This window comes from Channa argus, chromosome 2, assembly GCF_033026475.1.
Source record: "Channa argus isolate prfri chromosome 2, Channa argus male v1.0, whole genome shotgun sequence".
NCBI classification, from domain to species: Eukaryota; Metazoa; Chordata; class Actinopteri; order Anabantiformes; family Channidae; genus Channa; species Channa argus.
In genome coordinates this window covers 6,319,367-6,391,455 of record NC_090198.1, presented here as the reverse complement: position 1 = coordinate 6,391,455, position 72,089 = coordinate 6,319,367, and the positions used below count along the sequence as shown (strand labels likewise).

Genomic DNA, 72,089 nt, shown 5'->3' with positions numbered 1-72,089 from the left:
TTTCTATACACAACTTCAGAGGACCTTTGCAAGCTTTGCCGAACCAAATCCGCTATTAATTTGAGACTGTCAACAGATTACAGTACACATTTGTAAAAACAGATTTCATAATGTTCTCCAGACACTGTGTTGGGGACTAGTGACACATGTTGCTTTTGTTTGTCCACAGTTTAAATCATGTGCAGAGCTCGGGTGTACAGCCCCGATTATACAGTATAGCTAGTGGCTCTTGAAAAACGTTGTCACCGCTTATTAGATCGCTGAGTTCAAATCAGGTCCAAGGCCTCAGCAGCAAGTGTATCACTGTGTATTGTGGAAAAAAAACCGCTATGGCAGGCAGCAATTAACCCATTTTACCGTGCCATGACAGCACAGCTACAGCGCTGCCCTCTGTCACGTCCTCCTAGGAAGTGAGTGGGTCTGACTTGCCCTGAGCCCGTTGGGTTAGGGGGAATAGGGGTTTAGGGACACCAAGGCTCACTATGGGAAATCGCAATATGTAGGGGCCAAGCCTGCACGGATGGTAAGCCAACAGCCAGACATTTTACCATGTTGACAGAGATGGGTTTGGTGTGGATGTGTTGGGGAGTGGGAGGGCAAACAGAATGGGCATTGGCAGGCGGTACATCCCAGATGGAGAGGAGAGTGCTGCCAGTTGTCACGTTGTGTTTGTAGCACGGTGAAAAACATTGAACAGCAAGCCTGGGGCTCCTGACCGGACCTCATTATCCCATCAGCTCTGAAGTGACTCGCTGGGGCAGACTCACTCTCATTCTCAGCATCTTTATCCTCCTCTTTCTTTCACTGTGTATTTGCATGTTTATCACCTCTTACATTTACAGACAAACACATTATACCACTTTAAAATGTCAAAAGTATTTAAAAGAAAAAAGTATTGTATGCATAGTATTGCATATTAGCTTGTATACAAGATAAAACATTTTCAGTGACTTGCTTATGAAGCATTCATCCACACCAAACCTTTTATAACTTAAGTCTATTAAACGGTTCAATGCTATGTGGTCTAGTCCAAATCTCCCTTATTTTAGTTTTCTGTTGCAATGTTAGACTTCAAATAGTCATTTTTTTAAATTTAAAATAAAAAGATAATCACTTACAAAACTAATTGTAGTTCATTAAAATGTTCTCTTTGTTTATTGAGATTGAAAATTTAAGAATAGTTAAAGTCTCTTTTTACCAAGCCGTATTTTTTCTTCCCAGTACTTACTCGGTACTTGTAATATAGGATACTATCATTTCAAGCTGTGAACTGCACAGTGGTTGTGTAAGTGTCTGTGCATTTGTCTCACACATAAATCTGTCTCTGGACACATCTGCTTTGTTTCTTCCCATTTCTACTTTAAGAGCACAAGTCAGAAGGTCCCTGACACTGAAGTATAGATATCTTCAGTTCTATATTTCAAAGATCAGAGCTCCCACTAAAGGTCTTCCTCGAGGTTACTGCTGTTCAGCTGGAAATGCTGTAAAGCCTTCTAGAGTACACAAAGAGACACTGTGCAGATTTGGCTCCTTACACACATTGCTGACTTATAAATGATGATTATAAATAATTATTCACCACCTCTGTCTTCCTCCAGTCTTGCTTATCTTCCACTCCTATCCTTTACCAATCTCCTCATTGCCACATGGCATGTTAGTTTAAACAGCCTTATCTCACATTTCCGTTAACAGTAATGTCTCTGATCCCTTTTTAACATAGAAAGGAGAAGAAAGGTTTCAAAACGTGATACACAGACACCTAAAAAAAAACAAAAAAAAGCTAAACGGCAGTCATGCACTCAATTGAAATTCAATTCATAACCAGAATATTTGTACCATTATCTCATTTTCTTATCTTGTATCTCTACCTCAGTGTAGGGTTTCTTAAAAAAAAAAATCACTCACTTAGCACTTGGCAAGTAGCTTGAACGTGGCCCCTTGAAGCATTTTGGGAGCCTATTCAATAAGAAGTAAACAACAGTACTGCATTTCAAAATGGACATGCAAATGAAAGATTGATGCAGGGCTCCGTGTTTTTCCCTCCCCGTCATCTGATGTGCCAGACAAAGGTGGCGGACTACGGAAAGTAGTTAATCTCAGCAAAAGATGCACCGTAAGACAAAGATGGGTGGGGTTAGGCAATAAGGTTGAGTGATTAAGGTTAGAGAAATCCACTAGTCAAAGTACTAAGCTTCTTAATTTCTGGGGAAAAAAATGACTACTTATGGAATTCTTCCATTTAGTCATCAGTCTGTCAGCAGCATCCTCCTACTTGTTTTTAAGTTAATGCACCCACATTAGTATTCGCCATTTCGAATTAAGTGTGTGACCTTTTTATTTAAGTGATATCCAAAGAAAGGGGTGTTTATCAATTTAGGCTTGAAAGCTGGCTGTTAAATGTGGCAAGTTCCTCCTTCACAAAGAAAAGTCTGTGGAAGACATTTCCTAAACATCTCCTGCAGAATGCTGCAACCCATCTCTCAGTTGTACATCCAGGCTTACAAACAGCCAAACATCTTTCTGAATTTCAGCATTAATCATTAACCCACACCACTCATAAAGATGAATGACACATGCTGGAGCTTTCCAGACTGACACCATAGTAGCGTACTTTTCTCTACTTTTCTCACGGCAAGATGCTTTATTTTATTTCCTCTTAGTTTCTATGTGCCCAGGGTTTTCTTCCCACAAGCAGAGCTGTTGTAAGCGACACTCAGGAATATACTGGGCTGCACCGTAACCTGAAGGCTTCTACTGTCCGCTGTCCCCGGTGCCTCACCCTATTAACAACAGAAAGATTTTAATTTAAAAAGAGCCGTCTGCACCAGAAATCCTGAAAAGGCCTAGATATGAATGGAATACTGCTGACTTGGGAGATTTTGCAAAACATTAGCTCTTTTTATAACCTGTCACCTGACGCCTGTGACTCTTTGTCTGTGTAAAGCCATTAAGCGGGTATCTGAGGCAGCCAGAGCGCCGTGTGACACAAAACAAACGCCCTCTGCTATTCTTTACCTGCAGTTCCTTTGGGGAAATCGAATGAGGTAATGCTGCTCCTCTTACATGTGCACATGCTAATAAATTCTCTTGCTCTTTTATTCGCATACATGCAAGATTTGAAGTTTCTCTCAACATAGATACAAGTGCACAGACAGGTCCAAAACCTTTAAAGTGGGTTGACTATCAAGTTTTTATTTCCATGACAGGCTCCCCCCAGTGAGTCTGCAGCTGCTGGTTCTTCTCTCCAGCTTGGGCTTGCCCTCTTCTTGAGGAGCATTAAGATATCAAAGGATTACCCCTATAGTCAGCCTTGTAAATATTTTGCTCTAATAGGGGTTTATTAAGGGCTTCCTATTTTCAGTGGAGAGCGGATGAGGGGAGGAGTTGACAGCTGCTTGGATTTTCTTTCGTTGCCTTAGTTTGTACCTTTCAGCCTCACCGTCAATCCTTCTCATCACTGACACAATACTTGACCAAATATACTGTTGAGTCATCTCTTGACAGAGTTTCTGCCTCTGCCAAATTCTTATTTAAGTACATCTCTCTGTGTGTTATCTGTCTGATCTGGTGGAGTAAAAAGTAAACATGATGAGTTGCTAAATGAAAAGCAGAGCTTGTTCGGATTGTTAGAATAGTTTTAGAATGTTTCTGAGGAGGGAGGACAGATGTGTTTTAATCCTGAGTGGGTAGGATTGAAAGTGTTGAGCAGGTAAACTTTTGATGCTTTTTTTTTACAGAATCAGTTTTTCATTTAATTCGCATTTATCATTTTCCTTTCAATTCACAATTATGTGCCACTTTGTGTTGGTCTATCACATAAAATCTCGATAAAATATTTGTGGTTGTAACGTGACAAAATGTGAACAAATTTCAAGGGGTGCGAATACTTTTGCAAGGCTCTATAATTGTGCACCAGTGTTTCCTTAAAGTCGTGACGCACGTAGTTGAGATAACTAGTTCAATCTAAAACACTGTTTGATGAAATAAAAAAATACAAAATAAAAATCCTGCTAAAGAATAGAAATGTGTGTCTGTATTCCATAGCACACCATTATCACTCAGAGATAGACTGGTGACCTGTCCAGGGTGCAGCAGAGACTTATGATAATGGTTGGGTGGATGACATGGATTGCAAAACATTATACACAAACTACATTTCTGTTACATTATATTACATTTAAGTAACATGCAATTTATACATTTTCATAAAGTGCAATTTTTAAAATCTCATACAAGATGTACAATGTACTTCACAATAATGACAAGGTAAGTGCACATGATTCTATTCTTCTTAATCTTACAAAATGTTCCTGCAGCACTGTCTAAACATTATTTTTATTTATTTATTGTACAACTGTGAGTAATTGGTTTTGCTCTAATAACATTGATCAAAGCACGTTGTCACACTTAACACAAAAAAAATTTGTAGAGTGCTGTGATGGCATCAGGACTTTCTTCCCCTGTAAATCAAACAACTATCTGGCCTTTGTAGTGGTTTGTTTGCTGTGGGCTGATTTAGTGGACTTCAGCCCCGTCACAACAACTCTACAAGTAGGAACCACTTTGATTCACATCAAGGAGAATTTTTCACAATAACATGGCATCAGCTCTCTAAAAGGAGGCAATGGACAGTGTAGTATCTGTTGTGTGTGTGTGTGTGTTTGTGTATGTGTGTGTGTGGAGGGAGGGGGGGGGGGGGGCTTAACAAATACAGTGAGACCCCAGGGCAGCACCAGACCGTATCTAATGGAAATTAAACAATGCATTAAAACCTCATCACCCAGTCATCTCTCTGCCCACTGCCGTCACAACAGATGGAAACTTACTTTCCTTGGCCACTGGACAAACCCAAGCAGTAGATGTCATCGAGGGGAGGTGGCGGAGTGTAAACTTCAGGCGGTGCACCAGGTAGACAGTTTTCCGGCTTGGATGCCTCCCTGTTGAAGCAAATTGTTAATGGCATCAACATACACTCATATGTAGTGCTCTTAATAAAGGTGAAGTACTCAAATACAACAACTAGATATTTTTACCTGTCTAAAACTCTGCTCATGTTGTCTTTCACCATGTATTAAAGGCAAATTGAATTGCCTGCACACTAATGATAATATTCACTAAAGGTCCAATTCCTGGTGCAGTGTTCGGCTGTGCAACACAAGCACCTATAGCTTTCCCTTAAGCCACAGCAGTGCCATGGCTCTCAACATCTTCCTAATAAGTTGGGACATTATTGGATCCCAGGTGACACATCCTAATAATTCGGGTGTTCACCTGGCTTAATAGCACCACCACCAGGCCGAGGTTTTACTTGCTGTTATTGAAACACTGCATACTTGGTGGACCAATGTCAGATTTGTTAGAATCCTGGTGGATCCCTGAGCTTTCATCAGGTCACAAAGACTGTTTGATTTGTACCTAGTGTTATGAATAAATTCTACGTACATCAGCTGTACTGGTACTAATTAGCTGGTTTAGTGCTGATTAGCTAAAGATTTACCTAATAATTCAAAGCGGCTTTTAAATGAATTGAATTGAATTGATTCACAGAGCCACAATTAAGAAAATTGTGTCAAATTTAGTTTGCCATTATTACATTTAACCTCTTTTTAGTGAACATGTGTTAAAACTGTATTGCAAAGTGCTTCACAAGACAAACGTGCACAGTGTTAGAAATACTGTAGGTGCTCCACTGACATTCCTCACTAAGATGTGTAATAGAAACTGGCTCGATCAATAGTGGAGCCAATAACAAATGTAGATAGGTTTGTAGAATTCTTGGTTTTATTTTCTGAGATTCTCTGGGATTTTCTTTTAATGACTTTGTAGTCTTAATGACAGCATTTGTGTATTTTTTGTTGGTGGCTCATTCTAACTCTTTCTGTGTGTAAGGTCATTAGTTAAATCACTGCAGTGCCACATCCGTCTGTAATGTAATGTAAATTCATACCTGTAAATAGTTTTAATCATGTTTATGATTCACAAAAATAATCTCTAGCTAGTTTCGCTGCAAGAACAATCCTTTAATTGTAATATTATGTAAATAACGTGTCTGAATTGGCATATCGACAGATTCTTCACACACATTTCACAATAAATTTAAGGCATAGAAGTGAATCTGAAAAGATACAAAAGAAGGTGTTTAGTCTGCCCAGCAACCAACATCAAACACACACAGCAGGCAATTAGCACCTCCACTGGCACGGGGCCACTTGACGTCATAAAAGGCCGAAATCCCAGGTGCTGATGGGATAGGAAATGGTCTCTCTGGCTCAACCCCCCCCCCCCCCCCCCCACTGCTGGCACCTGGCTGACAACTGATGACATCTCCCTTTTCAGATAATGATCCCCCTTGACTTCAAAGTGAAAGTAGGGGAATCCCACCTCACACAAAAACACACAAATACACAGAGCGTGTGGATATGTATTTACCTAATTTCTCTTCCCACTGGCAAGGTGTGACATGATTACTATTTCCATTTTTTAAATATTCTTTAGATGTTCAATTCACAAATACAGGGTTACCTAGAAATGCATGTTTGATGTCATTATGGTCACATTATGTGAAAGCTGAGACATTTATGGCACACTGCATGAATGTGCTGGTATTAAACAAATGTGGCAGAATGCATTTTGCATTGTAGACATGCTGGCTCATCGACATATTAGTTGGAATCCTGCCATAAAAAAACAAGAACCCACAATTTTTGTCAGAGCTATGTTAACACTGACAAAAGTGTTAGAAAAAGAAAAAAAGAAAATATATAAAAAAATATAAAAAATAAAAAAATGACACACTCATTTAGATTTTTAGATCTAACAAATGCCATTAGCTGGGACAGATTTGTTGGTCCCCTAAAAGACATTATAACTGAGCCAAACCCAACTGAGATGGTTCGGAATGAGTTGGATTGCAACTGTGCCACTGTGAATGTGGGCACGTCTTCAAAAGTGTTGGAAGACAAATTAGGTGACAACCCGATGAAGCTGGTTGAGAGCATATCAGTACTGTCAGATATTAAAATGTATAGTAGTCATTGTTTTGTTTGCATTGGATTTATTACTACATAATTGAATGTATATCAAATCATAGTTTTTCATTGTTTTACAGTTGTGTCAGTAATATAGAAACTATTGAAAGACCATCGAATGACATGTTGTGTCCAAACTTTTGACTGACGGTGTGTTAGAGTCAAAGTTCACTAACAAAGATATAGTTAGGGAAAATTGTCATGTTCCTGTTGACAACAGACGGGTCTCAGTGTGTAACATGACATCAGATCAGCTAGCTGGTATAATCAAAACTCTGCCCTTTTCTCCAGCTCAGCAGATGACTGATACTACAGATGCAGTGTCAGAATTCTAGATGGACCCACTGTAAGCTGAACCTCTACCATTTCGTTTCTTTGTAGCTGGTGGGGGGGTCCAGAGAAACAGCAGAAGGCCTGGCTGCAGAAGAGAGAGAAAACGATATTTTCACTGACTAATACTTAAAACACAGACTTACAGAGGCAAAGTCCCTGCAATCACACACATTCATCCTGAACTTTTTTTTTTATCTCTTCCTGAACTGCCTCCTCCGTAATGCTGCCTTTTCAACTATAATAATATTCCAAAATAAACTTGTTTTCTGATCTTTTTTTTTCTCTTGACCTGTTTGATGGGACCCTATATTGTAATTTTAAGGTTATGGAGACATGAGTGACAGGCAAACAGATGGCGGCCACTCTGGCAACTGCTGACACAGTCAAAAATAATCCTGGAAAAACAGAGTTTCTCTTTTAAAAGTCCCACAGATACAAGCAGCAGTGAAATTATAAGGTCTGAAATGAGGACCAGATACAGGCTGGGAGGACAGGACAGGAGAGAAGAGGAGCGTCTGGCATTGGAGTTGACCATTCTGGAGCCCATGCTGGAAAAAGTGGTGCCACATGACAAGCAAAACAAACAAACAAAAGTCAAGTAGAAGAGGGGGATGAATCAGGGGAAAAGCTGAAAATATTCCTGAGGCATCAGCCTGATTCTCTTAAAGCGTCACTGGAGCGTTGACTGTTCATTAACTGTTCACTGGCTGCCCTGCATCTGATTAGAAACAGAACCCACGCACCCACTTTTTTCAACAAGTGCTGCACCCAACCTTGAAGGAAAAGGGTCTGCTATGGTTAACTCTGTGGGATAGTGAAAGAGATGTAAAGTGGTGCTGAGTGATGCCAATGTAGTCCAGTCCATGCCCTAAACCAAGTAAGTGACTCATCACATGGGGTCTGGGGGTCAACCTGGAGCACTGAAGGCAGGAAACATGCAGCAATATGTTCCTAAGATGCCATGTTTTACAGTAGTCAGTCAACGGCTGTGTGCAAAATCACCCCTATACTGCACAATACAGTATGTTTGCCATTTTGTGTGGTGTTTGAATGTTGAGTGTGTTTCTTCCACAGTGGAACAAAACAAAGTAGCGTCCTGTACACGGCATGGCATGTCCCACAGTGCAATTGTCCATCTCAGAGATGAGTAACTTACCTTGGCACGGCTCAAACAGCTGTTAGTGATGATGCATTATCACTCACTATGAAACTCAACTGACTCCTCACCATTGGGTGAACGACTTAAGGCCGATTTATACTACTCCCTCGATACACATAGACATCGACATTGGACCTACACAGAGAAGGGAATAATGGGCAACCGTAGGTCCCAGAGGCTCGCAGAGGCCCTGATTTGCAAACCTTCCAAATCTCAACAACGTGTTGTGCAGAGATGTGAACTGACCAAACTGACAATGTTGTTTATGTCTATCAAAATTCTCCCAAACTCATCTGAGCAAAGACTGCAGAAAACAAGGGAACACCAGAGGCTTCACATACTTTCTTTTGTCCTTGTAATTTTGCAAATTAGATTACACCTCAGCAGAGCATCCTGACAATTTCTGCTGAGGTCTGAAAAAGTTCATCAGGTGCAATTTGTTGTTGAAATCCGCATTTACCTTTACAGACTCCGAGTGTTATGAATTAGAGATAACGTGCATTTAATTTCTGTTTCTGGATTGTTTCTTCATTTTAAGCAAATGTGAGGTTTGTTAAATGTGACATTGCCCTCTTGTGGACACATACGTCTTCTGTGCAAGTATAAAAGAAATGCATGCAAACGTATCCAAGCGTAGGTCCGTGTCGACTTTTACGTGTATCGACGAAGAAGAATAATTGGGCCTTTAGTGTACGTTATATATGGAGAAATGAACGGGTGAAAAGGGAGGGGTTTAGGAGACAGCCACTGTGATGTCAATTTCTATGACACAAATGTTACTGCTATGCATCACTCAGCTGATTATAACATTTTATGTCATAAAAGAAGTTATCAGCCCTTATTAACCCATACTTATGGTTTGGTAGGTCATATACTGTAATTGTTATTAGTGAGATCTGTAAAAAAAAAATGAAGACATCTAGTGGCCATAACAAATACCGAAGTCCACAGAGTTGCATTTGATAATGTATCTTAAATCCCAGTTATCCCCCTTGGCTCTAGCACTTGGCCCTGACCCTTGCTTTTGTTCATTCACTTGAAGTATTAGAGGTGTCCCGGTTCACCTGGAGGGGGAGAGAGAAGGGTGGGGATATTGTAGGACTATGTTGCCTTTCAAATGGAAGGTTTTCAGAGGCAGACTGAGTGTTAAGACTAGACTAGATGTGGCTTTTTCACGGTAATCGCACATAAAAACGATGCTAACCACACTAACTTTAATGTTATTTCCTGTTTCACTAACTAAAGATGACTCTTTGTGTATGCCAGTCCTGCTTTTTCACATTTATACTTCCATGTCCTATTTAATCCATTCTGCAGGGGTCTTGGACGTCTGCCCCATTTATAGGAAGGCCTAGATATTTCAACTATTATCTTTTATGACTCTGTTTCAAAGGGAAGCTCAAAGCAAGGGAGCACTCAAAACCAAGGGATATGGGTATAAAATACTGATTGGGACTGGGCCAACATCTTTGCAGGGAGGAGGTGGACAAGTGGCTGCCAAACAACAGGACTTTGAAATGAAAGGCAGCACTTTACATCCCTGTCATCAGTTGCTGTTGTTACTTTAGTTAATATTGTTTCGGATCTTTCCCTAAACTTAACCTTCTTTTTTTTTTTTTTTTTTTTTTTGGCTAAATCAAACATTTGAACATGAAATATGTTAGAGGCTATAGATATTTAAAACTAGTTGTGGGACAAGAGGAAATGTTGGGGGATCCCCCAAATCTTTAGGAAGTAGATGTTGAGATATTTCACAGGGTTTCACAAGTGAAAACCAAAGTATTGGATTGCAATGAGTAAGTCACTGGGACTCATGGTCTGTACATTATCAGAAATATGGCTTCATTTCAATCAATTAAATAGTTACCAAGACAAGCGTCATGCTGGCACTAGAGGACAAGCCAGGGGATCACCAAAGACTGAATGCCTCATCTTTAATGACTTCTATGAAAAAGTGAAGCCACACGTGCTTAACAAGACAGATGCTAACAGGACTGCATTTGTTTTCAGTTTTACGTTCAAGTACATGGAGGCTTAAACTGATTCCTAGTGGACTAGATTAAGCCGATGTGTTTGCGAGAATAAATGCCAAATATGTTCACCATCATGATACTGAGCTTTGGGAAGCACTCTGCCAAAGAACAATACGTTTTTTTCAAGCCGTTATTAAGTTATGTTACCATGTCAGGTTAAATATGTCAGAGTAGACATATCAGTGCTGAATAGCAGCGCTGAGATACCATTTAATTGTCAGAGGGTCTCTTTGCTCTGGTTCCTTTCATGCCATGTTCCAAGGACACAAAACTCAAGGGATAGCTCTAAAGTCAGTGCGGTTTGCAATCTATTTCCATCCCTAGCCAGAAAAACCAACTGCTTATATTTCCAGCTGCAACCATATATGTTGTATTGCTTTTGGGAAACAAACAACAGGCTGGGCTGTCAGGCAATGGTAACTCAACAACCCAACTGAGGAAGAGACATAATGAGAAAGGGAGAGGGAGAGAGGGAGAGAGGGAGAGAGGAAGAGACCGGTAAGGGCTTTAGACAGTTGGCTTAGCATGCTGTAAATAAGCACATCGTCTGTCAACACAGTGGCACGGTGCAACAAGCTGTGGTGTGCCGGGGTGTAACGCTGTGCAGATTTAGAAACATCTGTGGACACCACCAACAATACACACTGCATTTTCAGAGGGTGACAAAGAGAAGCATCCATGCTGAGAGAACCAGATCAACAGCGGAGGAGAAATAGCAGCAAACAAAGCACAGGAACCACATCAGCCATATTAAAAAATACTTCTCAGCCCACATTTCTTTCCACTTTCCAACCATAATGCTTTGGTGTGGCTCTGGACATGGAAACAAATAGGTGGGCAGAAGCAGAACAATCAGGTAGTTGGCCAGAGTGTCAAACACTAGCAAGTTTATACAATAACTCAGGAACTGTTATCTGCAGAACATGCTTATGTTTCCTCACTAACTCTATATCATACTGTGCAAATGACAGTGTAATTACCACCAAAGTACAGTGCAGGAAATTTCCCAGCAACCTCAAATCACTGACGCTTACAGTAACATTTAGGCCAAGCACAGGGCCACTAAAATGGCATCTCACATCTTAATGACAAGAAGAAACTGTAATGAGCCACTGTGGTATAATATCATCATAAGTGTCTAGTCCACGGAGGGATTTTTTGTTCTATAATGTAACGTTTTCTATTGGAAGAGAATGAAACTGTGTTCAACTGAAAGCAGATTCTTAAAAAAAAAAAGGGGGGATGATGATAGTACGTTGTGACTCACCCCACAGGTTGCACCCTTGGTACATTTGCTTAACCATTTTTAGCTTAGCTGCTCTTTCTCTGAGGCATTTACAGAAAGCTTAATCTGCCTTGTAACAACCATTTCGGAGTAAAGAAAACTGCTGCCAACTTTCAAGAAAGCAAAATGTCCCTGCATTTAGGATCTAAAAGATTCATTGGTGTTGGCCAGGAAGCTTTGGAATGCACCTTTGCTGAAGCAGGTCTGACTAACACAAAGCAATGGATAATCTAACTTATTACTGCTACTGTATCTTGTTTTATGCAAATAATAAATAATTGGCGAAAAGCTTCCCCAGTACTACTGCCAAAATGTGCAGGATGCTCTAATTGTGTCTGCTGCATGCTTTGGCATGCTACAGTATGTGGAATGCACAACCTGTTTAAGATGCTTACAGCAACAATTTGGTCATTTGCACAGCAAGTCTATTCAAAACAGAGACTGGCTCATTTGCTACATTAGGGCATTTCCTACCAGCTTCACACCGGTCAGTTTTGGATAGTCCAGTTCTTGTGGGCTCCAAAACATCCTGTTACAAGTACACAATCTATGCCACGGGAGACAATTTGGTCAGTAAGCTCTAAACACAAGAATAAGTCCCATGAGAATAGAGCAGGGTTTTTAAGGTGATGTTTTATTTAGGCTGCACTTTGTGCCAGACCAGAAAAGCCGGCATAGCTGTGAGAAGCCCTTCTATGCTCAGCAGAGTGTGAACATCCGTGTAGTGAGCAGTCTGTGCACTTCAGCTGTGTGTCTGTCGGTGCATTCCAGCCACCGATCCAGGTGTTTGCCAGCCACCCAAATGGAAAAGGCTACTGCACGACCACCTGTTCACAACAATTAGGATCACAAACATGCTTTGACAATGGTGAAGTAGGTGAAGTATGTGTCACTTTAGCATGGCACATTTAATTGTATGGCTCCTAAACACCTAAATAATTGTGGATAGTTTTTGGTTTAATTGACGAGTCCTTAACACTTGAGCTCGTGGGGTGAACTGGGTCAAGCATGTTGTTGCTTTCAGATGCAGATAGTGGAAATCAAAGCATACAAAAATGTTAATTGTCAGATTTCATTTCAGGCACCACAGCTAATGAGTATGAACATGTTGCAGAACACTTGCAGATCACATTACAATCTCTACATAACTTTGACTCTTGTTATTAAGCTAAAATCTATTTCTTTTATATTCTTTGCACATGTCCTCATCTTTCATTGTCATATTGTTTTTGCTGATATATTGGTCCATTTTCATCGAATCATTATATTATTTGTAACCCTATGAAACATTTTACAGCTGAGTTGACACTGCCTCTCATGTGATTTGACATACTTCAGTGACTCCTGAAGTAATCACATCAAGGTAGGGAGGCAGAATGTGGAGCCTGGCGATGCATTAATGAACTGTGTTTATTAACTTGTTTATGCATCATGCGTTTGTTGTTTATGTGCTAACAAAATGCTTTACTGAAATAAAACATGTCTGCTGGGGGTGGCGTTACAGTATATTGTATTTCATAAGCACATCAAATGTTCTTTCCCAAATGTAACTAACAGTCCTTATTCTCTCAATCCCAATTCTCAGCTCAAATAGTGGAGTGAAATATACATGTAAGTTTTACAGGGTGTCTTGATTTACACTGCGACATGTGACCAGAGGACTCAATCCAAAAACTGTGGGATTGATGGATGACCGCTCTACCTGCACCACAGTCGTCTCTCTTAAATAAAAAATGTACTTCACATGTACTTCTTCTTTTCACAAACCAAACGGCACATGAACGGAGCCAAGTGAAGAATCTTTTCCCTTTCATCTACGGTGCTGCGCGCTGATTGGCTGCCGCCGCTGACTTGTGCTCCATCCTGCAGGCCGACTCGCACAGAGACGAGCTGACTGTTCATTCAACGCTCTTCTCGGTGATCATCATACACCACTACTTCTCACACACACACACACACACACACACCCACACACCCACCTACACACAGAGAAACACATGAGTGCGCTTCGCGTCTGTGCGCACCACCGGCTCCTGCAACCTGTCGACTTCACCTGAATCAGCAAAGCCCCGGAACAGAACCACCAAACAATGCGTCCAGATTACAGTACGCGACACCGCAGGTTACTGCTACTTTTGCGCTCTTGCAGGAGGTAACGGGGGAGGTGTAAGATTGCATGCCATCATCATGGATTGTCTTTTTCTTCTGATATGGACTTTACCCATCCCGCTGGCCGGCTGCACCTCAGTCAAGCTCCTCTCCACCCTCTTGTCCTGGAATATCATCAAGGCATGTGGCACTTAATTATCCATGCACACACTCTTCAGCTTTAACCCGTGCACATTTCGCATGTGCGACCAAAACAAACAAGCATTTGTGTCTCGGTGCAGCGCGATTTAAGACGCCGTTATTGCTACTGGTTTTGATGAAAAGTAAAATAAGTGATTGTCATCACAAATTAAACTCAAGTGCAACTCCTGTTTCAACACATGACACCCTTTGGCTTCTTCCACTGTTTGCTACCTGTTGCTACCTGTCCGTGTATAATTTTTCCTCTCTTTCATCTCTCTCTCTCCCTCTCTCTCTCTCTCGCTTTCTCTCTTTTGCAGACGTTATACATTTACTGCTCACACACCTCCCACACCGTTTCGGCCAGCTATTCTGCAGGCAACAGCCACGGATTAAATCATGGTGAGTGCTTGTCTTTCTACATGTGCGGATGTTTCTCCCAGCTGGAAGGAGCCTATGTTTGCAGAGAGCATGAGAGTGAAGTGATGCACATGGCCGTGTGTGATCAGACCAAAGTTTTAAACATAAAGATGATGAATATTATAATATGAGTTTTAATTGGGGTGACACCTTGCAACTAGGAACCCCTGTAAATTTCATAATGTACTGACCTAGTGCCAGTGGCCATGGGAGCATGAGCAGTGAGCCCAGTCTACACTCAGGGATTCCCTCTTGGCTGCTTGCTCCTGTACAATCCAAGGAGACCAGCTGAGGTGATTTACTGAGGAAAGAAGGGAGACAGACTTTCTCTCTGAGTCCCTGGAGAGTTTTATTTTCTCAACCTGCAAAAAACTTATTTCTTTGCTGGATTAGAAAACCTGAAAGAGAAATTATAATTCCTGCTTCTACTTTGGTGTCTCTTGCAGCTTTAAAAGAATGCAGGGATTTCTGCATTTTACTCAACCGGAACAGCATGACAACAGCATGAAATCATAATATTTTATATTTACAGCCTCTGGTTGTAAAGTATTGACCCATATCTGACATGCATGGAAGTGTGATGTTGTCTTTATGGCTTCTGTTTAAGCCATCTGTGATCCATATGACTTGCTGCTGAGCGCTGAACCTTTCACTTGAACACAAGCTTGTCATTTCAGTTACACAAGTCTCAGTGGGGTGAAAGTAACCTGTTTGGATATTGGTGCTGCACCTGGTGTTCGTGGAGGCATTTTTTCGGGGGGGTGTATCAGTCTGAATGTCAGATCACACGAATAATGAAAATGCAATAATTATGTGATTGAGTTAAAAGGGGTAAACCAAAGCTTCCAGTAGCTCATAGTGGACAGAGTGCAAAGCAATCACTACACACTAGTGCATCTCTTAGTGTAATGCCACTGTCACTTTCCACTGACACATAAAAAACAGGAGCCAAATCCTATTGCTCAACATGCCACAAAAACCACCCCAAACAATTAGGGAAATGTTTTAAATTACTAGCTGAACCATAAGGAGATGAAGCAGCATGTTGGAAATTGTGTCCACTTGGCACTTTTGGATGTACATTCCTCTGCTCCTCAGACTACATGTTTGTAACGCCCGTGGAGGTGGATTCTGAGGGAGGATACCTGACGCACGATGTGACCAGGCGAAGCCATCGCAGCAGGAGATCCCTCCCCTCCTCTCTGCACTACCGGCTCTCCGCCTTTGGGCAGGACATGCACCTTGACCTGCATCCTTCCTCTGTGCTCGGCCCGGGTTTCACAGTGCAGTCACTCGGCTCAGACGGCATCGCCACTGTGACGGATGAGGCAGGGTTCAACAACTGCCTGTATCAGGGATTCATCCGTAACCTGTCAGCCTCTGCGGCAGCCATATCCACGTGCTCTGGCCTGGTAAGTGTCTGCCTGCTTGAGGTGTTTTAAGTTTTTGATTACATCTCCTTAAGTGCATTACATGGTTTCGAGATGGTTTAGGAAATTTGACCATCCCTGAGGCTTGAAGAAACATTTCCTGTCTATTCTGGATTACCTCAAAGCCCCTATTAATGCTGTTTTCACTGTTTCTGAAAAGTGAAGTCCACACTTTAGAAATAAATAGGCACTCACCCAAAAGCTTTTGGACTCCACCCCTACCTCAAACTCAGTGCCTTTATATCCTACAAGCCTTCTTTCCTTCACTGACCCCAATTGTTTTGATGCATCATTGTCCGGACAGTACAGACTTTGTGAATATTATGGGTGAACTGCAACATGACATCATTGCCCATGAGTGTAAGCACTGGTTTCTTGGGCTTTGTTCCACACTTCTTTGAACAATGGGAGGGGCTGGGAAAAAAAGGGAATGAAAGGATAAAAGGAAGAGAGCAGGAGAGGAAAGAAATGTTAATTAAATGCTGACAGTACAACATATGAAAAAATCCATGATTGAAAATAAGTGAACTGGCAAACACACCCAACGTATTGATCAGAAAGGAAAGGAAGATCTAGTTAACATGCTATGTTTTTGACTCATGTAACTGCTTTAAATTCAAACATGATAAGATTGTTTTGGTGAAGAGTCGCGATGCCCCGCAGGCCCGGCTGTTCCCGCCAGCTCCAGTTAAATGTGAAACACGACTTGTCGCGGTGCCTTTTGGAAAAGTGACTTCATCATATTTTCCACGTTCATTTACACTTCTGTGCTAGGGTTTGGTCACTGCTATTTCCATTTTTCGTCAGTCACCGTGCTCGCTGTGTAAATGAATGCAAGGAGGAATCAGTCCAAGTTTTGGGAAATGTTTCTGTTGCTTTCATTCAGAGAGGGAGAAGAAAAGAGTAATATCCACCTCAGCCTGGAGTCAGGCTGGGTTTAGCTTAGCTTTAGCAGCAGACTTCAACACTCTATATTGCTCCATGATTCTGTCACATTGTGTTTCCTACAAAAACATTAGAAGAAAAAAAATTAAAACCTTTTTTCTTACGTCAATATCCAGACGTGGATTTTGTCTGAAAACTGGGATCTCACATTCTGCCTGGACTTATAAAATATTTGCCAGAAGCAAAACATGATCATAAATGCAGAAAGCCACAAAATGTGCTGTCACGCTCACCAACGGTGACAGTGTGCAACATAGTCTGTAAATATTTTCCTTCAGAAAACATTTTATCATCTGCAGGTTGATGATAATACCTTGGAGGATAAAACCCACTGCTGTGCATAACAATGTTATCGTCTAAGGTTTTCCTATAGAAACTCAACAGGTTTTTTTAGATTATTGCAGAAATAAAGTTCAACGAATAAGCAGAAATCTTTGAGCAAGATCCCCAACGGGGACCCAGGAGCAAATGGCTAGTCTTCCAAAATGATTAAAAACTAACAAATATACAAAAAAGCTCCTTAACTGATATATTATCTCGTAACTCAACATAAACAGACTTATAAAAACGGACTATTTGTGGTTTTAAGGGCAGTTTCCTGGTATAACTAGCTAACCTTCGACCATGGCTAAAAGTGGCTAATAAATCGTTCGTCTTCATCAATGATATGTACTAGTTTGGTTAACTTCCTAATACTTCACTTCTGTGTAAAACCACATCGAAGAATTTGTGGCTTCTCACCACAGACTGCTGTCATATGTGATGCGCCAATAGGTTTCAGCTTCAGCTACAAGTCTTCACTTTTCAGATACACATCCTTTCTATGAACCACGAAGACTTAGTAATTACAAGACGCTCTGCTTTCATTTGTGGTTTATGAGGTGTCTGGACTCTCCGGTCTACCAGCACACGCATATTCCTTGACACAATCCACACCAACCTGAGCCAGATGGAAACTCTACACCTTCATAAAAGCCTCACCTACATTTATCATCCAGCCTTCTTACCTCCTCCTTTCCTGCTTGCCATGCTCTTTTGTCCTCTGTTTGCTCTGCCTTTACATCTTCCCTTGTTCGCAGCAATTAAAGCCAGGGTGAAGTTTGAGCCGCCTGGCTGGCACTGCTAATCTTCGCATTGTCCCTTTCATTAGACTAGCTCCCACTCACAATAAAACACCGCTGACCCGTTCTCTTAAAAGCGCTGCGAGGACACAATGTGATTGGGTCATGATTGCATTTGAATGGGCCTTGACGAACGCTTTGATCTATTTTTTACTCCTCCTGAGCTTTTGCTTAGTTTGTTCCCGTTTCCCAAGTGCGACCCCCGGGCCATCGTTCGTTGGATGTTCCCTTGGCCTGTCGTCACCTTTCTGACGCATAAACAATATGTTTTTGAAATTTCCACTGAAAGCGAATGAATAGTGAAATGAAATGACAAGTGAATCAAAAAGGAATTCCCTCCTCACTGTCTCTTCCACTTAGTGCTTCAGTCTGCATTTCTGTGTGTGTGTGTGTGTGTAGGTGTGTTTAGAGGGCTGTTAGGCTTATAGAACAACAAAAACAGTTAACCCCTGCTTTCTATCCAGCTTTATGTCCAGAGTATTTGGATTAGGAAAGAACCATCCAAGCCTACTTGAGGCAGTGACAGGTTCAAGGAAGAGATTAAGGTGAGCTTAAAAACAACGCTATAGAGGGAGAGGTCAGAATAAAAGAGAAAAAGCCAAGGAACTTGAGGAAAACACAAGACAGAGGGAGAAGCAAAGAAGGTTGAAATAATGAATGAGTAGTGAGTTTGGACTGGGAGTGCAGAGAGAGAGAAGTGTTGTGCAAGAATAATGTGCATTCATTGTCTGTGGTGGAAGCTCCCGGGGAGGCTGGATGGTCTCTTTATAGAGAGCTGGAGTGATGGACTCTATGTCAAAGGGGTTTTTTTTTTTTTGGAGGGGAGAAGAAATGGGGTGACAGCAACAAAGAAGCTTCCCCGTTCTTCATGTCATTATCTCCTTTCAACAGCAGTGAGCAAAGGGTAGAAAGGGGAAAAGAAAGTGTGTGCGAAATAGGGTTTTTGGACTTGACCCTGCATAGAGGTGTCAGGCCCTGCTACTGGGCTAAAGCAAGACAAGCTCTTTAAGAAATAAAAATAAAAACACGGGCCAGGCCAAGCAGATGGAAGTGGGATTCTGCAGTTTAAATGAAGACCCAGGGCGAGATGGTATTAAGAGCAGGGCAGGATGGATGGATGACAGGCAAAGAGGGATTTTCGACCTTAAATCCCCATTAATTGAAAATGTTTATATTTGTTGGTTTTAGAATGACTCTGTGTCCTCACAAAGCAGCATGTTATTAAGTGAAATTAAGTTGTCTGTTTTGCTTTTGCATGAGAGAAGAAAGGATGTCATTTCAGATGTAATGCTCTCTGATTTGTAAGAGAAGTGTGTGCGTGCGTGTGTGTGTGTGTGTGTGTGTGTGGGAGGGGTGGGGGCCCTTTTTCATTCTTCTTTTGAGGGTTTCTCATCTGAGGTCGCTGTGCTGGTTGACCCCAATCCTCTCCGCTCAGGCATATGGAGCCTGGACTTACAACGTAGTGCAAAACTTCAGAGCTTTGCATCACTCTGAATGCAGCGAAGAGAAGTGATTTACTGCTCTTCTGTACTCCTAGCCCCTTCCCAGGATAGGATTCTTCCCTTGTGGGGCAGCGAGGGCAAATTTAAGTCCTACACTGCCAGGCTTTTGCAGGTCCTCGTGAGAAAAACAGTCACACTATACAATATGTCCTCATGATATAAAATTGACCGCTTTTGGCAGCTTGCAAGTGACTATAGGAAATCAAGCGGGCATCAAGGGCTTCAGCTTTGTATTATTTATTTATTATTACTTTTATCGATTCACCTTTCAACAATGTCTTGACTCTTAAACTTTTTTAAATGCACATTTTTCTTGTGTTGATGTATCTGAATAATGCACACAGGAGAAATAAATAAACGTCTGCATTTCCTGTGTTCTACATCTTCCCTGTTAATAAAAATGTAAAGTTACAACTGTATTGGTTTGTAGCCTATATACCATGACGCATGGGAGTACTGGATACACCTTATGTGCTGTTGACCAGAGTTGGCCATGACCTTTATTGTGACCCCTCCCAACCTCTGCACCGCAGGTCAGAGACTGCACTCATCTGGTTCAGGGTGGTTATTAGTTGTAATTCCCTTTCTGCAGCACTTCCTGCATCCATAGCTTGATACACAGCGCAACAAAGTTTCAAGGTAATAACCTTTCATTGCATAGCTTTTCACACCACTCTGATCAAACCTGCTGTCTATAGCCGTCGTTGACACAGTGCCGCGTTTTGTGTTAACGACCGGTGACTATTGTAAGACAGAAGCTCACTCTATGACCCCTGTCTGTCCAGGCACAGAGTCGCCTGCTGTGAAAAGAGGTGTTTGTTTTTTCCCGTGCTTTGTAATTGATGCTATAACCTTTGGGGTGTATTGTGGTTGCACAATGCATCGCAATGTTAATTTTGAGTTGTACTTCTTGTTTGGCAAATCCTTTCTCGCAAAACCGTTGCTGGCATCAAAGAATCGCTTGGTTTTTGTGTAAAAATATGCATGTACTTCAGAAATAACTGATTATTTGAACGTCAGTTCTACTCCAAGACTGCTATAGGATATTTATAATTGACACTGAAAGCATCTAAAGGAATGTCTGTAAATGACATGTGGAAAATAAAAGTGTTTGGCCGAGGGCATACATTTAAACATGCTCAATATTTAACATGTGTAGATGCTTTAATCTCATTGGATTTCTCATGGAGCCCAGACAATGTATGATTACTCATCCGTAGGGTCTGGAACAAAGACAAAATATGATGTTTGTGTGTTTGTCAGTGTGCTCCAAATCCCAAAGGCCTTTGCAGAGTTAAAAGTGCCACTTGAATGACCGATTTTCAGCCAACACTGAGGCCATTTGTACCTGTCCGTTTTCTGTAAAGGCCAACAAATTGGAACCTCTCCACGCTACAGTGTGCCTCTCCGGTTTGGCCATAACTCAGCAGCTGGGCTGGGCCACAGAGGAGCTCAGAGCTTGGCGCTACAAGAGGAGAGTGGCCCGGAGCTGTTCCCTGGTGGTCTGGAAGCTGACAATGATGTAGTGCCCACTGTTAGATGCCAGCGGGAGAGGGGGATCAGGCTCTCAGCATGGGTGTGGGATGCATGTGAAAGAGAGAGAAAAAAACTGAAAAGTCTGTTAGTGCACGCGTGTGTGTGTGTGTGCATGTGCGTCCTTTCCAGTCTGTGCAAGGTCTTTCTCACACGAGACTAATGGCTGGTGTTGAAGTCTTCAAGTGGATGCTGCAACTTTTGCAAACAGAGGCCATACATCAAATGTGACCCACTATTGTCACGACTGCAGTGCATTCACGGGTTCAGTGGTATAACAGTCCAGGGTTACAGTAAACATGGCCCTGCCTGGCTGAAAAAGAGTAACAAATAGTAAAGTAGCTGTAATTTTAGATTATGTTTACGTTTAGTTTTATTGGCTTGCACAGAAGTTAACGTAATAGTAATGTAATAGTTTGAAATAAAGTGTAGTGCTGTTTGGTGTCACACAGCCATTTGACATATACCAACATTTTACTCTCAACTGTCACATCATATCGGAGTCGACCCATTCCAGTCTTTGAGAAGGGCAAACTCTGGCATTAACGGTGGATTTTAACCTGCTGTTGACTTAAAGACGTCTGTATCCCTTATACTTCGGATTTGGATACTCGGCCTAAAGCACGTCAGTTGCACTCACCTGTGGCTTTTCCAGCTGTTTCCAAGCAGACATCCCAGTATACTGCCATGAATGCTACAATATGCTTTATTCTGAGGGGAATCAAGCTAGCTGTAGTGTGAGACTTGAAATTAGTCCACTCAGGCTGTCAAATACTGACGCTGTGTCAATGGACGTCTCATAGATACACGCAAAGTACCTTTTTTGCATCGGCATGTGTCACAAAGGGTTTAGCCTTCTCTTGGTTTGAAGGGGAAGCCACGTTCATTAACCTTTAGTTAAAAAGGCACTGTAGCTTTGTCTCTTTTTTATTTTATGTGTCTATGTATTATTACTATGTGACTATGTAATAAAATTGAACATTAACATTAACCGCTGTCACTATCACAACAAGAGGTGAGCGTGATTATCATGTTTCACATACACACAAAGGAATCTTGGTGTATATAGGGTGTAACTTCCCATCTATGTCGTCCTCACCCTTCCAGTCCCAGATGCTGATGATGAGGGCTGGATAACCGCTGGTGGAAAAGTGAGAGCTGAGAGGTCACTTTTACAATCACACATTCCCACCCACATTCTTTGTGCATTTCAGTGGGATGAAGAATTACATTTAAATTACACTTTCGCATTGTTCACGTCACAGCAGTACTGTGCTTTTAACGGCAAAAGTGTTGATGCTGCACTGCAACCTAGTTAGAATGCAATTAACAGCACTTTGAAAGAGAACATCTCCATTTGTATGGCTCATTCTAGAGGAGTCCCAATGTTCCCCGCTGTGTCTGCTGGAGGTAACGATTGGGACCAAGCCCAAAGGCTCCAGCTGACAAAAGACTCATCCAGCACCATCCTTTTCTCTCTTAATGTGCTTTCTCACCTCTGCTGCGTTCCCCACACATGCTCGGAGGATGTTCGTAGGTTGTTCAAAGACAATTAGTGATGAAAAAAAAGGCTATTGACAGACTAAAAATGTAATCAGCTGTACAAGATGGGGGTTATCCAGAGATACTATAACTGATTGCTAATGACTCTGTTTCAGGTGCCCTCTCTGGTTAGATTTAAGTAAATACTCCTGTGCATTGAGAAATTGACATTAAATTAGGGGAACTGTAACTGATCTTATGCCCTGTTATTGCTGCCTAGCTCGCATTCTTTTAATTCAAGATCCAAAATTACCATCTCTCCTCTACTTCATCTTAAATACACATCATTTCTCTTGAGCAAACTGTAATTACTCAGATTACGATTGAATTGTTGGATGCCTAAGGGGTCTCCTCTGCTCCTCTAGGATCTCCCCCCCCCCCCCCCCCCCCCCCCAAGCCTCAACACACACTGTGTTCACGTGATTGTCTGCTGAGCTGGACTGCAGATGTGCTTTAGTACTCAGTAATCACTGGCTTGGGGGTTCTTGCAGCTCAGGCCTAGTCTTTAACAGCATGTAAGCACTTACTCATTTGCCTTATAATATCACGGTGGGAAACCTTAAAAGAAGTTACAGTTTATACAAAGACAAGCAAAGGATGGTGTGGCACATACTGCCAAAAAGACAGAACTAGAAGAAAGTGAAAAGTCAACTCTACTCCAGAGACATTTAGACATTTTTTTTCCTATATAGGAAATAGTGACATTGCTGACTGCTGGTGACCATGTTCAGCATGTAATCGGAACTAGAAAACGAGTGTGAGAGTCTGGGTGTAAATGTAGGTAGAAAGTAAAGTGGTGTTTAGCAGAGAGTGTTCATCCCTTTAATTAAAATGTTGTATTTAATATGAGGCCTTGGTCTGCTGTATACTTTCTGGGGAGCCTCTCTGATGTCTACAGGTGCTCTGTAAAACTCATTATACATCAGTTGCCAGACAACTCTGGTGGATATTAAAGTACGTCTTGCGATAAAGGGACACCTCAGCATACTATAATACTGTGCCCACACAATGTTGGAGGTATCACGTGCTTAAAAAAAAAATTGTTAAAATGATGAAAGCAGCAGAACCAAAGTTATCTTAATTTCAAGTCTATAGCAGCATAAAATGCTAAATATTTGGAAATATTTTAAAAAGATTAGGCAAACACTAAAGTATTACTGTATTAAAATGAATTGTTGAGGTACAACATTGCAAGAAAATGATAATTGTCATGAAATTTCGGAGAGCTGTGTTGTCCAGGAGTCACAACATGTCTGGGGGATGATGGCAATGGGAAGCAGGTGGCTCAAATGACAAATGCGAAACATTTAATCGGTCATGTGACAGTGCTGGCAGAAAGTGAAGAAAGTCATGGTCATGAGAAATTAAGCTGGATGTATTCAGAGGAAGGTGAACATAAAAATATTTATTTGGGGTTTTATTTCATAGTTCATCTTCAAACCAGAATAATACTGGACGAATAGATGTACAGATAGATGTAATCGGGTCATGTCCTTGTTTTTTTTTTTTATTTTTATACGCTTGCCATCTCTGTCTTAGTATTGAATAGGACCCTACTCTTACTCATTCTCCTCTTTACACACTTTAATGAAGAGTGACAAAGCCAGTACAGATGGTGATGCTAGATCTGAGTTTGTAAAATGCAAACAGCTACAGAGCTTCCATTTCTACACACATACTTATTGTACCAAATCAGAGAAGCAACCTGTGCTCACCGTTCACAGCCATCTCCATGTGGACTCTGTGGAGCTGCGGTACAGTAGCTTATAGCTTTGGAGCCTATAGGTGTAGAGGCTACGAGCACTGGGCACGTGTACTTGTGTAAAATGCTCTACAGAGAGCCATAAAACCAAATTATTTTTACAAAAATGGACACAGCTGAACCAAATTATCCAGCTCCTCTTACAACAACGCTAGAACTACTCCATAACCTTCATTGTTGTGTTTGTGATGAAATATATTAGCCACTGGTGACACAATTTTTGTTTTGTGTGAATTTTGTTTTGCATGAGCTGCACACTCAATCAAATTATTTCTATATCAAAAATTATATTGGTATGCTATATCAATATAAAAAATTATAGTTTTGCATCAAGGAGCTTCTGTGTATATGGCATTTTCTAAAAGATACAGTAGATGCTAATAAAAGTAAGTTTAATGTATATACACTAATTAAGTTTGTGTATAAGTTACTAATTAGTAATACAAATTACTAATTTCCTAGTCTAATTAGATTACATGTACTGCAAATTCTAGTACAGTTAACACAGTTGTAGTAAAGGCAGTGTAATGTTCTGAACGTGTTAGACGAGGGAAGAAATCGTGAAATTATTTATGCCGGTATTATGAAGTATAGTTGGATAGAAGGGGCTATTAAAACATACCACAATGAAAAGTTTTTCATCCTTAAAAGAAACATATTTGATGAGGTCTGTGCTTTTACAAGGTCAGTGTTGTAGTAAATGCCAGACAGAGAGACAGACAAAAACATGGGCAAATGAGAGGCGACGGTAGTGTGTGTTGATGGGAGACACCTCCTTTGACCTCCTCCCTTGAGCTTGCTTTTAAATTCCATTCTATTTTTGGAAGCTGCAGTCTTTTTTCGCCAAGAACCTTCTCTTTCTTAAGTCTACACTTTGATTTGATATGTTTTATTCATGGCGCAGGGGAAATTTTTATTTCCCCCCTTCAGAGCAATAGCGCTGGAGCAGGTGGCTGTGAGATATCTTGCTCAAGGTTGTTTTGGCAAGTTTTGATATGATGGGGTTCAAACCACTGACACTGCAGACCAAAAGTCCCAACCACGGGACTATGTAGATCATATGTGTAGTCTGAATAATGAAGTTTGACAGTTAACCTAGTGTAAAACTTCCCATTGCTCAGTGATAGGCTGATGGGAGGAGAAGCTGATTTATGGAGTGATGAAAGATGTGCTTGCAGCTGGAAGGTCAGGGAAATGGATGGATGGACGGATGGTTAGAGGGGTGGATGGATGGTTAGAGGGATGGATTGGGCTGATGAAGGCAGCCTGCCATGAATTCAGGCCGTGTTTTGACAACAAGAGCCTCGCCATGGCTTCCTTTTTGTCCTGCCTGTGTTTATTTTGCCACCTGCTAGTCTAGGGGAATGGGGTCAGTTCAACGGGAGCAGGGTCCTGTCTCACACACGCACGCACACACCCACACAGACGCACACGCACTTCAGTGGGTTGCTGACACAAAGGTTGCAGGTCATTGGGTCAGTGGGTGTACATGTGTCTGTTTGTGCTTTTGAGCAATTCACTGATGCATACAGTCTGTTTGTGTGTGCGTGTGTGTGTGTGTGTGTGTGTGTGTGTGTGTGTGTGTGTGTGTGTGTGAGAGAGAGAGATTGATTGCACAGCTATGTTGTGTACATTTGGTGGGTCGTATAGTGAATTAGGTAGAATTCCATGGTCAGACGGAATGTTTAAGCTTCAGTAGCTCAGTCTGTCAGTCCCAGAGCAGTTAAGGCCAGTCCACTTAGAAACAACCTGCTACTTTGATTTTTGACTAGTGGATAGACAAGTTGATTTGCATGCATAAGGTGTCCAGGGACAAGAAAATCTTATCAAAGTGACTCCTTCTGCAAAACTTAAATCATATTATTATGCATTATTATGATTTGTACTGTACACTTATGCATGCTTGTCCATATGTTTTTGTTGTGTTTGTCCAAACCAATTCTCTTCCTAGTTTGACTTCTTGAGTCAATTCCAAATATACCCTGCTAAAGTTCACAGAAACACAATGTTGTCATTTATGTGAATATGTCAACCCCCGGTACTGTAATGTGTTCTGCTTTGAGGAAATTATGTTTTGAAGTAAAGCCCAAACCTCCTTTTACCTCATTCTAATTGCACACACAATTCTGTCATAATCCCAGGAAAACAAAGCTAGGCTCACCATAAAAACAGTAATTTCACACTTTTCTGTCCTCCAGCTAAATAAAATGTCCGCCCCTAACAGCCGTATGCTCTTCCACTGCGCACATATGCCTAATATTAAGATACACTGTGGCTTCTAGGTTCATGTTGGGCTGATCTGGGTGGGTTTTTGGGGGAAATGCATACTAGCCCCTCAGGTTAAGAGTACGACTGTCTTCTGGGTGAGTTAGCTGCACGTAGCTTTTAAAAAGGTCATGTAATGAAGACTGGATTGCTCGAACCTATGAAACACTTTTTTTTTATTGTCAAATGTTGAACACTAACTACTGCTAAAACATTTCTCATTGAAGATGTGTATTCATTTATAGATTTGAACTCCTTTACCATGCTTTGTGTTTGTGTATTTTTTCCAGTCCGGTTTGATCCGCGTGTCGCAGGAGGAGTATTTTATCGCCCCGCTACCTGAACATCTGGCCAAAAAACACAACTACAGCGCCCCCGATGGTCACCACCCACATGTAGTCTACAAACGTTCTGCAGAACACATGATCCACAAAAGATCTGTCACCGCCAGTTCTTCTAGACCTGACAATCCATACCTTCATCATCATCATCATCACCAGCAGCAGCAGCAGCAGCAGCATCATCACCATGACTACCAGCATGGAAAGCTGCAGAGGCAACACTTCTGCGGTCGCCGCAAGCAATGTATGTAAGGGAACCTCATATTCCTTAAATTTTTAATATCTGATAATTGTGCATTAATGTTGAGGAAGTGAAGTTACTGTATACTATTGTGTACACACTACAAACAGATATCAACAACTCATGTCACATGACTGATGTGTTATACAAAATGACTGACAGGGATCTATAACACTTTAAATGCATTGACTTTTTAATGATGACTTTGAAACATACACTGTTACCAAATTCTTTTTTGTACTTAATTATGATTAATTTAGGCAATAAGCAGAAATCCCACTTCTCTCCACTGAGGTGCTCATCATGAGCATCAGCTGCTTGCATATAAATACCTGTGGTTAACATTTTAATCAAATCAAGTTATTTTGCTGAACAACACTGCTTACTTGACATCCAAGAATTACTTGTTGCATTTCCTTGTCTTATTTAATACTTAAGTATTGTGGGTTTGTGATGTGACATTAAAAAAAGTCACATCTAAAGTTAATAATTGGTGTGTGTTATACAGTGGAGGAAGAAGCATTTGCATGTAGTACATGGTTGGGATTATGCAGCATCTGAAACTTCAGGTTCACAATAAGACATTTTCTCTTAAAACATACAAAACAAACAAACAAACAAAAAAATATATATATATACAGTATATATATGGTAGCATATTTATATCTGAATAACTTAGACTTTGTGCATTGTCCAAGTATAAAACAATGGTAAATGGTCTGTACTTATATAGCGCTTTTCTACCTATTGGTACTAAAAGTTCTTTACACTGCTTCTTATTCACCAATTCACACTCACTCACCGATGGGGGAGCTGCTATGCAGCTGGCCAACACTCACTGGGAGCAACTAAGTTGGGGTTCAGTGGCTTGATCAAGGACACTTTGACATCTGACCGGAGGACCCAGGGATCAAACCAACAACTGTGGGATTGGTGGATGACCGCTCTACGCTAGAGTCGCCAAGTCAATTTAAATTTCTCCTAATTTGTATTTGTCTTTAGTAAATACGAAACACAAATTACGAGAAATTAAAATTGATTCGTTGACTGTGGCGGCCACCCACCAATCCCCCAGTTGTAAAGCTCATTAAGCTTATTTTCCATATTCATCTTTTGGATTCACAAACTATATATTTTTATCAAGAAATTTTAAATATTAATTTTGAAAGCACAAGATATTTCTCTCAAATTGTACTAAACTTATTTACTTGTACTAAACTTTTAAAACGTTTTACAATATTATGGGACACTACAGTAAATATTTGCACATTTCTATTTCTAAAACATTGTCACTGTATTATTGTGCCGCGATGGCTTTTTTATTTCAACATATTGTTAAATACTTTATGAAGATGTCCAATTCAGTCTGTTTATATATACACAATCATTATAAAGACTTGAAAGATTTATTGCAAATGTATTTGAGTGCATTGGTCCATTCCAGCCTGGGGCTGCTCGGCCCTCCACCTAGTTAATAGTTTTATGTTTCCTTATAGTGGTGAGAGGTAGGAAACAGCATGGGGAGTGAATTTCCTGTCCTTTCAACACCTAAACCTTTATTCTTATCACCCGGCACGAGCCAGGAAAAAGACAGTTCATTCATTTGACCCTCACTGCCAAGTCCTCCCTCTCTCCCTTTCCTCTGCATCTTTGTCACTCTCCCTCATACTCTCTCTGTCTCTCCTCCCTTTCCGTCCGTTCATTTTTGCCCTCCTAGATGCTCCCAAGCCTCCCGCTGAGGACCGCTTCACCATGCCTGATGAGTTTGCAACCCCTGAGGTGGAAGATCCAGGAAGGGCAAAGAGATCGCCCATCAACTCCAACAATTTGGGAGGTCTGAATGTGGAGACCCTGGTGGTAGCAGACAGGAAGATGCTGGAGAAGCACGGCAGGGAAAACGTCACTACATATGTCCTCACCGTCATGAACATGGTGAGGATTGGGGAAGAGATGGAAAAGAGGAGATAGAATGTAAAACATTTGTGAATTGAGGATCCGTGAAATCTGTTCTGTTGGTGTTTCTCTCAGATCTTGTTCTAATCCTTCTTCTGGCCACTAAGAGACTCTTTACCAACTGCTATGACCTGCAGGCCAAGGGTCATGCGATCAGTGTGTGTGTGTTAGGTTAACATGTTTAGTACTTACTTTTAAAAATATTTTTCATTTTTTCATTCATCACTAGCTCTTGTTACTGTAACAGTAAAAAGGAATGAACAGTAACAGTAACAAGGTTACTGTTCATTAAATATGATATTGGCAAGCTTTAAATGTGCTTTACAAAATCTGATCCAAGTGTAATATGATGTTATATGATACAGTATATAGCCTATAACATTTTGAGGGAGGTTAGTTAGTCTCTCTAATGATTAGTGCTTTGTTAGAGTATGTTAAAATGCATTATGCACCATCTCACTGCATCACTGCTGTGCTGACTAAAAATGCAGAGATCTACATATTTTAATCTAAAATCTTTTGGCCCTCACTAATATCTGAACCTTTAAACTCTGTGTTTTTGATTGCAACATGAATTAATGTCATGATCTAGGAAGTGGACCTTCTTCTGCAGTAATGCATGCATCCTGGCAGTAACTGAGTGTTGAACATTTGCATTTCACAATCATAAAAACCATGATTTAATTTAAATTGTGGAATATTACCAACAATTTTTCTCTATGCTTTCACAGGTTTCTAGTCTTTTCAAAGATGGCACCATTGGGACTGACATCAACATTGTGGTTGTCAGCCTGCTATTACTGGAACAGGACCCGGTGAGTGGATTCAGAAAAATGTGTTGTTTTGCTCTGGACACTGACGATTGATCGATTCACTTAATCACTCTCTCTTATATTTCTGTTTTTCTTTATTTCTCCTTTACCTCAAGCTGGGCCTGACCATAAATCACCACGCTGACCAGTCCCTCAACAGTTTTTGTCAGTGGCAGTCCGGCCTGTTGGGGAAAGGGGGTAAACGGCATGACCATGCTGTACTCCTGACCGGGCTGGACATCTGCTCCTGGAAGAATGAGCCCTGTGATACGCTGGGTGAGACCATCCTCAGCTAACTGTATTAAACTTAAACCTCCAGGAGGTGGGCGATAGTAATAAGGACAATGACAGTGCTCTGACATGTTCTTGAAATGTTGGTGGGTCATTGGGACATTGGGAGCTTGACAAGTGCAAGCGGAAGAGATTGGAAGTACAGGCATACAATAATTTGTTGCTTTGATCAAAAGGTACATGCTATTGCAGTAGTTACAGGTACAGCTGTGGGCAAAACAACTAATGTGAGCAACATGTGGATAAGCAAAATTAAAAATCCGTAACAAAGTAATAACTTTCAAGCAAGAATTATGCCCCATCATGGCTCAAATGATGGGGCATAATTGTACCTGATCCTAGAAACAAAATGGCAACTTTAGCAGCAACATAGTCAGCTAATGTATACTAATGATAGAATACTAAGAGTAATCTCAGGATAGCACTTTATGCCATTAGTTGCTGGAGGAAAATAGGTGAAAGAATTTTAAAAACATAAACTGATTTATTAACAGTATAAAATTCTAAAAAAGGGACAAAGACAACACAAAACTAAATTATTGGTTTTGAGAGTAACTACATTGCAGATTTGTGACCCATATTCTGCCAATGTTATTAAAGTTTAACATCTGTTTTTTTGTAAGTCACGGGCACATTTATCAATCACATATTGATGTTTCTACTGTACATGTTCTTATTTTTGGTTCTACTGCTGCCAAAATAATAGGGGAAAAAAAACTGTGAACCCTAGCGAAAAATTTTCATCAGCTTGTCAGTTATGGTAAATCCCACATCTACGATCACTTATCTTTTTAATGCATTCAGGTCCACCATCAGCAGCAGTCCTCTAAGCTGACGGGATACCAGAGTCTCTGATCAGTGAAAGGAGTCCAGAAATGGGCCATGGCTTGTGAAGTAGAACTTTGCAGCCGGTGTGAAATTCCCCAAAATACACGCATGTACGCAAGTGTGTGTCTGTGTGTGTGTGAAAAGACTTTTTTTTCCCCCCCTGCCAAATCTGTCAGAGGTTTCGACAGAAAGAATGTGCTTAGGGAACACAAAGAAAGAGACAAGAACATTTTATGTTACAAATTTAAGGCTTCATTTCGTTCACCTCAGGCTTTTCAGCCAGTCACTTTGTTACACTTCATAATCACGTATCCTGTTCTCCTCACACTTTATCTCTCTCCCTCTTCCTCTGGGCAGGTTTTGCTCCCATTAGTGGCATGTGCAGTAAGTACAGGAGTTGTACCATTAATGAGGACACAGGACTGGGTCTGGCTTTCACCATCGCTCATGAGTCGGGACACAAGTATGTTTAGAAAAAGACTGCATTGATAACCACCATGATAAATTACACACTTAACTTTCTTTATATCAAAGTTATATGAAAACACAGTCCCCAAAAATGCCCAAAACACTGACCAAAACTGCACAAGCAGACTTAAATGCATATAACTTCCAGACATTAGCGTGATTGTAGAACAGTGCACTACATCAGGCTCCATACTGGCCTTATGCTGTAAGTGGATGTAATGAATTTGAAATAAACACAGTCTGATTTAAAGAAACAAATACATTTGGACATAAGGATCTTGCATTAGAGCAGTACTTCTTTCCCACCATGACACTTTGTGAGAGAATAATGGAAACTGCCTGAGGCTGCACATCTTGGTGTGTGTTTTTATACGTTTCCATTGAGATAGATGTCAGTTTATTTTTAATGTTTGTACTATTCGAGTTGCCATGAAACTCTTGTTTGTGTCTGCTGTGCTTTCACCGCAAATTGGGAACAAAGCTTTTTTTTTGTTTTGTTTTGTTTTTTTCAACTGTGTAATTAATATGTCAATATCTATGAGCTAAAATAGGCAGAGGAATTTAGCCAGCTATGCATGCGCAGACAGATGTTGAGTCAATGATGAAGATTGTTAATCACTGACAAATTAGCAAAGAAGTAATTGCTGAACATATGACCTGTTGTAGTTGTTATGTAATGTAAACAAGAAAAGCGATGCTGACATCGGCTTAATCAACTTAACGGAAACTGTCAGTATTAATTAAAAAATACATTAAACTTGCACATAGCTTTTTATAAAATGCTTTTTATATATCTCTATGGCACTATATTGTGAATTATTCAATTATCTGCTATTCAAGAACTCACATTACACACGGATCAGTGACTTCCCGTCATTACATGTGGACTTAAGGTCTCCTATTTCTCTCCCTTTTCTCCAGTTTCGGAATGATCCATGATGGGGAAGGGAATCCTTGTCGCAAGACAGAAGGCAACATTATGTCTCCCACTCTGGCGGGAAACAACGGGGTATTCTCTTGGTCCACCTGTAGTCGTCAGTACCTCAGCCGCTTCCTTGGGTAGGCCACATGATGTGTTCAATTTTCAAGTGATTCAGTTGTAGGCGCTGTCTCACTGACACAGGTGGTTTGCTGTGTTCATCAGAACAGCCCAGGCATCCTGTCTAGTGGATGAGCCCAAGCAGATTGGCCAGTACAAGTACCCAGAACAGCTTCCAGGTCAGCTGTATGATGCAGACATACAGTGCAAGTGGCAGTTTGGGTCCAAGGCCAAACTGTGCAGCCTTGATTTTGTCAAGGTGAGAAATTCCTTATAATTTTTTTCCAATTACAATTTTTACTTGGTTTGTGTCCTATTTTACCATTATTTAAAAATGCCAGAACTACTTTGAAGTGAAAGGGGATAATCCATGGCGAAAAACACAAAGATAATAATCATCCTACTCTCCAGTTAACTCACAACTCTATGGGGTATTTAGCAGCTTTCAGTCCAAAAAAAGTATTTTTGAGTCACTCTCAATTACCCCATTAGTATTATTTTCAGCTGCAAGAGGCTTCGGTTTTCAATCGTAAGCTCATAATATGTTACATACATTTAGGTATGTAATGTTTTTGAATGTCGCTCCTAAGTGGCCAAAAATGAAGTCATTTGGGGTTTAACCATTTGCCACTACATGTTGTAAGAAACCTAGTAAAATATGGTAAAAGGATCATGTCATGAGAAACGCTGACATGAGAAACAAGATGCTAAAAAACCAAAGGTACAAGAGAGGGAAAGATGTATAATTTAAGTCCTGTGTTGTGTGCAGTTACAGAGAACTAAACAGTTCTAACAATTGAATAAAAGTGGATTTACATACATTTACGTAAAGTAGTTCTTCTTCATGCCTCATTGCTTAAACTAAGGCACAGCAGACAAGTCCCCAGTAATGAGATGAAAGAACCTGACCATATAAGGACTGGAATGGTCTACTTTTTAGCACTAATGATGCGGTGCTAAATTGGCACTTTATTAATTAGCAGGATCTTTGGAAAACAACCCTAAGCCCCCCACATTTGACCCTGCAATAAAATGCACTCCATTCTTTGCATGAAAACTCCCAGAGCCTTGTGCTCTTGGTATAAGCCTTTATGTTGGGCTGCTTTCAGTGATGTTGATTCACATGTAAATGCTGTTTAAAATACTTTTCTCTCACAGGCTGTAATTGCTGGGAAATGGACTTTGGCAAATCGTATATATATAACAGATTAGCACACATGGCATTGCCTTGGCCATTCACAACTTCTTCACATCTCTTCTGTGTTTCCCTAACAGAAGATCAAATACTACATCTGCATTTCTTAGAGCTGTGTGCTAACCAGTGGGTGGTAAATGAACCCACATGCTGATTAACAGTGGATTTGGAGCTGCCTTTCACACTCTTTCCCCCTGTTTCTTTTCTGTCCCTGATAGGCTCATGTAGAATCAACCACCTGCTCGATGTCAGACAAGTAAATCAGCATGAGGACAAAGACTCAGATACACCTTCCTCTGTTCTGATTTCTCTGTTGTTGCCAGTCGGGCACGTTGCCAGACTCTGCCGCCTGTCTCTCGACCCCGGTCTCCCTCTGTGCTCACTTGCTTGCTCTGTCTCTGTATTGTTGGGTCAGATGACACGTACAATTATAGCTCGTTCCATTAAAGAAGTACAGTGATGAGATTTTACACAGAGGCTTCGTGAAGAAGCTTATTCCCCATTATCGGGGCAGTGGGAGCGTATTGACCGGCATGATGGCTCAAGAGATAAGAAGTGAGGAACATGTGATATAAACACTAGTGGTACAGTTGATTAATAGACCATTTATGTTTGTGTGGATCTTGTTCGACAGGACATCTGCAAGTCGCTGTGGTGTCATCGCACAGGGCATCGGTGCGAGACCAAGTTCATGCCAGCTGCAGAAGGTACAACATGCGGTCTTGACATGGTGAGAAAAGGTCCTCTTTTAACGCCTAATGATCACTGTGGCCTGTCCATAATTCTGCCCCTGATAATCACAGTATACTCCTTGGTGCACTAATTACGTACTGTATGCACATTTTTAATTACATGTAATGCTCAAAAATGAAATAAAAAAGAACTTTCTCATTCAATAATAATAGTAATAATTCATTGGATACATAATATGAATATGGATATTTTTCAGATGAAGCTACCACAGACAATACAACTAACAAAACATATACTGTTACTGGGTGCTGAATTATGCAAAGATGATACTTATTGGGATTGCTTGCTGGGAATTAGTTGAGCAGTTTGGAAAATATGAAGCTGCTGGCAGTAGTCAGTTAGTTTAGTATAGCCTAGTAACTAGCAGGACATTAGTTGCCTGGAAACAAAGACAATTCAGAACAGAAAATGGTCTAGCGCATGATCTCTTGTAAAACCATATCTTGACATTTATTCACATAGTTGTTGTTAAGATTCACTAAATAAGATCCAACTTGGTAACTAGGGAACAATGTGAAAGCAGATGTTGTTGCTTTTAGGTGAACCAGGACTCTTAAATTCTCTATTTCTAGTTTCTGTGCTTACTGGCTGTCTGGAGCTTCATATTTACCGTACAGACAGAGGGGTGGTATCTCATCTAACTCAATGTAAGAAAGCATGTATTGTCTTTCCTCCAAGCTATTTGTTTAAACCCATCCCCACTCAATCACGCTTACTTAAGAGCCAAAATTACAGGCAGAGATTAGAGCAAAACTAGATTATTTTATTTGGACACTTGCTTGATTAAAACCAAACTGCTAATACCAATAAATGCTCTGTAAAGTGTCCATACTTGCAGCTCACGCATGCATGTACCTGCAGAAGCATTTCGGCACTGCAAGTTGTTCCAGCTGGCAGCAGAACGGCTGCACTTCTTCACATATTGTAAGATGATATTAAGAGAGGGGAGAGGTGGTGATGTGTGTGAGTGCACGGTTTGGCTTGGATCGGCCACTTGCGGTGAACAGTATATGTGTGTTTTGGCTGCAGCTGGAGAGTCTGGGTGTTCAGGTGTGGTGCTGGGCATTTTTCCAAACCAGGAAACTCTGGCAAGATGCCTGGGACAGTGCTGATAAGAGTGTGATTTCTTTGTGTCTTATTATGTTCTTTATACTTTCATTCTTTCTTTTTCTCGTTTCTCTAGTGGTGTCGGAGAGGTCAGTGTGTAAAATATGGGGAACATGGTCCCAGGGCGGTCAATGGCCAGTGGTCAGCCTGGTCTCAGTGGTCTGACTGCTCCAGAACCTGTGGAGGAGGGGTTATGTATAGAGAGCGCTCCTGCACCAGCCCAAGGTAAACCACACTTGCATATCATTGCATACTGTGTATTTCTAATCCAATTCATCACCTCTGCTTTAATGCGTTTAGATAGATTGACTAGCCAAACACATGACAAAAGGATTTCATTTTGTCACGTGGCTCGTTCTACAATGAAAAATCTGAGTTGCAGTTTGGGCCAGAAAGTAATTCTTGAAGGTCTCATGTCCCAAAATTCTTCCTTTCTGAACACCTGAAAGCGGCGTCTGCCAGGTAGCTGTCAGCGAAGACATGCACACACATACTGTACATGCACACACACATGTGCCTGATAACGGCTCTCATCAGTCAGGCTGACAGTCCAGACAGACAGACTATCTCTCTCCATGCTCCAGACGGGAAAAACCTCCGAAAAGCATGCTCTTTTCTCTGGAAGCTGCCAAGACAGTCAGCAAACGTCCCCTATTGCTGCTCACTCACACAAACATAATTCTACATAATTCTGCAGACCCAGATCCCACTGTGCATATCTCTTTGTTAGAAAAAGGCTCTGTGCATGCTATTACATGCATGTGAAAGATTCTCACTTTTAATGTTGTGTTTCTTTATAGACATCTTTTATAGTTATTGCCTAGAATGCCTGAGAGATTTATTAGATGTTTTTAGAAATTCCCTTTCATATAATACAGAATAGATTTTTTTTATTGTTCTGCCATCATATTGGGATCAAATAATTGACTGTTGCAGCCTGCAATTAGTTGGCTGTCAAAACACTAGCCATTTAAATTGAATATACAAACCACACATTCAGTAAAGTTGGGATGCTGGGTAAAAAATTGTGTCTTGTTTTTGAGAACATTCACAAGTGGGACTGCTCTTCTCTAGTATATTTGAGCTTTAATCACCAAATGATTTTAACACCATTTAACAGCGCTTAAATCAGGGCCAAATCCTCAGCTTATTTCCATCTTCCTTATATATACTGTATAAATATGATACGGGCACATGACCTCTGTAAAAAAGTTTATCACAAATTGAATGTACATTTTAATTAATACAACATTTACAGTAAATATTTTCACTAAAGACAAAACAGGAATTACATAGTGTACTTAGTTTTGAAAGAAAACACAAATGTTAAATCTGACAAATTTGATGCTTTTGGATGAGTATCTGTCACAGAAATATTGGGAGAGAGACAAAAAAGTCTGGAAATGTCATTTAATGCTGAAAAAAAAAACCCAAAAAGTTGAACTCTAATAAAGTTAACTTGCAACAAGTCAAACATCCATGTGAAACTGAGTTTTTCATAGGAAAGAATGAGGGGGGGGGGGGGGGGGTTTAAAGGTTTTTCTCTCTTGCGTTGAATAATGCATGTTCACATTACCAATATTCTAAATAATGGATTTGTAGCACTACTACAATGAAAGGAGACAGCATTACCACATAGCTACCACACCATTACCACACAAAATTACATTCCTGCATGAGCAGATGTATGCGCATGTAATACAGTATTAGCAGTATGCAGTATTATGAGACACCTATACCTAAACACATTTCCTGTAGGATCCTCATGACTAACATAATGACTTTGTCTAACATCCAAGGCCACTTCACCACCTTGATTGATGCACAGTTCTTAGGCTTCACCTCAAAGAATCTGCTGATTGGTTTGTACCATTAAGAATTGCTGTCATTTAGGAATTAGTCATAGCAGGTTACATCATGATGCACGTCACATCCAATTCCAATTGTATCCACAGACACACACAAACACACACACACACACACACACACACTTGTGATGCTTGAAAGGAGTTTTCACCATGACAAGGATGCAGTTGCTCTTTTCATAACTGCTGCCCCTGTGTTCTGCCTTTAGCCAAGTGGAGTCTGCTGCATACAGCATGTGACTCGAATAGCAAAATGACTTCATAACGTTGTTTTATTCACACAACTTTCATGGTTGTCAGTCAAACACACAAGCACAGACATAGCGTCATTAAAGCACAAAATAACCACACACCTGAACAATAAAAAGGTAATTTTAAGCATGCCTCAAGAAATTAGAGTTGGATCAAAACAGCCAGCTGCTTACAGTGCACACAGCTGACGAGTCTCCACCAATCATTTAACTGAACTTAGCTCCTCAGTATGTACTCCAGCTGCTTTCAGGGCCCACTCATCAACTCAGAGCCTTTACTTTCTTTCTCTTTATTTCACTTCCTCTGCTTTCAGTCATTACAGTTCAACAGAAGAACTCTTCTTAGTATACTTTCACTGAAGGCCAAAGCTGTTTCTACACATTTTACCCCAACTGCTGTGTGTTGACTCCTCAGCCGACACCTCAACTGACATTTGCAATTTTTTTTTGTGACTAGCTACACCAACAGCATTATTCAGCACTTCCATTTAATCATCTTTTACTATCTGTATTTCAGCTACCTCTTCTTCTATGACTTCAGCTGCTTCAGCATTTAGTCTGTTCTAAATGCAAATTTTCTGTTGTGAGCAACAGCACCAACTCACATATTATGTTATCCTTACATCCATTCCATTAAGGAGTCTATTCTGATATTTGCAGATTTCTACATTGTCATCTTCTTGACTCCACTGGCTTCATTAGTGCTTACTTAACAGCTGGGCAGACACACATGTGGCTGCTCTGTCTGTCACAGCTGACTTGTCTCCTAATCCATGTGAGTCATCAAAGAAGTACACTGGCCCTCATATGATACACATTATAAACCATGACTGACAGACCATAAAGGGCCACAGAGCCCTTTAAACCAGGTTAGCTTTCAACTTCATTTGTCACTCACGTGGCACTAAATAACACTTTGCAGCAGCTGCCGTTGAAAGATGATGGTTAAATATCGAGTTATGGGGTCATAAGGACATAGAGTGCATGTTAAAAACAAGTGAGAACAAAATATAAATCAGTAATAAAAACACGTTTTCAAAACACAGTTAAAGAGACAACTTCTCGGATACGTTACAGTTCTCATGTGAAAACAGTTAGATGTGGGATATTTAAATACTGCATCTCTTCATTGCCACCATTGTACAGCCACCCAGACACTGCCCAAAAACAACTCCACCAAAATATTCCTGAGTCACATTTTAGTGCCTGACTCATGACTTTCAGAGTGTTTGTTCGTAATAATCTGTGATTATTTTGACAGGGCCCCACTGTTCTTAATCTGAGCAGAACAAGAAGGATTAGCCTGAATCTGACCGCTTGCTTCCAGTGTTATGTTCATCCTCAGACTCAGTGCTCTTCAAATCTTTGGAAACATAAATTGGCATTTTTTAAACATATACTGTACATTCATATCAAATTTCTAATATAGATATATATATACAGCATGTATAAATGACAAGAATATGAGTTTAGATAACATCCAATAAAATCCACTATTGTTTGGATGTTGATGTTGCAGATACGACAGCCTTTTGTACATTTTGACCTTTGTCCTGCTACAGAATCACTCAGCAGGAGCAGTCGTAATTTCATTTTGCACACTCACAAACAACTTTCACAAGATAAGCATGTATGATTTGCTCAGTCTTGTAAAAGAGTTCTATGGGATCAGCTGATTAAGCCTTCCGTTCTCGGAGTTGTTCCAAGACGAAAAATGTATCTTCTTCCCTCCCTCCACCTCACTCGTCTAGTCCCTCTAGACCACCTGCCAGATCAAATCCAGTCAACCTAATCCTTGCCAACAAGCCTGGGAGATTAGGTTCTCAATCTTGACCTGGTTTTGTTGTCACATGCTTGATTCGAAGGAAATAGGGTCGTATGATGAGAGGGCAATGACGCTTAGTTTGGTGGAGTCTTCCACTAGACCTTGAACATGGCTTGTACAGCAGCAAAATGTGGATCTATGGGGAAAAAAGACAAAAGACCACACCTCTCGACCTCCGATATACAGGAGTTTAGTCCCAGCTTTAGTCGACAGGGCAGATTTACTGGACGTCTGGGACATTAATGCATCCTTAACTGTCTTCAGGGCTGAGTTGGGGTTGGGGGTGTATAAACACAAGAGGAATAGCTTAAATGCAGTCTGAACTAGCATTGTTGTAGGAAGTAGATTTATAACCAATGACACCGGATGTTCTAGACAGAGGAGATGAGAGGTTGTGGAAGATAAGTGGAATAGAAATCAAGAGTGTTGTGAAACTCAGGGCCAGATTGTCAATAAATGTACATTCAAATACTTTGTGAAGTACCCATCTTCCATACTCTTCTGATCAGTCCTTGACTGACGCAGTACATTGGTGCCCTGCAAATAAGCACATTACCATCTGGGTTTGTCTGCTTCTGAGATTTAACAGAATCAGGGATGTGAAAACCTGTGCCAACCTACCCCTCACTAAGGGGGGCAAAACTGACACAGAATAGGTTTACACATACACGCACGCACACAAACACACACACACACCTTCAAGAAAGCTCCATCACTCTTGGCAGTGGAGTCCCTGTTTGATTGAGTCCAGGTCTGAATTGGGGGATGCATTGCAAAAATGCTGTGAAGCAACATGGATCTTCTGGTTCAGATTTTTGCTGACATACAGTTTATGCAGAAATGTTCAAAACTCTAGTTGCTTCATCTCCCTGGTGTTTGCTGTTCGTATTGGGCACTTTTTCAATTCCTTATCCAAAACATTTCATAGCATTAAGACACTTATTGAATTGTTTTTATTAGGCATGTTTGATCACCATGGTTCCAGTTTCTCTGGTTGCGTCTGTGTATTCTTGCTGGCCACTTCAGTTAATAGCTAAACTCAATTTTCTCTGCTAGAGATTGGATTAAAATGCCTTGGATGTCCGCCATGACATCCTCAATATCAACTCTTTTTGCCTTTTTCTAAGAAGTGGTTTCTAAGTAGTGTCACATCAAAGCTTCATTACCTGCATATGTTCTGGAATCAATGGGCACGTGGTTAAATATGTGCTGAGACGGGCACTTTGTGTGTGTGCATGCACCACATGGCACACTGAGACCTGTGCCGCTGACTGCTGTCCTGTACAACAACACCATCGCCGCTGGCTGGCTTGTTGCTGTAGATAGCGGCGTTCATAATTTCACCAAAGGTGCATTTACAGTATAGGTTACTTGCACTTTCTTTTTCACAGATGTAACGTCCAGGAACCTTCTATGGGATAAAAGTCCCAAGAGTGCATTGTGATGTGCATTACCATAGTAGGGACAAGGCCCAGATACAAGTTAGCTCCCCACTCTCCTAACTCACTCACTTTATCTATATTCATATGAAAATAACCATTACAGCTATAATTCATGGGGTAATTACTGCTTAACTGTAGTAAGCAAAAATAAACAGCAAAACCTTAATCCCAACCATTTTTTTGACAATGTCAAATATGTGATATACTGTGCTTTATCTGACAAATTACCAATATTAAAGACGGCAGGCTTTATTCCGATAGCTTCGTAATCTTTAGCATCATGATGAAACTATGTCCTGGAAGTAAATTTAGACCTGGGTTCCTGCAATAGAAATACACATAGAGGAACTAGTTCCACAAAAGGTTCCTGCTCCCAGGGAAAAAGTCCCCAAATGTTTGCGGCAGTTTGTCCACATTGCATGCCGTCTGAAAATACAATATCACAAATTTCCCTCGCATCTGGAACCATTGCTTGCAAACATCTGGTGCCATTACGCCCTCCTGCACTCAGACACTTATGATGATGTCACAAGTGACAGTGTTTAAAGTCTGACAGAGTTCACTGCCTAGGGCTCAAAAGGGGCATTTTAACGGAGCCTCACATTATATCCATAGTTACTGCATAGCAGTCTGCCTCGTCATTGCCTTTGCATGTTGACACCACAAAGTCTTGTAATAACATGGCCCCATGATGCTATTAGTGGTCAAAACCTCCATCGGAATATTAGTGCTTTTTGAAATGAACTGTGTGTTGTTTTTGTGTGCGCGTGTGTATGTATGTGTATGTGTTTGTGTGTGTGTGTGAGACAGAGAGAGAGAGAGCACAAGCACTTACACAGATAATGATAATCTGGTTTCATCTTGTCTGTGTGGTAGGAAATTCCATTAAGGGACATGGTTTAGTGTTGTTGGCTGTTGGCTGTTTTGATTTCTAACTTGTCTTAGGAAAAAAAGGAAAAAGTGTGACGATTAACAAGCTTTTGTTTCCTTTTCTATTTTGTGTTACCTTCTAACTAGGCCACAGAACAATGGCAAGTTTTGCTCAGGCCCCAGTCGCCTCAACCAGCTGTGTAACACTCGCCTGTGCCCTCTCAACACTGTGGACTTCAGAGCCCAACAGTGTGCTGAGTACAACAGCAAGCCCTTCAGGGGCTGGTACTACAAATGGAAGCCATACACCAAAGTGGATGGTAAGGTGGTCAGAGGTTGAAGATCCAGTAAACAGAATTTGTTCAGTCCTGTGTTGTATTTGGGTTAGATATTGTTTTTTTTCTTAGAATGTCATGAATATATTTTTCTTGCCTTCTTTGATGAGAACTGAAGAATGAAATAAATTAAATGACTGCAGTTTTTGAGAATTAGGGGGACCTCCCATGATTTACTGTGTTCTTGGCACATAATGGTCAAGAAAAGAAATCTCATTGTTCAAAGGACACATAACCACTAAAGAGAGAAAATTGCAGATTGCTCAGGGCAGGCTTTTCTTGTCGTACTTCTGCAGATCTTTTATATTCTGCAACCCACTGTACTCTGCTAGTCCAAATAAAGTGTTTTTGTAATGCCAGCCTCTATTTACTGCTGCAATGATTAGGGCAAAAAAAGCTGGAGGAAACTATCAGTGTGTGTAATGTTCTTGGGAGACATGTAGCCACCTGCACCCTCTGACACAGTAGGGATAGATTTAAAAACAAAGCCTGCGGCCAGCTTTGTTACATAGAGCGAGGAAGAGAGAGAGAGAGTGCAAAGAAGGAGAGTAGTGTTTTTGGCCATCGTCCCAGCCCTGTTTAAGCTTTGATGGATGGAAGGTGATGTAGAGAGGAACAGATTGTGAACTGCCTTCTGGGACCCTGGGCCAAGCCACCTTCACCATCATTTATTTTAATCAAAGACGGCTGTAGAGACTTGTCTGTGATAACTGATCTGAACTACAAAATAAACCTGTTGCCCCACATGAATACTCTTGGGTGCATTTATAGTCAGATCTTGTCTTTTCCAATTCAGTCTCAGTGGGACCTGTGCATAATCTACATGTAACAGGTTGCAGTACAGTAGTCACTCCAACATCCTATTCACTATAGTATAGTAGATTTTTTTCTGAATCTGGGAGATTTTCACCCTTATAAAGTATGAATGCTTTTTATTCCTGAGTTTCCCATTGTTAGTACATACAGTATGTGTTTGTTCTCTCTGCAGATGAAGACATTTGTAAGCTATACTGCATTGCAGAGGACTTTGACTTTTTCTTTGCCATGTCCAGCAAAGTCAAAGATGGCACCTCCTGCTCTGAGCACAGTGGAGATGTGTGCATTGATGGAGTTTGTGAGGTACGTAGTTCTTAACCTACACTGCAAGGGTGGAAGAAGTACTTAGATCATTTATTTAAGTAAAAGTAGTAGTGGTGGCTTATTTCACATCAGTTACTGTGTGTATATTGGTTTTTAATTACTGATTCATTAATGTGTTCATCACTTTAATGTTGCAGCTGACAGAACCTAAGTAAATGTGCTTTGCTACCTTACACTGTATAATATTTTAAACCTGTCTCGATGTCCAAAGTGGTCATATTGCTGGCCATTTTTGTCTTTTAAGACAAAAGATTAATTCTTGCCTTTACTTGAAGGATGCATTATATGCATGTTTTTTCCAACTAGTAAAATTGATCCGGTGCTGTAATGAAAGTGCACGAACAGGCTTCATAAAGCACTTTACTTTATTTCAGCATTTTTGTCTGTTTTCTGGATTTCATAGCACTCTAGCCATCTTCAGAGAAATACCAGACACTAGGTGCAGTAGTTACTTGAAACACCAGATGTCAACACAGATGGAATTCAAGTTATTCTTCATTGTCACAGCAGACCTCTTACAGGTCTTACAGTTTATTTGTATTTACATTGCACTTTATTCCAGCACTATTGTAAATTGATGCTATGTGTGTGTGTGTGCGTGTGGATAGGCAGTAGGGTGTGACCAAATTCTGGGTTCCAAGGCCTCTTTGGATGCCTGCGGAGTCTGTAATGGACACAACTCCACGTGCAAGTTCTTCAAGGGCCAATATACCCTCCAACACAGGGCTAATGGTAAGTTTGTATTTCTTACATTTGTCTTGGTTTGCAGTGTGTCTGTACATGTTAGGTAGAACACACTGAGGATTTCTGCAAGACAATGGACACATGCACGTACAGACACATCCATGCAATCCCACTCCATAGTGGACTGATTCACTTCATCCATGTGCGCTAAGACACACAGCGAAGTAAAGCTGATGTTAGGCAGGGGGCGAAGCTGTAGCAGAAATGTGTGAAGAAAAATTAAATATGCATTAGAGAACAATATTGTACAAACTGTGTAATTTAGCCTTAACTTTCCTTCTTTTCCCCCAGAGTACTACTCTATGGTAACAGTACCAGCTGGGGCGAGAAGCATTCACATTCAGGAAAAGGAGGTGTCCTCCAGCTACCTGGCTGTCCGCTCCCTTAAGAGAAAGTACTACCTGACTGGAGACTGGACTGTGGACTGGCCAGGAAAATTCCACTTTGGTGGGACCATATTTGAGTACCAGCGCTCTTTCAACAAGCCGGAGAGCCTGTATGCCGCTGGACCTACTAATGAGACACTGGTGTTTGAAGTAAGCCGCTGCTGCCGGGTGACATCCTTTTATGGCAATTGGCAGTGACAGGGTCCCTGGCAGAGGAGACCTTTTTTTTATGGTTGGACATGATGCGGTTTAGATGAGGAAAGTAGTTTGGGTGGTAGAGAGAATAGAGGTGGTTGTAGCACTGCAGTGCTTCTGTGAGAGCTTAAACTTGTCGGGTGATTGGTTACATCAGGGACAGTTTGGGGATGGTTGAGTAGTGTGAAAGGCTTTAATTGAAAAACAAAAAAAAAAGCTCCTGAGGATGTGCAGAACTATCCTTTGTATTTGACTGTACAGTAACTTTGTAGGTGGTTGTGTTACAGGCCGCTAAAAACATTAACTATCAATACAATAAGGTAGCACAATTAAAAATCCAAATCAGGCTTTTTGCTACTATATAGAAGTCGGTCCGACATGCCAAGAGTTGGTGGTGTAGTTCCTTGGTATTGCTGACTCCAATGTAAACGTGTTTGTCCATGTACAGTGCGGAACGTGTTCATCTGTGGGGACCCCTGAAGGGATCCCTTGATCTATTTTTTGGGGGCCTGGTGGCTCAGTGGTAGAGCACTAGGTTGTGATACAGGCCGTGGGGTCAAATCGTCACAAAGGGTTCCAGTCCCGAGCTCAGATAAAAAGGGAAGGTTGCAGCAGGAAGGGCCCCTAGACCTCAAAATTGCTTTGTAGCAGCCGTGTGATTTGAACCTAATAGATTGGGCAAAACTCCTAAGTCAGCAGTCCTTTCGAAGTATAATATCAGATGATTGCTTGGAGTGAGTATAGCGGCTGATTTATGAGCTAATGGTACTTCTTTTTGCCTCACATTTGTAATCAGCCGTGGGTCAGAAACCAGAGCTATGAGGGGAGAGCGAGTTTTTACCCGTCCCAAAGACGGCAGCATATTGTGATGGCGGACAGGTGTCGCCTCTTGACAGCAAAGCTAATATTCCACGAGTCATTCTTCTTATGACTGTGTTGGTTTAAGTGACTGGGGATGAGATGTTATTCCCACATAACTTTGTCAGCAAAGCATTTATTTTCTCTTGAACTCTGAACCCTAGCTGTGGAAACAGAAGTGGAAACCAGGTGAAGAGCAGAAATGTGCCCCCCCCCCCCCACACACACTCACGGTTAAAGCGATAGTCATGTAAAAGCTAGTCTCCCTTTGGTCCCTTGGGCTACTGAAATACTGCGGTAAAAGCAGGAATGATTGGCCTGTAAATCCTGGAGCAATACCAATGTGATACTTTCAAAGTGCTTTGCTGGTCACTTATTTCGCCATCAGGGGATGTTTGAGTGTTTTTGTAGGTATTTAAAAAAAGAAGCATGGGTTTGATGGAAGTTAGGCAGAGTCACTGTTGTAGCTGGCATTTGAAAACCCCATTGTTTCCATCTGCAAACTAGTAGACTATGCAGACTAGTAAGTCTAATTTCATTCCTAAGGAGGTTGCAGGATAGATTTTAATAATATTTCTTAGCAGTTTCTGCTTCCTGCAAGAATAAAATCTAGCTTTCACTTAGCATAGTAGTTTTAAAGAATCATTTTATGCTATTTAGTATTGATTTTTAAAATTCTCTGTCCCGTTTAAATACAGAACATGATTTGTCCATTCTGACCGTTTTAAATTTAGCAACCCTAAGAATGGCTGTAGACGCTTTCTGTTGTTGACATACTTGTCTTGTATTTCTGGTGACCATTACAGGTTAATTGCTAAGATCTGGGCAATTGGAAACATTGCCTAATGTAGATAACTCTTTCTATTTGACTAGAAATATGCTGATGTATGCCACAAAAAAAAAAAACATTACTTAGCAATGCTGGAAGCAGGAGAGCTTGGTTTGGCTTTGAGCCTCAGTCCCACTGCATTTAGTTGGTGGCCGCTACGGCTACCTTAAGTTGCATATTGTTGCTTTAAAGTCAGATGGGACAGAAAACACAAACGATAGTCAGACTATCAGAATGGTTTTAGGCAAGCCACTATCTTCTTTGAACATATTATCACAATTGGTGTGATTAAACTTTGATCTGCTTCCTCGTACACAAATTGTTGTATCGGATGCTTGAGTATCTAAGCCTTAGTTTTCATTAATTTCCCTGGCATGTCACAGTGTTCCAAATCCTCGGCCAATGGCAAATCCATGCTGATATGTCCCAAGTTATAAAATGGATAAATCACTGGTTAAAGAAAGGACTTAAAGTGATGATTTGCTGATGACACGAGCATAATCTCTTTAAGTATAAGGAGAAAGAGGCTGACAGAGAGAGAAAGATGGAGTGTGAGAGGGGAGGCAGAGTGAGATTAAAAGATTAGGAATTTGCAGTTGAACTCTTTGGATGTGAGAAGTTAAGGTCAGGGCACAAGGACTTTAAATGCAAATGAAAAAATTTAGTTTTTATTTATTTATTTATTTATTTTTATTTCCACTGCCGCTTTTTTCTTCCTCTGTTTCACAAATATTCCTTAACTGGTTATATCACAGAGAAACCTCAAGAGCGCATTGGGGGAGGGTGCACATGCACTGATGAAACACCCAAAAGAAAAACAAATGTCAAGGAGTGTGAGCATAAACTGTGACAAGGTGCTCACATCTGCACAGCTGTTCAGCCGGCGAGGGGGTGGAGGGAAGAGGGAAAGAAGTAGCTAACAAGATGAGGAGGAGGGAACAGACATAACATATGGCTGCCTCCGGAGGTCCCAGCGGATACCAAGTAGGATTATGCCCCCTAAATTGACATTGTTGGGGTGTGATGGGGCATGCAAGTCCAGGGGAAACACTGTGGTTCCAACAGTGAGACTAATACATGTGTTTGGCATATTATCATTTATCATCACTCATCTGGCTTGATGAGTGGTGTGGAGGCTGTGGTGTCACATATTACCACAAGGTAAAAAAAACTCACAAATGCCAGACAAATTTAAACTTGGAAAATATTTTGTTCTTCAGAAAAACACGTTTCCATCAGAAAATGTGCCGATTTAATTGGATTTGATCTGGGACGACATATTGGTAGCAAGGCACCAATTTAGATCCAAAGAAAAGAGGCTAATTCAAGTCAAGTGAGCGTAGCTCTGTGCAACTGCTTTGTTAAAACATAAAAAAAAAAAAAAAATGGAAAATGGATTTTGATACAAAATTAATTATGGCTTTGGCACACTTTTAAGAACATTGTGGTAAAATGAGGGAGATTTTTTTTCTTAGCAGTAATGTAAAAAAATATTAAGAGCTTGTGGTCAGCAAGGGAAAACAGTTCAGGACCAGTGAGCTCCTCTTATTTACCACTTCGGGTCTAGCCAGGATCTAGCCATGGAAAGTGGTTTATTGAAGAATTTTAACTGTTTGCATGAACATCTATGGAAACATGTAACAACCAGAACTAGGGTTCAATCAAAGTTTTAAACAGCATGTAAACTCACTGGCAAAGTTTACACTGTTGCACTCTGTCTCTACTTGCAGTTAGTGCTGATAGTAATTTGTGTTGTCAGTTCACATAAGGCTCATTGTTTTGCTGGCTGTAGAGTGTAGGTAGATTATTATGTGTTGTGACTAATATCAAGGCAGTATTTTGGTGCAGCTGTTTCTTTGCTTTGACTACACATGAGTTGACACAAGACCAGTGTGAGTTCTGTCCACGAAGCAGCATTAAGTCTTTGTTGCTACTGTTGATTGCAGGAGGTTGTGGGATTCTGGTTTGTAATGTGGGTGAGTAGGATATTTTTCTTTGCGCTTATTTAGTTTGGGCGTTTAGTTGTCAGTCAGGGGGATGAACATTGGCTGCAGTTGTTCCAGAACCAGAGAGAAGACAGGGTTGGACATGTCTGAAATTATTGTTTCATAGTTAGTGTCTCTCCTGGCAGACGATGTTAGTGCTGTGGTTGGTTGGGTGTATTCAACATTGTGGATAGCTTAGGAAAGAGAGTTGGGTTATTTAGAAAGGGCAAAGGCTTCGAAGATATGCAAGGCCCTCTCCTGAAGGGATTGTATAGCTGCTGGTTCACATCACTGAATGCTGCTTGGTGAAAAGATGTTGGTAAGAGTTGGTTTGCTTGCATACGCGTAAAGTCCCAGTGCATTTAGCGGTGGCAGCTGCTTCATGGTAGGGGGATGGGTTGCATCAGCAAAGGAAGTGTTGGGTGTGAAAGTGTAGCCAGTTCCCATGCAGCTTGATAGAAGCCACAGTGTGGTTAGAAGGAATTGTACATTTGGATCCATGTAAAAGGCAACAGACTTTAACAAAGAGTCAAAGGACCTGAATGTGTAAACGTCCCCTGAAAGTCATGCCATGGCAGTGAAAGCTCACGGGGTTGTTTCAATGATAGCGTGGTGCTTCTCCTATAATAGGTATGTCTGCTCTCAGTCATCCGTTAGTCTCTGCTTGACATGAATGTCCAAATAAATCTCCAGTGCAGAAAAAGTGAACTCCGAAGCACCAGCCAGAATAAAGGATGTGGTGAGATGAGATGGAGCTAATTCTTAAAAGAAAATGGAAATTGTCCCTCATACGTACGTGCACTGTACTGTCCAAGTAGAATGACCTTATAACAGTGTGGTCAGCCAGTTTGGACTAGAGAGAGAACAAACTGCTCCTTAATGTGCTCAGTAGGTAGTGGATCGGAGTGCTTAGTGGGACCTAGATTGCTGAATCAGACTGCCACGTTGTCTTTGGTTATACCTTTAGTCTCTTGCTGGGGAGTTTAGAACAAACGGGACAATTGTGCTGATATTACTATAATATATTTCTTAAAGAGTAGTTACATACAACATATTGTAATACAACTGCAGATATCTGCTCCAGAAATTACAAATGACATGAGTTTAGTGTTGAAACAGTTGCTTTTTCGAGGAGTTTGTATTTTTGTTATTTAATTATTTAGACTCTTGGTCAGGCAAAATTGAAAATGGGACTTTGAACTCTAGAAACCGGTACAAACAGGTGTTAGTTGAGACACAGTGATAAAAAAAAGCAATTGTCAATTAATTGCTCTCTATGAAAGGAAATGTTGACCACGGGCTTCTAGTGTATTATCGATAAATACGAAAAGGTGATTCTCTGCTTTACAGTATATTCTGGTAGCCTGGTGATTGGGGTGGGGGTGGGGTGGGGGGGGTTACTGCTGTGACTCCCTAGAGCAACTGGAAAAAATATTTGCAGTGGACGACTCTCACTTTAATGTGAACACTTGAAGAACTGATGCTGATATAGAACAGCTGACACTGAGTGTGCTTACCCTGAACGAATAAAGGTTAACGACTTAACCACATGCACGCGTGACACCTTTCCCACTGACTGTGTCCTTGTCTGATAGATCCTTCTGCAGGGAAAGAACCCAGGTGTAGTGTGGGAGTATACGCTGCCTCGCACTGAGAGGAAACCTGACTACAGCTGGGGTGTGGTGCGCTCAGACTGCTCTGCGACCTGTGCTGGAGGTGAGACTGTGTGAATGAAAGCTGTCGTGGTCTGGTGTGGTGTGGTGTGGTGTGGTGTGAGCACTGTTTCTAAACTATATTCTAGTCATTTCCTGTCTTTTAACAGAGCTCTGTGAATTTTTTGAAAAGAAACACAGTATGAACACTCACTTCATACAGAAGCTCTTGGTCTAGTGCCCCCGAGCTCTTGGGCCCAGTAGGAACATTCACTAGTCCATCTTTGCTCCCCCCCCCCCCCCTCTCTAAAGCTGATTTCACATATGAACTTAGGAGAATATCTGGGACCAGATTCTTGGGACATTGTCCAGACATTGACTGGAGTTGTCATTTCCAACATGTAGCACACAGCAGGAAATTGAGTCAGATGTGTTCTCATCCTGCTTGATTTTAATATGGAGTGTGCAGGAGGCATAAAATGACACAAGATAAAGAGGCCATGGTGTTCGCCCTAAATGTTCTGCTCCATCCCTACTGGCTCTCTCAGACATTACCCAGATTTTGTACTAAAGTCCATGCAGGATAATGTCAAGGTAGCATTCGAGCTGTCTGCCTCAGACATTTGTGTTCTTACATGCAGCCCCTGTAGTTAATCTAGTCTAGAGAATTTTGGTTTTAAATAATATAAGGACACGATGTCAGTGAAATGAGTCATGCTCTTGTTGGTGCATTAATGTACCCCACAATTTTACAGACGCTGGCTTTTGAACTGCATGCTCATGAAATAACACGTGGTCCCTCTCCATCACTTCAAACTTTGACTCATCGTTTTTCCATCGTTTTTTCGACAGTTTTCCACTTTGCTTCAGCCCATTTTAAATTAGCTTGGGCTTGGAGAAGGGTTGCAGTGTTTCTGGCGTTTCTTGTTTACGAAATATATGGTCGTTTATTTGCAGGGTTTTGACTTGAATTTGTGGATGCAGAGAACGTTTCACAGTGGTTATCTGGTGAGGTCTTCCTGCACCCATGCAGTTATTTCCACTGCATAATCATGTCGGCCCCGTCCTTTCCTCTGAAAGTTTCTCTGGGATTCTTTTTGTACACTATCATGATGCTGACCTGTTCAGTGTTTCTTTCATTGACCCCTGCCAACTTTTTTGAGATGTGTTGCTGGCATTAAATTCAAAATGAGCAAAGAGGTTTGATTTATCAACAATTATTTTTCAATTATAACATTTGCTAATCATTGCATTCTCTTTCTTTTTGCATTTTACACGGCATCCAAACTTTTCTTTGATTTGGGTTTGTATTCACATATGTACTTAATAAGAATAGCCACATTAACATAAGAGGATGTGGTTTAATGCGGTGGGTGTGTTAAGAAAGAATGCGAAAGCTTAATAAAAAGTACCTTTGTCATTTTGGAAGACTTACTTGTCAGTGGGTGGATTGGATTGTGGATGATTGCAGTCATTGTAGCTGTACTCTGACTCTGTCTCAAGAGGTTGCGACAGCCAGCAGACATGCAGACATAGTGACATAAAGGTTTTGAGCTACAGGATTTAGAGTTACAAAGTCGTCCTATTACCTGCATAAACTACTTCACCTCTGTTTCTTTTTTCCATACCAGGACGTATCTCCACCAAGGCTATCTGCCTGCTGGACCAGAAGGTTCAGGTCAATTCCACCATGTGTAATCCCCACACCAGACCGACATTGGGCTCCCAGCTCTGCAACACACAGCATTGCCCTGCATAGTAAGTGCTGCTGTGTGTGTGTGTGTGTGAGAGAGAGAGAGACAGAATACTCCTTATAGTCCATTTGGCTGTGGGATATGTGGCATGTGTTTTAATGTTGCCAAATTTTCAGGAACATTGGGTGCTGTTTTTATTACAGACACCCAGACACGCGCACACACAAAGACACATACTGTGGTTCAGCAGTCTAGAGGTGGCCTGTGGTCCACTTGCTGTGGCCAGCCACCACTCTGCTCAGCCTCTGTTCTCTGTCCTCCTCTCTCCTTTGCCCACTCTGTAATTTTCTTTTTTTTCCGCTAATTTTCCTTTTTAAGAAAACACATGAAAGCCCTTCCTATCTCGTGTTCTTTGGAGTCCGTTTTTACTGTAGTATGATGTCTGTGAGTTCATCTAACTGTCCATCAAATGCACTGCTTTAGAAATAAAGCATTTGTGACAATGAAGCCAAGACGACGATAGATTTGATTTGATTAGATTTGATAGAAAGATAAATACTATGGTAAACAATATTGAAGAGTAAGGTGATTTGAAATGTGATATTTAGACTGTATTTTTTTAGAAAGGAATGGCGTCAGCTGTACTTTGTACTCAACTTGTGTTTAGATTCGCGGATGAATCTAACATGAGTGTCTTTGGACTGTGAGAGCATGCAAAGGGGAGAACATGGACACTCCACACAGAAAAAGGCTGCGCCCAGCAGCAACTGGTGAACGTATAGCTGTGAGGTGGAAGCTCTAACCACTCCGCCTACGCTCGTGGCATATGTGCCCTTTTGATTTTTGTCAGCTCGTAGCACTTTGGGACTGCTCCTGGCCAATGCTCTGTGTGAACCCTGAACACCTCCCATGGAAATGGCATGGAGTTAATAATGGTAGAGAGGTAAGATGAGGGAGCGCTGGCAACTGACTAGGGCGTAGAGATGCACATGGAGTGAATGAAAAGCCTTTGTCACACGTGTTCATGTTTATTAGTTACAAAATGATTTATTCAATTCAGGAAAAAAAAAATATCTTACTTAATGAACAGCACATACACAACTCTGGCTGAGTATAGCCTTACGTGGCCTTTAACTTCACTGTAGTTTCTTAATTAAATACTTGGAAAATATTCATTGGTGGTTATCTCAGGTGAGTGGAGTTTCGATATTTGGATTTTTGACTTCAGTATTTCCACAATCCTGGCTAAAGCCCTGTCAGAGACATCTTACTTCAGTCAACCCCTAGACGCAAGTTTAAAAACAACACTCGGTAACTGTTTTTGTCATGAACCAAACACAGCATGATTTTCCAAGTCTGGAATCAACCATTTTCTTCAGTGAACACTTGAGAGTAAGAAAGAGAGAAAAATAAAGAAAGTCAAGGCCAAAGGAAATGACAGAGACATCAAAGACCATGTGAAGTAATTGTTGCTTTCTGTGCACATCCCACTCATATATTCTCATACCAAAGCTTCCTGACTTTCTGAGCAGCGAAACCATGCCCATAATTTATCTCATTTGTCTAGACATTATACTTAATGCCATGCATTTTTAATACGGGCTGTGCAATCAGGGACCAGTGCAGCAAGCAAACCGGGATAAAGTGCAGTGGAGTAACAAGTTGAAACAGCACTGAATAAATGGCCTCTCTCTTACAGTATGTAGGCCTTTGGCTGGGGGAACTGGAGCTAGCTTGATTTACAGCACTGCTCCAAAGAACAGGCAGGGAACTGTGTCTTAGTTTCAGTGAGAGTGCACGCACACACACACACAGACACACACACACACACAAGGGTGGCAGGGATCTTTGCAGTTCACATGAGCACACATTTGCCAAAAATTATGATGCTGAAATGCTGCGTTTTTACATCCAAACAATGAAGTAAAAATAGAAATGCAAGCTGCTAGTGTCCGATGATAATGATGTTGTCATTTTGTGCACCACCAGCCATGCTGTCACAAGTTCAAACCGAACTTTCTCCGGTGTCAGGGGTTGAACTAGCCAGACAGCTATCGGTTACACCTCCGACATACAGCCTTCGCCTTTCTCTAAGTTTCCCACCACCCGAGAGGACATTTCCTGCCCCTAATCTCAGGCATACCATTTCTCTTATCTTGGCGAAGGGTATTAAACAATCCTGTTGCATGCCTTGACCCCTTTTGGTTTGAGTGAAGAAAATGGTATAGTGCAGATAAAACGCATCGTTGCAGATTGTCCATTCAGGAAAATAAAGCCGTGTTTGACAGCCATGGATCTCATTATTCAGTAGCTTCTCAGCTGGTTGCGTGTATGATCCAATTTATGGGCTGTACACAGGAAGAAAGTTGAGTTGAGTGAGCAGCATGAAAGCTTTAATGACTGCATTAAGACCTCCAGGATGTACAGTATGGGCACGCATTCAAGGGTCCAGCAGAGAAAGGAAAAATTGACAATGATGTGGTATGCATGTGCACTCTTTGTGTGAGTGTGTGTGGCAGGAGGGGGAATGTAAAAGTGCCTGCTTATCGCTGCGATGTGTATCTCTGGTGCTGACAGGCCTATCCATGTTTTATTGTGCAGAGACGGCAGGATTCCCACAGGGCCCAGCCAGTCTAGCCATGCAGAGCCAGTCAGACTCCTCCCGCACCCTTGCCCCAACGCTCCTATCTTCCCCATTTTCCTTCAGACCCGCTTTAAACCCTCATTTGCTGTTAGCCTGTCAGGGAAAATGGGGATGCTCGACTGCGGTGTTGCAAGACGCTTGTGGTGTTTTAAGACGCTTGTTCAATCTTTCAGTCCAGCTGGCAGTCGACAACCTATACGCATATTCCAAATACTTTCTTAAAAGTGTATTTCATGCATTGCTTTCAACACTTCCCAGCCCCCACCCCCCACCCAACTCTTACTACATGTCCATCTTCTCCTGCTCTGCATTTCCACCTCTTATTCGTTTGCTTGTTTTGTGCTTTTCTCTTGGCAAAGGGCATCTGTAGATTCACTTTACACATTACACTGATAATATTTAAACACTATTTACATATCATGACATTTTTTTTTACTTAAAATATTTCAGAAGAACAAAGTACAAACTTTTACCGGATTTTGATTTGTTTAAATAATAGGTCACACCAGACAATTGTCACAGTGAGAAAAGCATCTGTTCCTAATAACATTAACAATGGCTTCATTCAATTTAACTGCGCCCGTAACCATGACAGTGAGCCGACATTCAGCATGTACCCGGAACCTGAAACTGAAAGGGCTAAACTGAATTCATGAATTCCATCAATTTTATCATTTGCACGACGCACCTCCTGCTGTGACAATGTTAAAATGTCTTCTGAGTAGCTTCAGAAAGAAGTAGAGGATGTGAATCAAGTGCCAGAGCCTCAATGAACTATAGTTATGTGAAGTGCTTTAGACTGATAGAAAATGTAATTCATTTTTTTTTAATACCAGACAAAAAATACAATTCATGTACAATTATAACAACTTAAAGTAACAAATCCAGCTTTGTTTGCATTTTCTCGATTACTCTTGTTCTTTTTGCACTTCTTTGCTCCACAGTCCAAAGACATGCATGTTAGGTTAATTCGAGACTCTGAATTGCCTGTAAATGTGAAATACATACAGTATAGACAGAAATACAATGGCGGGTGCTGCAAAGATGTCACAAGTGCCCAAATACTTTGTGCTAAAATCTTTCTTTTTCTAGTGATACAGATTTTGATCTAAATCTGTGTTGCTTGGGACAGATGGAAAATCTGCAGGCCTTTGGTGTAGTCTTTGGAGTCTCTACTGTTTAGTTCTGGTCTTTTTGCCTTCCAGTTCTTAGCTCCAGACTATGTATAGTCTTGGTTAATATGGATATAGCAACCTGGTAGGCCGAGGTGCCATATTGGTACAATTATAGAAAAACGTGAAGACCATGAGAAAACACTGGCCTCTAATCAGGCTTAATATTAGGTTAAGGATAAATGCTCTTAACCTGGTGGTAAGTGCGCATACAAGTGCTAAAAATGAATAGACAAGCTTCCATGAAGCTCCCATGCAGTATTGCACTCTTCTACTTGGAAAAAAAAAAAAAATTTATTGAAACATTTTACAGATACAAATTACAGCTAAGTCAGTGATGGTTTGCAGCAGAGCAAAGTGGCATTTTAGCCACTTTGCCCAAATGGTATATTGTTATTTATAAGCCAGGGAAAATAGAGGAAACAAAAGCAAACAGTCACCAAGCCAAAAATCCAAAACCAATGCTTTCGGGTCCCAATGGTTCACATCTTTCCTGTTTCCAAATTGCAAGTTTAGCCCTGCTGCTTCATTTGTCTGTGGCGTTTGAAAGAGAATGAAAGCATTTTTCTTCCCCTGAAGCAGGTCGGTGGCGTGGAGGAATGGTCTCTGTGGTAGCATGTCGTCTCAGAACTGGACTGAGCCATCTGCCCATCTCACCATCTCCCTCTTCTAAGCCTGTGGTTGTCAGACCACTCATTTGCTGTAATCTCCCCCTTAAGCCCTGATGCCAAGACAGAAACTATTTTAGAAACAGCAGTAGGCTTTCATCAGTGGTGAAGCATGATCTCAGAGAACCTTAAGGCAGAGGGAGAGGACAGTAAAGGCAAAAATAGAAAGGAAATGCTAAAGGTGAAAGGGAAAAGTGACAAAGACAGAATGAAGATTGAAAAGAGAGGTGAGGCCCTGTAGTTTACATCTGTCTGTAGCCTTATTGCATCCTGTGTGTTGCAGTCGGCCCTGGAGAACTGGGAAAGATGTTAAAGTTTGTATAATATGGGTTTGGTGTTTATTTTCAGAATCAAATAGCACGGAGATATGAATGGATATGGCCGATTTTTTTTTCAGCCCGTGTATCTTCTTTGTCCTATTTTGTGCAGTAACAAAGATCAATTTGTGAATTGAGAATTTTAAAAGCAGTACAGTGAAAGTCTACTGTAGGTTTCCATCAGTCATAGCTTTTAAAGGAAAGGAAAAGCTGCGTCAGTACTTCAGTTTTTAACCCCTAATAATTAAGTGGTTTTCTGAAGTCTGCAGTGATAGTGCTTATTGGTATCTTAGGCTGAAATTGTGTTTTTCCTTGTATGTATTTGGGCTCAAAATATGAGCAGCAAATTGGAGTTGGGACCTGTGGTTGGCTTGTCCTTATTAGGAGCTCGGTCATGTGGCTGGAATCCTGATGACAGTTTGCTCCAAAGCAGCTCCGTCTGTGAAACAGCCTGCACGTATGATTCAACATTCAATTCAATCACTCACACCTATGACGTTTCTGTTCACTGACAACAGAGGCTTCTTTAAGTTTCCTCACTCCTGGTGCTCTCTCTCTCTCTCTCAACAATTCTTCACAGCTGGGTGGCAGGAGACTGGGGGTCCTGCAGTCGCTCGTGCGGAGGAGGTCAGCAGACGAGGATCCTGCACTGCCTGAGGAAGGTGACCTACCAGAGGGAGGAGGTGGTTGCACACTCCCTCTGCCCTCTCATCTCCCCTGCCCAGATCCAAAGCTGCCACACCCAGGCCTGCCCACCCGAGTGGAGCACAGGATCTTGGTCACAGGTGTGTGTGTCACTGTCATTGTTCACTGCTTTTGTCCAGACTGACCTATTTCAGCAGCTACTGAATGGGCTACCATCCAGTAGTCAATGGATCCCAGAGGGTGATCCCATTGTGATAGTGACTCTATAGTATCACATGGTATGTGAACTACAATTTATTTAAACAGCAGCATTACAAAGACAAATCAGATGTTTTTTTATACAGTAAATTCAAAATGATTAGTATTTTGTGAAGTTTCAGTAACTTATGTCCTTAGATGATTTATTGTTCACCCCCCTATCTAGTTATGTTATGTCCCAGCTCCCTAAAATAAGAAATATGAGGAACATCCTCAGAGGCTCTGGCCCTTAGGGTCCCTGACCTCTCAGGCGTATGGACCTATGGCTGGTAAACCCATTCATGAGTAACCTGCTGTTAGTTATGTACAAATCAACTTCGAGATGACAAAATTACTAATGTGAACTACACTGTACACACATCAAAAACAAATCACGTTACTTCTGGTTGTAAATTGGATTTCAATATTAGCCTTTCCAGGAAAAAGTGTGTGTTTTTTTTCCCCTAAGAAATCAATTTATGATGATGACATTCAATGTTTTATGCTTTGTAAATGATGTTGTTTGTAACTTTACGCTTAACTACAGGTCATGTGTGCTGTCTTGATGAACTTTTTGACCACAGTAATAAGCTTCAGCATGTGCATGACAGAACATGAGAGCCACACACACAAATTCACTGAGTTTTCTAAGCCAGCTGTCAGATGTTTCACTCAAGCTGAAACAAACACTCTGCTGCCCTCTGTTGGTCAAAACCTAACCATTGTATGCGGTTATGCTGCAAACCCTTGTCTATTTTCATTGCAACTACTCTCTCTCTATATATATAAATATATATATCACCCTTGTTTATCTCAATGAATAGGACAATTTAATTAGAATGGTTGAATCAGAATAACTTCTAGCAGTTCTTTGTAAATACATCCATAAATCACAAATTGGCCACACTGACAATGTCAAAGCAGACAATGTTCATAATTAATCATTGTCTGGTTTTCAGTCTCTGGGGGATTAGTATCTTGCAGGACTGAAGCCATTTGCAGCATGTAAATGTGTGGGTTTTTTTTTCCAAAGCCAACCTTTCAATTAGGTAATTTTGCTCACTGGCCAAGTATGACTGCAAGGTTTTGGGCTGCTCCCCTGTAACCACAGTGCACCACAGACGGAATTTAATTTGCTCACCTATAAAATATTAATTGCCCTGCATTGCACCTGATAGTCAAACTTTGTAGGATGATTAACTGGTATGACCTGTACGGTCTGGACACTAAGCTGTCATTCAGCCATCCTGCTTCAGGACACTCCCGTCGTGCTCGCGGACTGTTTTGTAACCCCACTCTGAGTTCAGTCGGCAGTCACGCAGGGACAAGGCCGCTTTCCCTGAAAAAGATCAGTTAGACCTTTTAGTGATCAAAGGACAACTGGGACGTGTGTACATGCTTGGTTGTGTATGTGAAAGGATATGCCCAGATGCGCACGTATCTTTTGTCTAATAAATGAATGCAATGTTGGCACTTAGACTGGCCTGATTGCTGTGGTCGTCAGTCCCAGCGGAGCAGTTTGACTCTGCTGCTCATCTCTTTGCAGTTCACGTGGAGTTTACAGCAGCACTGTCTCCCTTCGGTGAAGACTTTGATGGGCTGGGATAACATTCATCTCCTGAGTTATTTGTTTATTGAATTTTATGTTAGGCCATACTGGGCTTTCATCAAGCCAGTGACCTTCCATTTGCTCGTCCACCATGTGGTGAATTGCAAATATATTTACAGTGTCTGTGCCAAGGATTCAACCTCTGTTAATATGGCCCAGTGCTTAAATGTGATGACGTCTGAAGGTTAAAACAATGATATAAAAGTCATAACTGTGTGTGTGTGTGTGTGTGTGTGTGTGTGTGCATGGATGTACAGTATGATTCAATCTTTGTATTGTCATCAAACCTTTTTATCTACTCAGTCATAAAACTCCTGATGATGCAGTCGTCTTTGACTTTTGTTCCGTTAAAAACTTCTTTTGCCTCCTCTTTGTCCATCCACAGTGCTCCAAGACTTGTGGCCGTGGACTGAGGAAGAGGACTGTATTTTGCAGCAGCACTGATCCTGGGGCCAAGGCAGCAGTGGTGCCCGACATGATGTGCAGACAGCACCACAGACCCAAAGCCCAAGAGACATGTGTCCTGCGGCGTTGCCCCAAAAATGAAAAACTGCAGTGGTTTCCCACTCCCTGGGGAGAGGTTGGTAGAGAAAGACAAAAAAGTCCAAGCAGCAGCACCAACCGAAGTGAAATGTGTTATTTTCAGTTTAATCATTTTTAGGAAACTTTCTCTTCAAAGAAACATGTACCTTGTATTTGTGGGTACATGTTGTTGCTTCATTTTGTGTACAGTTTGTCATACTCCAAATGTAGAAGACCTAACTCCACACTGACACAATTCAAGCACATTTAGAAATAACGACTTTATAAAACAGTAAAACTTTCATTTCAGTCCATCAGATTTAAGAAAATACAGGCCCCTCGTTAATACACAAATGCCTTGTGTAGATGAAATTATTCATCTGAATCAGTTTTAGTACTAAGGGGGATTTGAGAGCTGTGAGAGTGTGACACACAGGCATTACTGCAATAAAGATCGTGCTCCACTATGGCATTTGGATCCATATGAAAAGCTGAAGTAACACTACTTCATCATACCCATTTCCCACTTGGGAGGACGTGATGATGACTTTTACTGTTACTTTGGGGTCCTTGTTTGGTCTGTGGGCTTCAATTCAATAAAATGTACTCACTAAAACCATCTGCCCTAATACTCGCTGCCTAATACTAGTTACTAGTACTACTACTAATTACTAGTTAGTTACTAAAACTGATTCTGAAGTACATTTTTAATTGGTTCTGTAAAAGCCCTTTTGTAGAAACATACTGTGCTAAAGTCAGTAGTTGGATTTATTTATAAAAGTTGGACGTTAATCTAAACATTTTCACTTTCTTTTCATTTATTAGACATTTTATAGACTAAGTGATTCCTCGTGATCTTTTTTACGCTTGTTATAAATGGTTCAATAGCAAAAAAGCTGATATTTACCTCTTTCGAGAGTTTAAAAAATTGCTACAAAATTAATCAACACTTTAAAAACAGGAATGGTGTAGTGTACATTTTTGTAAAAAATGTATTTGTTTTTTTGATTAATTTAATGCATTAATCAATCTGGATAATAATTATCATCCTATTCTGTGTGTGCAAAGTCCTCTTTGCTTTTTTAACTTTGTAAAGTCCAATCAGTTGAGGAAGAAAAGTCCGAGCACTGACATTCATGTTAGATTACAGTAGCTGATGTTGCTGAACATGTCATGGAAAAGCTCAGTGTAAAGCTCAGGCTTTCACTACAGGAGCTGCAAGATAAAACACAGTGTTCCCATAACACGTGATTTGGATTTAAAAGGACTCAGAAACATAGACACATATATTAACTAACCACTATCTATGGAATAAAAATAATGGTTGATAAATACACTCAGCATTTTGGCTCTATTACTATAGGAGTAAGTGACCTGGTGGTTTGTGCTGCTTTGAGAACCCTCTGCATTATACGCACACACTTTAACACAGCTCTTTTTCTAAAATTGCCCCTCCTGCCTACTCTGTGTTTCAGTGCTCCAGGTCCTGTGGTTCAGGCATCCAAAAAAGAGAGCTTCACTGCGGGGAGAGGGACTCCCAGGGAGGGTATGTGCCTTCACCTGCACCAAACGTCATTCTTCATACTTTGATCGATTGTGGACAGATAACCCCACACATTCGATGTCAGCGTTTCCAAAATAGGAAGCTCTGTTCACTTAGTAATTTTAAAGCAGATGACCTGTTCTCTCCCGCTCAGGTATGTGGAGTTCCCCATAAGGAGGTGCAGGAATATAGCTAAACCTCTGGGGGATCTCCAGCAGGGCTGCAACAGAAATCCATGCCCAGAGCTCCCTCTGGCCTTCTCCGGCAGAACAACTTCCAGTGCCGTGGTCTTAGGCTGGTACGCGTCTCCCTGGCAACAGGTATGCTGACGCTTTGATCCAGAGAAGACGTTTAGTGCCACACATCTGTTCCAGTTGAATGTTATCCAATATTGAGCTTTAATCCCAAATATGACACACTATGATGACATCTGTTATGTGCCAAAAACTCCAGAATCATTTTATGTCAATTGTGGACCATGCTACATGGATATTTGGTAGAAAATTAGATCCTCGAGCATGTAACACATAACTAGATGATGAAACTTATATTTGTCACCGTATCCCTCTTAATGCTTCTTTGATCAGTTACAGAACTGTGCAGGGCCACAAAGTAGAAATGTTGTTTTTATTGTAACCTGGGTTAAAATGGCTAAAATCAGATGAAGCTTAACTGAAGGTCCACTACCTACCTTGTTCCTGAGCTGTTTATCAGATCTAGTGATCTTCGTCAGCTGACCATTTGACCCTTCAGCAAAGATTTTTTTAAATCATTTCAATTGAACAGTGATGACTAGCAGATGTTTTGTAGTGTAGCAGAGCAGGAAGAGTCATGGCCGGGCGGAGGAGAGTGGATTCATTTGGGATCTCATGTTAGTACTAGCTTTAGTGGCAAATCATTCTTGTACAGTTTCCAGACAATTGCCAACAATTGTAATCAGAGTCAATTGAAAACAGTTATTTGTAAAATAATATTTGCATGGTTCATGTAGAATAATCTTGCTTTTTCTGCCAGTAGGATCATATTTTCTAAATAAAATCATCCCGTTGTTGAAAGTGTCGAAACCTAACAAATCCTTCACATTCACAACATTTATTTTCCAACTCACCATCTCTAACTTCATTGATTTTCGTTTACTATCCGCTCCGGGAGGCTCTGGCAGGGCTCTGGCAGCAAAAAGTTGGGGACAAAACGGATCAATTCTGGACACACGACTATGTTCTAATATCTCTATTTCCCAAAAATCTCAAAGCCAGGCTTTGCATTGTAGGTAAATTACAGACCTACCTTACTTTTTGACCAACAGTGGCTAAATAGACGGATTGGGCCTCAGATTCTTTCCCTTCTATTGCAGAGCTTTTTGGGGCAGGTTGTGTAGGTGTTCTAGCATCGATTATGCAAGAGTCTTAAGCAGAGCTTGTGATTCCCGTATGTTTCCACCAGAGGAGATATCTCCTGACATTTCGCTGGAGGGCGCGCACATGTGCATTTTCTTCATCTATTCATTGTATTGGCATAGACATCCATTCACCTCCCTCCTCTGCTCCTGTTATGACTGTTCCTTGTCCTCTCAATGTTTGATCTACTATTTATATTTTCTGCTTTTTATTCTGTCTATGATTTTGTTTTTCTCTCAGGGCTTTTTACCTCCTCCCTCTGTTTCAGTGCTCTGTGTCCTGCGGCGGTGGAGTCCAGACTCGGTCCATACAGTGTCTCCGGCAAGGTCGTCCTGCAGCTGGTTGCCTGCCCCACCAGAGGCCTGTCACCTCCCGGGCATGTAACACACACTTCTGTGCGGCTGCTCCCCCGGCTCCAGCACAACGCCCCAGCCGGGTCACAGATGCTGGCTTGACAGTGAAAGGTAAGAAAGACAAATTCATTCAGTTTCGTACAGTCTAAACATGAAATGACAATACTGTGTGTTAACTTTCATGCCTGTGGGTGTGTTGTCTTTGCTTTCTGTCAGTTTCTTTTGACACAGTCGCTTGAATATTTGTAAATCATACTTGAAAAATGTCATCATCAACTCTTATTCCTATTCCTTAAGAAATCTCCATTGTTCGAGCCATAACACGGATCTACAAACCATCGTACAACCGTTCACATACTTGACACATATAAATTTCTGGGATTATTAAGTCTATACTCAACTGACCGATTAATCAATGAATAAAACATCCACAATATAAATGAAAGTTAAAGTAATCTGTTGTTAAAGGGGTTTAATTAACTGCTGCTAAGTGCCTCTAACATAAGTTGCATAGTATCAGGAAACACTGAAAGTCTGCCTCTGCATTCCCAGCCATCTCACGGAGCTAAGATAAGCTTCTTAACTAGCTAGAGGTAATAAAATCTTCCAGCCATTTCATGTGGCAGTGTCGATGGCTAGTAATGATAAGCCTGTCTCGGGCTGTCTAAAGGACAGCATAAAAAAAAACTGACAACAGAAACCCATAGCGACAGTAATTAAGGGAGATGAGGTTTAGCTAACGGTCAATTAAAATCCCAGTTGTAATTTAAGGGTGTTTACTAAACTGCTGCTAAGTGCCTTGTACCCCGCTCTTTCTCTGCAGATGAACGCTGCACGGACCACTTCAGCTGGTGCCACTTGGTTCCCCGCCACGGTGTTTGTAACCACAAGTTCTATGGCCAGCAGTGCTGCAAGTCCTGCACCGGCAAGAGGCCGTAGAGCTCCGATGCCTCGCTGGGCTCTTGCCTCTGAAGGAAACGACACCCCAGGGGCCGCATGGGTGCTGATAACTCACGCCACACACAGAACTGTGCTCAACAATGTGTTTTCCTGGAGTACTTGACTAATGAATTTTAAAACGAAGTAAAAGCGAGAACTCACTGACTCTTTTGGCCAAAGAAGGCAATGTGGATCCAGTCACGCAGCTGGAGAACTGGAAAGTCTGAAGAATTGTTGATGTAATATAAAATACATTTTCGTTTTAAAAACCCACAAGGCTACAAGCCATCAAGAGCACAGGAAAGGACAGCAGCAATTTTAGCTTGCTTATATGATGTATATTGGTGTCTGGTCTCATACGCCTTTATTTAAGTTATTTCGGTTCATAATATATGGTTTCCATTTTGTCAGGTGTAAAGCGGATCTGTTTTATGTTATTTCTCTCTTTGGTTATACCACAGGATTGTGCCAGTCATCCTTAACTACACCTTATGAGATTCTATATCACACATGGGATGTCTTCTGCACTTGTTCCTTCCTCAAATGCTGCTGCTGCTGCTGCTGCTGCTGCTGCTGATTCACACATATTCCCTTTGCATTCCGTTCATGCAAATGTGATGAAAAACACTCTGTAAAACATTTTATTCAGTCACGTTGTAAGTGGTCATTTCTGTCTCTCCTGTATCGTCACGGCAATACATGTTCATCTATATGTCTGCATTTTGCTTACCCGCTGTCTCTCTACCCACTGCAGCCACCATGAGTGGAATAATAAACAGCATTGTCTGCAGGCCTGGGGGAGTGGAGAGTAGGGTGAAGAGGGAGAGAAGAGGATGATTGTAGGGTGAGCGTGGGTGCAGTCTAGATACTAAGAGGTTTTGCATTTTGAGAGAGAACGGTGTAGGTGTGTTCTCCACAGGAGCCTGGTCAGAACGGAGCTCGGCTATGGCAGAGATTTGACTGATGGGCTTCAGAGAAGTGATGACACAGCCAGCCACTGCTTACTAAAATGCTGATTTTTGCCACGACTTGAGCAATGTAATACATGAATCACAGAGCAGCAAAAAAAAAAAAGGCTTTGCTTGCCTCATAGATCCATACAGATGTTCTTTGCAGACTGATCACAAAACAAATCAATAGATAATGTGAGAATTATTCATGTTATCATTCACTGCATCGTCATTTTAGCCATCAGACTTTCCGCTGGTAGGCATTGAGATTTTCTGTCAAATTTGCAACCATGACTTTTAGATTTTCTTCCCGCCTAACACGTTAAGTCAGGCCTTCCTAAAATCTATAATTCATTCAACCTTTCTTTATATTCAGTCTTTATTTATACAGGGTGAAATGCCGAGAAAAGTCTGGTTGAGCTCAGCCGTCATGGCTCAAACTCCTCGACAGATACCAAGTAAAATATCAAGTCAGAATCAAATGGCTTGATATTTGTTCATAGAACTTAAAATAACCACAACGTAAGTGGATTTTTGTAGCCCATACACTAAATGATTTTTTTCCCCCCACAGATATTTGGTTGAAATAATTAGCCATTGAAAAAAAAACACAGTTAAAATGCAGCTGCTTTCTCTAAAAGTACAATTAATATGTTAAATATCCTTTAAAAAAAATACACAAAAAGCTTATTTTATTGTATTTTTTGTATGAATTTCGTGGCCAAAGTAGCATGACGACCTGGAATTTACCTACACAAATAAGTGAGAGCATTTTGCTGGTTACTGCAGTAATTAAAACATCTCAGCTGGCAACAAGTTGTTCGACCTGGTGCAGTGAATAGCTGAGGAACTGAACATACTGAATGACCAGGTTTTTGCATCAATGGATTTCTCTCTTCCCTAATGGCACCGGCATATTTCCAGATGACTGTTCCAGGATTCATCAGGATCAAAGTGTCCAAAAAGTGGTTCAAGGAGCACGAGACTTTTTCACACGTGGATCGGCCACTACAGAGTCAAGGCCTTTAACCCCATTGAGAATCTTTTCGATGTGCTGGAGAACAATTCCAACAGTGGTCTGCCTCTGCCATCGTCTATACGAGATCTTAGTGAAAAAAAACGAAGGCTCTACCTGGATTAAAAATAAAGATGTGACATTGCATAAAGCTCATTAAAACGAGGCCACCACAAATTCCCTCCAGAGTCAAAGCTAGAGGCTGTCTGAAGAAATTCTACGTAATATTATGAAATATTAAAGCTTTTTCCACGGCTGTCGGCTGTAACTGAAAATCCTAATCGATAGTTCTAGGCTGTGAAACCGAAACAATGAGCCTAAAGACCCTAAAAGGCTCAGTTAGGCTCTGCAGAGATTAGTGTTAAAACTCGGCGTGGCCTCCGCTCGAACATGCTCCAACCATTTTCTGTATAAAAATATTGCTAGAGCAGCTTTGACGTTTTGCATGCCGTTATTGTTTCTTCTCTACTAAACTGTTCGACCCTCCCTGTGAACACCATGGTTATTATGCGTAGCCTGACGCTCAGCAGCCACTATTTGTCTGGCCACTCAGTGGGAATCTGCTTGCACTATCATCAGCCTCTTTGGCAACTTTAGACATTCGATAACTTTTTGCCCCCTCCTCGAAACTTTCATAACTTGAAAGCGTGCTGAGATTTATGCCACCAAACAGTGTTTTTCTTACGGTGATTATGCCACCCTTTTCTCGCACTGCGGGGGCCGCGTTTGCTCTTTAATCAACCCGTCTGCATGAATCACGGAGCCTGGAGTCCCCTCGTCGTTTTGGGCTGCACGCTGTTTACCAGCGTGCTGCGAGCCAGACACCACAAGCTGGGGCCCGCACATACATACACGAGAATATAATGGCTAACATACAAACATGCCATGCTCTGAGCGTCAGGTCGGGTGTGAAGGTGCGTGCAGTGCAAATTGTGTGTGCATGCATGTTTTCCCGCATGCATGCCTGTGTTTGCTGGTTGAATTCATGCATTTTCAAATGTGTTATGTGTGGGAGAGTGTTTGTGCAATACATATGTATGTCGCTACATCACAGCTTATTATGTCTACCTCTCAGTGGGGCAGCAATTTTACTGCTGAGCTGATGTGAGAATTTCTATTTCTCCATCCTGCTTTCCGTTCCAGATGGGACTCAATTTCCCTTGTCCATATTGGTTCATAATAACATATTTTGATTATCTTAGCATGGGGAGCCACATCCACCCAAAGCATTACTGCAGCAGAGAAATAAAGAGAGCAAGACTGAAATAAAGAGACAGAAACAGAGGGGTACTTTTATTTGGTGTTCTCACTTGACTGTGGATCTGTGCCCAAGTGGGTGATGAACCTCAACGTTTTTACTACCAGCAGAACTTTGAAACTGGCATCCAACAGTTGCTCAGATAGTTGTTTGCTTTATCTCTGAATTGATAAATCATCATCTGACATCACAATTACAAATACATTAAAAGTCAGCCAGTATGTGTGTGAAGACCCTGAATGGCTTTTCATAGTAGCCTCACACTCGCACCGTGCAGCAGTTTGTGTCTGTCTTAATCGGTCCAGTGTAGGTCCAGACTCAAATATCTTAACAGATAAAACTATGGCAAACATGATTTCTTGCAACTAAGAAAAATAGTCCTGACATTAGCATTTAGCTGGTGTGTTAAAGTCTTAATCTTGATTGAACCTTCTTAATTATGGCGTCTCTTATCATGAACAATGTGAAAAGCATTTTCTGTAAGAAATCATTTTCCAGATCCAAACAAGAGCACGGCTCCACCCTTTTTTGGCAAAGAGGGAACACAATGCTCACTGGGAGCCAAACTAGATGCCCTGGCCTGTCAAGTCCAAAATAGGCCTGTCTCCCTTAATACCTTCCCTATCCTTGCTGATCGATGCAGGTATTTCTTTCCTGTTTTCAACATGCTCTCAAGGTCCATCTTTTTTTTTTTTTCCAGTTGGCAAAGCATTAGTTGTTGCCGGTCCAGCAGTAAGTCAGGGTCGACTGTTATTTCCAGCTTCCACATTCCTCCACTAGCTGACTGTCAGACAGCCCGACTAAGACGGTCGTTTGTGTGCTTGGCGTGCAGTGAACCTTGATAGGACCCTTCACAACTGACAGTCAGCCTAATCACATCTTAACGGAGTTCCATCTAAATGTGTGTGTGTGTGTGTGGACTAAGATAAAGTAAGAATGATCTCTGTATTTCTTGCAGGGCTTACTCTGAGGGCAGCCTTCAGAACAAGTGAGCACTTGTCATATTTCAGCGCCACCTTTCTCGTCAGCACCTTTGTATAAATCCCAGCTCACCGGGCGTGTGGTCACACATAAAGTACATCAAGAGAAAAAGATGCACATTCAAGCCCTTTTTGTTTTTATCTTTTCTTCTGGCTTTCTCTCAGTCCCCCCTCACCTCTCTCTCTGCCTGTCTCTATGCGTCTCACACAGACAATGTTGTTGCCTGCACAGGGAAGCACCTGGTATTTGCTGCAGGGCGACTGCAGGTGGATCACGACATTGGCTTTAGAGGTGTGTGGATGTGTAGCAGTCGCAGTGTGGCGCTCATTTGTCGCTGCCAGGCGTCTTCTCCAGTGTTACGTGTTCTGCCCCTCACAGGTCTTCATGATTACCGGCTCAAAAGACGACGGTCAGCTCTGCATCAAGCTGAGCCTTTGGGGTCTCTGTGGTGCTGGAGGAGTTAAGAGTCGGGGTAAATAACAGTGGATATTTCGCTCACGCCCTGCTAAACCTCCTCAGCTTTCTCTAACCTTCGCCTTGATCCTCGCCCATCACACTGCCTCCCATTAGCCCCATGTTTTTTTTTCTACATCTTCTCCACTTCTGTCAGGCCTTCCTCCTTCTCCCCCCTCGTCACCTTCATCTTCTCCTCTCATCTCATTACCCCTGCATGCGCTTTTGTAAACTCTGAAAACTTTGTACTGTTTGGCTTTCTGAGCACCCAGAATATTTTATAGCCCCACCTGCTGTGTGTGTGTGTGTTTTCCTGCAGCGGGTGTCATCTGGGAATCAGCTCCAGCTGCTGTCTATACATGTCCTCCAATTGACTTTTAAAGGAAAAGCTTCGCTCTTTTAGGAATCATCAGTACCCTATCTGCTTAACCAAATGAAAAGAACCCCAAAAAGACCCTTTGACCATGCTTGATTAAGAATTTGTTTCCATTGATTACTGGAACTATTTGCACTCTAATGTTGCACCATATCACTAGTCCCTTTGGTGGCTTGAGTACCAGTTACATAAAATATGGTCCATCTGTTCAATTTTAGATATTGTTGACCAAACAAACGCACAAACCAGCATTACACAGCATTTGTTTTATCTAATCCTACCCGAGGATATGTTTCACAACCCACATTTGCTCTCTCTCTCTCTTTCTCGAGCATAAAGGTAGACATACCAGCTGCCTTTCTGAGCATCCCTGCTCGGCTCCATCCAGTAAAAAGCTTTTACTTAACGTTCTTTCTCCTTGAGGCTCAGAGGATTATTGATCTGTCTGTTTGCTGCAACTCTCTCTCATCTATCTTCCTTCCTTTCTCATCATTTTCCCCTGAAATGTAAAAATTGATTAGGGTCCGTGGGGCCCTGTAGGCATCAGCTGCAGCAGTGCCCACCTGCCTGTTAACCCTCTGACCTTGAGGAAACAGCATCCAGTCAGCTGCCAACTCTTTCCAGCTTCTTGCACGTCTCATTCCCTGTCCGTCCTTGTGTCTGTCTTGTCTTTTCCACCTTACTGTTGTGCCTGTTCAGGGCTTGTACACATTTCAGATCCATTTCTTCCTCAGAGGATCTGTTGTTTGTTTCGCCTCCACCTCCTCTTTCTCCTCCCCCTTCTCCCTGGAGACACATTGCTGTATTTGACATCACTTTATTCATATAGAACCATGTACAGTGCATGCAGTCACATATATATACACATGGCTGCCTTTGAAATGTTGCTCAGCTCTGTTTGACAGTGGAACAAGCTTCGAGCTGCCACACTCACACTAAAAGCAGCTGCTGGTGAAATGTGAGCTGTAACACTCGTTAGTTCCTTGTCTGACCACCAGAGGGCAATGCTTACCCAAGAATTCCACAAGGATGGAGGTCTGGCTTTTCTCTCTCTACATTTTAAACCACATGTTAAATGCAAATTACAAATAACAACATAAACAAAGGACAAAAGATAAATAAATCATACATTCTCACAACGAACATGCTAGATGTATGCTAATAGATTTCCCATCTTGCCCTTGTAGCACAAGCACAGCATTGACTTCTCTGACCTCTACATTATCACAACTAATACTAAATGCACATTCCCAAACTTGATTTTGACATGCATCATTTCAGTATTTGCAACTCAGAAAGGCATATTTTATTGATGAACTGCACGCTCACGCCAGCTACAGGGAATACAATTGCACAACAGATATGTAAATTCCAAACCTATCAATTTTTCAGGCTCTTTGGTGCGCAATGCCAGCTAAATCTCGGAGGCGATCCTTCATTTTTGCCCCTTGCGGATAAAAAGATGAATAGGTGAAAACAAGCCAGGCTTGATTTTTAGACCACCAGTGATTTTCTAAGTAAAATGAAGTGCTCTCTAGCACATTAAGGGCGAAGCTGAATTACAAATAATCAGGGGGAAACATCATCGGACGGAAAGGAACAAGGTCAAAACTATTACCAATTAACTATTGCTTTTTTTTTTTTTTTTTGTGCAAGGCAAGCAGCAAAAGTGTGAAGAGGGGGATGCAGTGAACTGTTGTCCTTCATTGTGGAGAAACAGTGTGTTTGTAGGTAATTGGCCAAGGTTACAAACCTCAATAAATCAAAGCCACGCTAGTGTATCAAACAAGGACACAGCAGTGGTCACATTATACCAGATACGTTATTTTTACACACACACACACACACACTTTAGTTGTCGACATCCTCATACATAATGACTGTACTTCCCACCACAGCCTAGCAGCACTCCTCATTACTTGACCTCCCATTGTATGTTCTGTTATATGGAGTGGCACACATAGCAGATGAAGAGCCTCCACATCAGGCTTCGCCTTCAACGAGACTTTCATCTTATTGAGGCCTTTATGAGACTGAACAGATTGCATTTTGAAAGTGAAAGGCCGTATGCTCGAGCAAAATGTCTCTGAAGTCATTTCAGTGTGTGTGTGTGTGTGTGAGGGAGAGCTGGTGCTATTTCAGCTCATTGGAGAGAATTTCTGGATGTTCTGAAAGGACAAATGCTCCATCGCCGCGGCGTAAAGTTGATGTTTGGCAGCTCAGATGAGTTTAATGAACCGGAATAACCTAATAAAGTCGTAAAGTCCAGCTCAAATAGTGTTCGTCTAACTGAGACAACTTTAGACAAAGTTAAACTGCAGCTGTATCCCCATTCTGCCTCAGCTCCTGCATTGCTGAAATTGCTCGGTAAGGGGCTTGATGTGAGCCGTTCACATCAACAAAAGCAACAATATTTACAAAAAGCCTCAGACAACTGACGCCAGATCTTTAAATCAGGGGAAACAAGCATTGATTGAGGTGTTTTGTGATAAATTAAAGAGCCCACGCAGACGCTGTTTTTGTGTGTGTACGTGTGTGTGTGTGGCATGTACACGCACGAGTCCATGTGAGTGCTCACGCCAAACTTTTCCCTAAGACAATAGTGACAATTGGGAGCAGATCCGGGCCTGCTGAAGTGTCTGTGACTGTCAGAAACAGCTCTGAAATTGAATTTTTTTTTTTTCTTTTACACACGCAGACAGAGAGAGAGTGAGAGCCAGAGGTGGAGAGAGAGAGAGAGAGAGAGAGAGAGAGTGAGAGAGAGAGTCTGACAGATTTCAGTGACAATGTGCCTTACAGCCACTACCTCAGTGCTTTTTACCCAGTGCCTCTGGTGAAGTACACACATGAAAGTGGAGGCATCGCATGCAGCCAAAACGGTGAACAGCACCATTATGGAGACAAAACAACTGTCACCTAAAGCTGGAGTCAGCGGATCTGATGCCTTACCTCCCTTTACCTTCAGCACTTTGTTTACACTCAACTTAAACGGTGAAAATATGACAAGCAAAAAACCAAAAAAGCTCTACAATGCCCACATACATGCAACTCGAATATCAACAGAGTAAATAAATTCCGTTCCTACAAATGATTCCTTTTATTAGTCATAGCAGTTGGATCAGCCTTGGGTGTTCTCTAAATATACCCGCACCTCTGATTTGTTCTCTCCGGAGTTGTATGAACTTCTGTCGACAGCAATCACAACTGCAATAGATATGAATCCAAATGAAGCAAATCAATCAAACCGCCTGCTCCTCTTCTCCC

The 72,089-nt window shown here is 41.3% G+C and overlaps 1 protein-coding gene across 3 annotated transcripts; it reads left to right on the top strand.

The window, feature by feature from the left end:
• The first annotated feature begins 13,704 nt into the window (after positions 1-13,704).
• On the top strand, positions 13,705-67,003 carry adamts18 (ADAM metallopeptidase with thrombospondin type 1 motif, 18). 3 transcript variants are annotated; one of them, XM_067495412.1, is made up of 24 exons: positions 13,705-14,127; positions 14,448-14,529; positions 15,646-15,959; positions 26,938-27,232; positions 28,947-29,161; positions 29,914-29,997; positions 30,111-30,270; positions 31,471-31,576; positions 32,503-32,640; positions 32,726-32,879; positions 34,450-34,545; positions 35,752-35,900; positions 42,076-42,248; positions 43,252-43,382; positions 44,012-44,135; positions 44,439-44,683; positions 49,996-50,116; positions 51,684-51,810; positions 57,128-57,332; positions 59,424-59,618; positions 61,036-61,106; positions 61,258-61,423; positions 62,769-62,964; positions 63,677-67,003. In XM_067495412.1, exons 1-24 carry the CDS (start codon positions 14,026-14,028, stop codon positions 63,790-63,792), a joined length of 3,765 nt encoding a protein of 1,254 aa, XP_067351513.1. In that variant the 5' UTR covers positions 13,705-14,025; the 3' UTR covers positions 63,793-67,003. The 3 variants fall into 3 exon arrangements, with proteins under 3 accessions (XP_067351513.1, XP_067351514.1, XP_067351515.1); XM_067495413.1 differs by lacking the exon at positions 15,646-15,959 and having other exon boundaries at positions 14,081-14,127; XM_067495414.1 differs by lacking the exons at positions 13,705-14,127; positions 14,448-14,529; positions 15,646-15,959 and having other exon boundaries at positions 27,042-27,236.
• The last annotated feature ends 5,086 nt before the right edge of the window (positions 67,004-72,089 follow it).

Coding starts and splice junctions, on each gene's coding strand:
- adamts18 (XM_067495412.1), top strand. CDS start 14,026: ATGGATTGTCTTTTTCTTCTGATATGGACTTTACCCATCCCGCTGGCC. Junction 14,128..14,447: donor TGTCCTGGAATATCATCAAG/GCATGTGGCACT, acceptor TCTCTTTTGCAG/ACGTTATACATTTACTGCTC. Junction 31,577..32,502: donor GCTCATGAGTCGGGACACAA/GTATGTTTAGAA, acceptor CCTTTTCTCCAG/TTTCGGAATGATCCATGATG.